At 44.9% G+C, this 60,948-nt stretch overlaps 1 protein-coding gene across 1 annotated transcript; it reads right to left on the minus strand.

Annotated features, from left to right (window-relative positions):
- Nucleotides 1-35,616: 35,616 nt before the first annotated feature.
- Nucleotides 35,617-56,541, minus strand: MATN1 (matrilin 1). Its single transcript, XM_074850807.1, has 8 exons — nt 56,454-56,541; nt 52,956-53,302; nt 45,042-45,264; nt 42,390-42,515; nt 41,688-42,101; nt 39,661-39,813; nt 37,195-37,275; nt 35,617-35,666 (listed from the first exon to the last, which is right to left on the minus strand). The coding sequence occupies exons 1-8, from the start codon at nt 56,539-56,541 to the stop codon at nt 35,617-35,619; spliced, it is 1,482 nt and encodes a 493-aa protein (XP_074706908.1).
- Between the last annotated feature and the right edge of the window lie 4,407 nt (nt 56,542-60,948).

Consider the following 60,948-nt stretch of genomic DNA (forward strand, 5'->3'; position numbering starts at 1 on the left):
TTTCCTTAATTTTAAGGTCAATTTTGAGATCAAAAATATAACCACAAAGTGAAAAGTAATTTCAAACTGCAGAATGAAAATATTCTATTAAAATAAAAGCAGTGTTAAAAGGGATATATCAAAATTTTCAGAATTTTCATGTAAGGTAGAATACTGATGCTATCAACACAATTCTGCATGATCTTCCATCATGATGGGACTGCATATCTGGACAGAGTTTGCCTGTGTGAAGTTTTGTCAGCTGTCTCTATATAGTAGCCATCATATCTTCATTGAGTCCTTTGAAAATCCAACCGTTCATTTTGATGCAAAAATGACAACTGTGCTGTCCTGAAATGCTGATGCTTAAAGGAGAAGGATGTTCCTGGTATCTGGGCCTGACAGGAGTATTTATCATGTCTTCATGGGCTCCTGTGGGTGTGTTTGGGGGCCATACTGATACAGGAAAGACTTCTTTGTAAATGATTGCCCCACTCAAACTCTGCTCTCTTTTACCTTGTTTACAGTGCATCTGGGTTTTGTGGTTCTTTTTAATGTGAAACACCTTGAATGCATTAAACAGTGTTGACATGTGAGTCTTGTCACTTTATGAGGTGGAAAACAGTCACTGTCACCAACAAGTGAATAATAATAGAGATGAAAAATTAGCCATGAAGAGCAGGGCCTATACATTACTGTGCTAATTATAAACATTGGCACATTCATACATCAGAATTAATTTCTAATAGAAAATGGGTAATGCTCTGTTGCATTTATCACTGTGGTGAGGGATGTGCAAGCAGGGAAATCATCACCTACTGCTTTTTTAAAACAGGTGAGTAAATAAACAGGTAAGTAGGAATTGTCTGCCATGATGCAATCATCACCTTTCACTTTGGGCTTTGTCTGGAGCTAGAAACCCCTGCAGAGGGCAAACAGGGCAAAAAAACCCATTTTAAGTCATCCTTTATCTCTGTTATGTTTGTTTCAAAGCACAGAAGTGTGTGCATCTGAAAATCCTTACTCTGAACAGGTTGGCAGGCTGTAGATGGGGAAATGAGTGTTTCAGCTCTGCTCTTTCCATTGTCTGGCCAGGTTAAAAATAATTATTTATGAATCTGAACCAACTTTGACAAATGTTTTCAAGCAAAAGGGAGAGAGAGAGAGAGAGAAAATAATACATAAAAATTTTAAAAGTCAGTTTCCATACTGGCAAAATGCATACTTTGCCTTGGTATGCTGAGATGATATTTTACTTTGATACTGACCTAAATTTAACTTTTCAAAAGGTTTAAAGGGATACAGAAACCTCCATCCTGAACTGATTCATGTCAGTTTAAACACAATGTACTCTCTGATCTACCAGATTGTTCTTGACACTTTTCTCATTCCATCTAGAATGTAAGCAACAAAACTGAAATTTTGGGTGTGCTCTTAGCTGGCTGTACCATGGAGACAGCAACTTACAGGCTCAGCCTGTCTTCCTGGCTGACACCTTAAGTAACAGTTTAATCATTAATTTCTTTCAGAGGTTTCTTCTAAGGACAGGAACAGGAGACGGCTAAAGGCCAGGATTTGTCTTCCACGGGAACATTGTGCCGATGTGGAATTACCAAGCTTATGTGTGCTAAGGGGTGAAGGGCTGAGTGCAGGTCCCAGTCTCCTGGATCAGAAGAATGCTGCAATAATAAAAATTGTAAAAATCCTCTTAACCCTGAATTTGACATCATTAGTGATTTTCTAGTGAGTGATAAAAGTGAAACAAAAGAAGAGAGAGAAAGGGCATTAATATGAACTGGTGCAGGTTTCCCTTTGTTAAACAGACATACTGCTTAAAGGTAATTACTGGAGCCAGCTGGAAATGCTTACTTGAAAATGCATTCTGACTAAAACTCAAGGTTCTTACTGTATTTTTTGTTTGGAAAAAAAAAAAAAAAGCCTTAGTTTCAATCAGTGGTGCTGGCAAACTCTGTTTGAAACGAAGGCTTTTTTTTTCAGCACAACTGCAGATCTCCAGAGCAGACCAAAAAGCAAAAATAAGATGTCTCCTTTGGAACGACAGTGGTATCTGACTAGTGATTTTGGAAAACCTGCCTGATTCCCAGCATAGACAAGATTGAAGTGGTGAAGATACGCCCAGAGAGAAGGGAGAACTGGCTGCAGTGGGGGACCCTGAGCACCCCCAAATGGAAGCCGTTCCTTGGATGTGTGTGGCAATGATTCATGTTTCAGCCCTGGAAGAAGGGTACCCCACCAAAGGGTGATGATACATTCCAAGAGGGAGTTACAGGTGAGAACTGCTGGTAGAGGTCACCAGGCTATATTAACCACTTCTGTCTGACAGTAAAACGCAAGGTATCATCATGAGTTTCAGATCAGAGCCTGTGGGGTGGGTTTCTGCCTCTTCTGATGTTAATGAAAACAATTCCATTGCACATAGCTGCCAAATAATAGCTGGAGGTGTATTTTTAATAATAACTGAAAAAAACGTAACGGCTCAGATTCAGAAGGGGAAACATCTGATTGTCATTTGATGTAATTTTTGCGTTCTCCAAACTTGCACCCATTGTGTAGACACTATGAGAAGACAGCTTGAAAACAACCGCCTTTATCCTTCTTCCTGGGAACAGAAACAGGATGGCAGACACCAAGGGAGATTCATTAAAACCATGAAGGTGCATCTCACTTTGCATCTTGGCCTACTCAGAGCCAAAGGTTTGACCAGAGATCTCCAGTGGTTCCTTTCAGTTAAATAATTCAATGATTCGAAATGTAAATGTGTTGAGGTATTTTACTGCATTAAATGCAGTTGGAACCAAACTGAGTCCATACATGGACCCAGGGCCTTCATCGTTAAAGCAGCAGATAACCTCATATTCAGCAGCCCTTCTCTTTTGTCCTGTATTTTTTTAATTCTACTTTAGTGCTGATGCTTAAGTGAGATCAAAGGGGTGTGAGAATCTCCCAGCTTCTCAGAGCTACAGTATTTCCCCTGCTTGCAGGCCCAGGCTGGCCTGTGAGTAGAGCACGGATTGGAGATGTATTTCATCAGGAAGTTGTTGAGACAAAAAAATGTGTCATGATGCCTACCCAAGTCTGAGACAAGAAGGCCATTGAATGACTCGAGCGTGTCCAGAGAAGGGCAACGGAGCTGGTGCAGGGTCTGGAGCACAGGTCTGATGGGGAGCGGCTGAGGGAACTGGGGGGGTTTAGTCTGGAGAAGAGGAGGCTGAGGGGAGACCTCATGGCCCTCTGCAACTCCCTGAGAGGAGGGTGCAGAGAGGGGGCATGAGTCTCTTTAACCAAGTAATGAGCGATAAGACAAGAGGTAATGGCCTCAAGTTGTGCCAGGGAAGGTTTAGACTGGATATTAGGAAGTATTTCTTTGCAGAAGGGGTTGTTGGGCATTGGAATGGATTGCCCAGGGAGGTGGTAGAGTCCCCATCCCTGGAGGTGTTTAAGAGTCGGGTTGACATAGCGCTGAGGGATCTGGTGTAGTTGGGATCTGTCAGTGCTGGGTTAACGGTTGGACTGGATGATCTTCAAGGTCCTTTCCAACCAAGATGATTCTGTGATTCTGAGAAAGATTATTTGTCTTTGTGGGGAACTTTTGGTATTTAAAAAAATCTAACGTCGGTATTTAAAAAAATCTAACGTGCAAGGATGAAAAACATGAGGGTTTAATGATCCCTGTATGAGGAAAATCAGCCCTGACCCGGCTAGAAAACCTCCGCTGAAAGGCCCAGGCAGTACTGAAGTCAGCAGATGGACTGCTCACAGGCAGTATGGTCCAAGCGTTCAGAAAGTCCAAGCAGCCCGTCGCTGGGGAGCTGTGAGATGGTCATGGAAGGCACTGGACCAGCTGAGCAGCACTTTTATATTGCAACAAATTGGCAGGCCCTTGCAGACATTTACTAAGGCATTATTTTGGACTAGGTCCAGTACCAAAGCCCAGACGCAGTTTTAATCATACAGCATCAGTAAGAAAGCTGTTATTCAGCACTTTGTCCAAACCTCTCCCTGGATCGGACTTTGCGGTGAAGGCAAGGAGGAGTTTGGTCTTCGCTGCATGGTAGTAATTGTGACGTATTGACGTGGCTGACCACACTGCAGCAAGTGAATCTGAAAAAAATCTCCCTTCGTGCTGCTCTTCCACCAAGGCCCTTGATATTGTAAATACCTAGGTGAGAGCTATCTCATCAATCTGATACACTCATGTCTCATCCATCTGCCCTATACAAAGTCTCTGATCCTTGACCCTGATTTCCTTTCATCACTGTCTGTGCTTACAAGATAGCAGCTATCTCTTTTCAACATTGATCTGTTACACTGCCCATAAAAGCTTTGCTTGCTAACATCTTCAAAATGCTGAAAGGAGACTGGGAGAAACGCCGACAAGTTGCAAATGCTCTCTGTATTCTGCAAGAGCAAGACAGTCCTTTTTTTTCCCCAGGCTGCAGGAGTGCAGTTCTGGAAACATCACGTCGGAGCAGGAGGCTCTCATGGTATGAGAAGTCTGAATTCCACAAAAAAAAAGCTCTCATCATTACACGCTTGAGCAGATCCGGGAACAAGAAAAAACTCCGCATGAATATTCTGGCAAGTACCAGAAGGGCAAGATTGATGCTGCCTTCACCCTCCCTGGCTTCTCATCACCCGTGTAATTAACACTCACCAACCCATGATAGATGGGAAATTCAGTGCAAATTTTGAATACTAAACAGGGAGTGTGGGTAGGTGCCTCCTCCTCCCCCAAATTGACCTACTTAAAGGTATTCTCTGATGACCTGGGTAAATAGGAACTTCTTGAGTCAGAGACAGGATAATGAGGTACGTATCAACAAGCTTTATCGATCTGTACTGCCTGGGTAACCACAAAGCCCTGGTAAAAGCTTCAAATCCCCTCTCCCAGCATGCAGTGGAATCAAGATAAAACTCAAAAGGGATTGTCTGCAGACAGCACCTTCTTTGTTTGTTTAAAGCCCTGATCAGGAATCTGCAAGAGTATTTCAAATGAAGGGAAACAGAGATGTTCAAACCCTCCCATGAGCTGTGCATTAGGAATGGAGTAAGGGGCAAAAGACGGGCTGTCAACTAAAGTCCTTGTCTTTAGTGCAGGAAGGGAGATTTAAGGAAGAAGGTGGTTTACCAGGTGGAATAGGCTCAGCAAGTGTGCAGTGGCCCAGATGGCAGCACAGAGGTGCTGTGCAGGTTTTGGATCCAAGCCATGAAACAGAGGGCTTCAGAGTGGCAGCACTGGCAGACAACTTTGGCCAGCTTTCACTTTACTTTTTTTTTCCAGCTGTTTTTTTTTCCTGCAAATATTTCAGACCAATGCTAAGATCTCAACAGATTTTAAAGTGTAGAAACCTAGAGTGTGTTGATCTTAGACTTCTTCAAAGTGCTCTGTAAGAAAGAACAACAAAAAAAAAAGTATTTGGAAACTACAGCAGGAGAGATGAGAAAGAAGATGCCATAACACATTAGCAGTATGAATGTTCAACGACTAAAACAAACAGTGGAAGATTCTCCATCTTTGGCAATTTCAAATGAAAATGTGGCAATTATCTGGAAGATGCTAGTCAAGCATCTGTCAGATGTCCGTTGTTTGGCCCAAAATAGAACTATACAAGAAATCAGACTTACCTCAAAGCCTACATTACCATCACTGTTTGATTTCAGTCTGTCTGGGAACTTACAAGGTCTGCAAGCAAGAATTTCTGAGCAGTTTTGAAGACACAAGAACATATGAATAGGGAATCAACTCAGTTCTCCAAGCCCAGTTTCTCCATATGGGTTGTTTATGTGGGGCCCAGACCTTTTCTACAGGCTGTGTCCTAGTGTCAGCACGAGTGAAAATGACAAAGTATCAAGACTAAATCAAGCTGTTATTGCTCCTCCAAGACATATTTTTACCCTTGGATTTGAATCTTTCTATAGCTGCAGCAAACCATATGAAACGTCTAACAGATGTGAACTTATCAGGGTTCCAGCATCCTTCGTGGAATATGTCCCTTTGTACAAATTACAAAATGCTCCATCTGTGCTAACTGGATTGAAATGTCAGCCCCACAGTTGGGGTAAGCCTAACAGTATTTGTGTTTAACAATTTCGCAAATACATTAGATTAGCAATTATCCTGCTCTGGTTTTAAATTCTAATTTCACCTTTTTTCTTACTGCTGCAGGATGCAATATTAATGTACTGTTAAATCAAATACTCCATTAACAGCACCAGAGATAAATATTGAATTAATGGAATAATGCAGGTTAATAGTAGATTCATAGGATAATGCTGGAGAATACTGTGTATGAATTATGCTAGCAGCTGAATCACTGACCCTTGCTGTGCTCTGACTGCAGGTACAATAAAAATAGCCAGAAAAATGCTAAGCTATCTGAGATTTAAATATTTACTACGAGTAGGTAATAGGTCATGGATGTGGACAGATGCTTAGATGAAGCTAGGACAAGCCATACGCACTGAATTTTTCAGGCTCTGCCTTCCTGCTGAGAAGTAACAGAATCCAGTGGTTGCTGCTGCTGAATAAATGCTCATTTTCCACCCCAGAATCCTCTGTCTCCTTCAGCCCTGTCCAGGGCCGAGGCACTTGGTTTGTAGTTCCTCACAAAGGCATCTCGTTAAGGCTGCATGAACCTTTTCAAAGAGCGACCAATCAAAAAAACCAATCTTTTTAGCAAAAAAATAACAACCCACAAATCCCCTTCAGAAATGGCCCAAAGCAGAGACCTGCTAAAGCCTGGCACAGCCCCACGGTTGCTGGCTGCAGCCGACCTCTCATTGACTTCTGAGCAGCGGGTCTTGCCCCACGCTAACAAGAGCTGGAGCGAAGGCTGAGCTGCGGCTCTGAGCATGACATGCCAGACGGATTTAATTTCCTGCTTCGACCAGCCAGACCTCCCCAGCCCATCCGCTTTGTGGTGCTGAGCGACTGGTCAGGCACAGCCCAGCCCTGATGTGCTGACTTACTAAGGGGACAGCATCGGACGTGGTGCAAGGGACTGTCCCCATCTGCCTGTGACAGAACCCAAGGGCAAGCAGAGTCCACCACCAAATAAAGGGCAAGAAGCCTACCAGGACACTCTTTTAAGCTGTCCCCATGGCTCCGTCCTTAATTTTCCTTTTTGTCAAGTCTGTCTTCCCAGTTACTATATTTTTATGCATGGCTTCAAGTAGGAAGCTCATCCTGAATTTGTTTCTTTTTTCTCTTTTCTTCCAGGAAATGTATGTGTGCAAACTCCCCCTAATTTATGTAAATACGGAGGCGGAAGAGTTTCACTTCATTGTTACAAATTAAAAGTTCCCTGACATTTCCAATTAGCTGGAGAGAAAAGCAACACAACTATAAATACATCACAAAGCCAGCAAGTCTGCTCTGGCACAAACAGCACGCTCCCATCGCGACACCAAACGGTGAGGCTCCACGGCGTGCTTGTTGCAGCGGAGATTAATGGCATGGTGGCCTGTTGCCCTGGGAAGGTAAGAAAGAACTTGTGGCAGGGAATGGCTGAAAACTTGGGCAAGGAAACTACCATTAGGGCTAAACCCAACTCAGTGTTGCCCCTCTTGGCTGATCTGAGGCTTAAGCTGGGGAGAGGAGTATGTTTAGTATATCAGCATGGTGATGTTTGACAGGGTCCTGGCTTCTGCAAGACAGTGTTGGTGAAATGCCCTTTCCTGTGATCTGCAAAGCTGCTGCTGTCAGGGTCAAGCTTGCTGTAAACATCTCTGTCCAAAACAGAGTGAGTGAGACAGGCAACTGCACTGAAGTAAAAAATGGAGGCAGGTGGATGGAATCCCAAAGTGAGGGCAGGAATAGGGCCTTTCCAGAGTAGCCCACCACCCCTGATTTATCCCTTCCCTTGAAATCCCATCTGGACTGGATCAGGAGGCCCCAGAAAAGGGTAGAAAGATGGAAAAGTCTCCTTTGCCCTCTGGTCTCTCCATACAGGAACCTGTCCTTAGCACGGAGGAAAGGCACTATGTGTGGGGGTGAGCCCAAAGGGTAGCGTTGTCTGTGACAACCAAGCTCTGGAGAAATTTATGACACTCTCTCCACCCCAGAATAAAAATGGTGCAGGAGTCATATTGGTGCTGCAGGGTGATATACGCTGCAGTTCTCCCTCTGCCCTCTTGCCTGAATGTCTTCTACACCAGATCTGCCCACGTCATCTGGCCCTGAGAGGCACAGCTATGGCTGGGGGGGGTCCGAGTAGAGTGAGCAACAGGCACAGGCCTTCAGGTGAGCGGTGTGAATCTAATCCTGTGTGGTGATTTTGACTGCATTTAGACTTTTTGAGGTGGTACTGTGAAACATCTCCTGCCTGGTTGCCTGGCTTGGAGGTCTCTCTGGTTTCCCCTGGGTGTTAGGATGCTGAGGAATGGGCACTGCAGTGCTTGGCATCCCCTCCCAACGCTCCTTCAAATGCAATCCCACCATGGAAATGTGCAGAGGTAATGTTCACGCCCTCTCCCAGGTCGTTTCACAGCGAAGGGCACCCTGGCTTTTGGTGGTGGATGTCTAAAATTCCAGCGACATCATTTCCCATTTTACAAATTCATCAGGCTGCAGACACAGTCGGGTACAATGTGTTCAGACATCTAGCGCAAGGAAAACTAATAATAATACTGATGCTTTTTATTGGCTTCACACACCATAGCTTGTACTTCTCCTCCCCAGGGCCAGATAAAAGTTTTGTGGTGTTGTTTAAGAAAAAGCCCATTTTGGCACCATAGCTGGCAGAAATATTGAGAGCTTCATTTCTTCCCCTTCCCCCTCTCTTCCTCCTCTTGTAATCTTTGATAAGGAAAAAAGTGTTCTCCAAAAAAGGTATGCTAATTAACAATTAATTCTTTTATCTTATAGTGCCGAGACTGTAAGACCTGAAGAAGATGTAGAATAAAATTAGTGGTAATTAGCTTTTTAGAGCATTAAATAAACAGTGACATGAACGATGGAGAATTAATGTTATGCATTTATTTTTAACAATATTTATACAGGCAGTTTTTGAACAAGGCCCTGTGGCATTAGCTTTTACTAATACAGGCAAAACAGCAATGAGAAATAATTACATTTAGTCTGCATTAAGACAGCCCTACGCAAATCAAAGGAATAATGAAGAGAAGCCTGTTAATAGGGTTTTTGGAGACTCTATACTTGAATATAATATTTGGGCTTTGTATTCCTCTGAAGAATTCAGAAATTACCACCCTCCATCATTTCAAGCCACAGGCATCTAACTGTAGTAAATATCACTGGTACAAACCAGAGCCGCCAGCCCAGGTGCAGGTTTCCAAGGCGGTGGTTTGGGCTCTGCCATTTCCTTCAAGAGTCCCTTGCAGGAACCAGTGGGCAGAGAAGGCTGCTCGGCTGCATCTCCCACGGCTCCTCCACAGCCCAGCCACAGCCTTGCAAAGTGGGGCATAACTCAACGTTTCTCTCTCCAACCCCTGTTGGAACACCTGAATGAGGTGCCCTGATTTCCAGAAGGGTTCATGCGTCCCGTGTCAATGAAACGTGCAGAAAGGCTCAAGATTTCAGCACTGACAAAACCATTTTTCTGACTGAATGTATTTATTCTTTGCTACTGCTATTTTGGTCTTTTGGGGCACCTCTGGGAGCTGGTCTTCACCAAGTTAACATGCTTGGCGTGTGCTAACTGCCATCCAAACCACTTCATTAGTGAGCCCTCTGCATCCACATGCTTCACTTTCCAGGCTCGTTGACACAGATGAAGTCTCCCTCATCCGGACATTCGTAAGGCTCAGTCAGAAAGGGACAGAGAAAACAAAAATTTGGCTTCTAATCAGCTGAAACACCCACAGATCATCCATCTTCTGTTATCGCTCCAGCAAATGCAGGAGAAGAAAATGGGAAGATATGTAAAACCTTGTTTGTGTTACACAGTTCTGCTGCTAATAGGGTGTGCTAATTAAGAAAGGAGCCTTAGCAGATGAATCCTTGAAACAGTTTTTAATTAACACTCTCTCCAAAGTCAGAATCAGGGGGGAGAGAGGGGAACAGGGGGAAGGGTCCTCCTCGGGCTCCCCCAGCCCAGCGCCCGCAGCGGGAGCCCAGAGCTGCCGTGCGTGCCGCCCCGTCCGCGTGCTGGCTCCCAGCCTGCCTTCAAAAGCGCCTGTTTTAATTAAAAGAGAGAAGGCATCGGTGACAGTCTTCAATCAGGCATTTAATGAATAGCTGACAGGGCGCTTAATGCAATCAGTCCATTGTCGTTTCAATGAAATGACAGCAGGATGTATATTAATATCACAACGTTCATTTCAGAGATCCGGCGGGGAATGCTGAAACCTCCCGTCAAGGTTTTGCAGGGCTGGGTCACCGCTCTCTGCTCTGTGTCAGGTGTAAATCACAGGGGTTGAGTCATGCCAGCTCTCTAGCCTGTGGGTGACCCACACCGTGGCAGGGACGTCCCTGAAGGACTGTGGCTGTGGGTGACCAGCATTTGAGCGGAGGAAAACCAGTAACAAGCAAAGAGCAGCATCAGCCCTCACTGCCTACAGACTTAATGGGGTGGGGGGGAGAGGGGGAAAGCGTTTGGTTTTAGCTGAGCCCTGGGGAATGGGAGGTAATGTGTTTTCTTAAGTGTTTTTTGATTGTCTTCTCTCTTTTTTTTTTTTTTTCCTCAATACCCAAATCAGGCGTCAGAAGTTGGTGTTAATTGGCAAGAAATTAAATTAAGCAAAAATTCCCCAAGTTGAGACTGTTTTGCCTGCAGCACGCTGCCACGGAGCATGTGCTGAGCTGTTGCTGTGTCCTCCACCCTGCACAGTCCTGTCTTCCCTTGGCTTTCAGCTCACATACGGAGGGTGGGAGCTGGTTGTTACCACTCTATTTACCCGTTTGCTCCTTTGGTTCACGTGTTGGGAACATTCGTGGGCTCCAGGGTTTGCCCATACAGATTGGATTAGAAGGTAATGATTAGGGTTGTAATGTCTGACAGTAGTTTCTGTACATAATCACACCTTCTAAAGCTGATCACTCCTGTTAGCATTTAACTCCATGATGTAACCATCGGTCTGTGTGCTGTTGGTAGTGAAAAGGATTGGGTCCAACTACCAACACCCCCCACCCCATCGCCTTCAGTAACCCCATCCAAAGACCATAGCGGGAACCAAGTCTGCATTATATCATTCCTTCTTGCAAGCAGGGAAACCAAGAGTTTAAAATAAACAGAACTTTCTTGGGATGGAAAAACAGCAAAATAAGAACTCAGAGTGACTGCATTTGTATGTTAACAATCCTCATCAAGACATTTCTCCACTCTCCTTTTCTTGGAGGGGAAATTTTATTCCCTGATGGACAGCCTGGAAGATGACGATACTCCCCCTGCAGAATGATTGCAAGGTAGACAATGACAGGTCAAACCTTTGCCAGTCTCTTGACAACACTAATGGGACTGCCAAGAGGGCACAAGAGTGTTATTTTCTCTCCACAGTCCATTCAGAGCCAGCCTTCCTGTGGAGATGGCCCCAGAGCCCTAGTTAGGCTCTACTGGTTATGATGACTATGGTGTGGCTGCTTGTCCTTTATCTTCAGACCCACCTGTCTCACTCCCATCTGGATCATTCGGTGGTAATTACAGTCCTGTGACCTGTTAGGCTCCAGGGACATGAAAAGACCGATTCCTTCCAACAAGATAGAGGTCACAAAACACTCAAATCATGTTCATTTATGGGATCATTCAGGGAAACAGAACTGTAGGTGAGGCTCAGAGATATCACAAATAGAAATCAGATGGCAAAAGCAGGCAGCCAGAGAAGCCTCTTCTTAGAAGAAATGCTGAGAGAATTACTGGGTGTCACTTAGGTCCTTGAACTTAATCAACTCTGTATTTTTTTAGCAGCCACAGCCTGAGGAGGAGAAATTAAAATGGTGTGTCCAGTCCTGATCTTGAACAGCCATATTTAGCAGTATTGGATAAAAGTTGCTGTGGAGAGACTGAAAACCACTGTGCTCCCACACACAGGTCAGACTGAAATACTTCTTCTGAGAGTAAAATGTTTCCTGAACCCTTGATCCCTTCCTTGATCCCTTTCTACAGAAGTTTTTAATTTCTCTTACTACATTTTTCTGATATACTCTTACTTTCTTCCTGCATATTTAAGTTTAATTCCTATCTCCCACCTGCAGCTGAGCGGCTGCACTTCTGCCAAGATTGAACATAAAACAAAATTAGGAGAGGAGAGATCAGCTGATAAGCAGTTGCTGTTCATTATGGGAAATTACACCTTTCATGTCATGATAAACGCCTGTCAGCTCCAAACCAGAGACCTGTTGCATCCAAATACCTTGCCTAAGTGGGTGGATAGTCTTAAATGCACTCCAAACTATTCCTCTTTTTAGCAGCAATTACTGCTGCTGTTCTCAGTGTCTGGGGACAGACACGGTGGCACGGGGAAGGCGGACAGGACACGCTCTCCTCTGCTCTGTTTGCTTCCCCTGCGACCCCCACTGCCTGGTCACTTCACCTCGTATGGCAGCACCAAGAACTGACTTTCTCTAAACCACCACAGCACATTCACCGGTGAACAGCAACCACCCTGAGGTTTGTCCTCATCCAGGGGAGCAAAATTTTCATTGCAGAGATGGAAGATGGCCACTGAATTAAATAGAGTGGGCAAGTGCTGGAAGGCACACTGCCTTTCTAAGGCTGAATGTGCATGCTGCTCCTAATAGCTCTGGCGGCAGCATTTCTGTCACTAGGCTTTGGTTTGAGTTACCAAGGATGTCCCCTTCTACAGGCATGGCAAATGGAGGCAAGAGGCACATGAAGCAACCTAAGAACACTAGATTAGGGAAAAATGAGTCATGTAACCCAAGCCCCGGAGTCCCACTCTATCTCCAAGTACTAAAAGGGCTTTGCCGTCCTTGCCTCTTTCATTTATTACCAGCACATTGTGTTCCTGCAAGAGAGTCCTATTTCAGAAGAATCATCCATCTAAAGACCATCACCTCTGTTGGGGTCTCCGAGGCCCCTTGTCCATCCTAATGCAGAAGTTATACTCTGGCAGGCCAGGATGATGCTTTCCATTGAAAGGGCTCAAACCAGTGAATTTCTGATTAAGACTAAACTGTGATGCATGAAGGTTTTGCTTGTGTTTGTTTCCCAAGGACTCCTCAACTCTTTTCCGTGGGCCTCTTTGTCTAGACAAAAGTAAAACACTCCCTGTATAACTCACTGATGGCAGACTCAGAGCCTTCAGTGGGCACTTGGACAAACTAAGATAAGGGGAACTCGCACTTGGACAAACTAAGATAAGGGGAACTCGAACAAAAGGACACAGAGATACCATCTAGGGAGGATGATCTCACCGATTTGGGAAGAAGACCCCTGGACTTCACAGCGCATGCGCTGGAAAGAGCGGACACCATGAAGAAGACCACATACTTCTTCCCTCGACCACCAAAGACCCTCACTCTATTTTTACTATGCATGCTTGGATTATGTAAATGAATTCCGGGAACTTGTTATCATAAGACACCCCTTTCCAGGAAATCTAATGAATATGTATGATTTGTGCGCATGTAAACTGATGTCCCTTGCTAGTTCTTGGGAGCCCTTATGGTGGAGAATCCCCAGGGCAACCCCAGCTCTGCTAATAAAGAATCCCTGCGTAACGGTTATCTTGGATTCTGACTGTTGAGTTCACTTCTTTGTTTCACCATGGACCAGTTCAAAGCAAAGGTGGCAGGAGTGCTGGCATGGTTGTATGCCCCCTGAGTACTCGAGGTCTAGGATTTATTTAGGACACCTGTGCCTTATATCCTGTGCCACTGCATCTGAGAGGAGGGCAATGACCAATTTATATGGTCAAACTTGCTTACTTGCGATATTCTACCGTCCATCACAGTTTACGTCAAGCTGCTCTGTAAGAGGGATGGAAACTGCCACCTTGTCAGGGCATTTTTTCTGCCCTCTTGTAACAAAAGAGCTTTTGAATGTCAGAGTGTTTGAATATCAGAGCTTTTGAATGTCAGAGCTTTTGCATGTCTCTTGTAAGAATTTCATAAGCACAACAATGTTGTTGGCCCATTTTACAAAGAGGAAGACACCTGTGGAGAGCTGGGGAAAATCACTGTTTTAGGTGTTTGGATGTCACATCTAGCACAAAGCCTCACTGCTTTTCCACCCCCACTCAGGGATTTTTGCCAAACTGCATTTTTGGGCTTCTCACAGTTCCTGTTTTATACAAGGGATGAGAGGAACCCACTGGGGAGGAGTGGGTACCGGTGCTATAGATACTCATCAGGGAACAACAGCACGTAGAGTACAAATTAGGTAACTCCAAATTTCATATAACCTGTATCAGCAATGGAGCAAAATCGCACGAGCTCCAACGTACCCAGCTCAAATCTGGGGAGGGCTGAACACTGAGGCCACGATTTCTCCCCAGCTATAGAGCATCACCCCCACTGCAGAGATGGCTGAGGGACAGGGACACAAGCACAGCGTGTGATCATTCACATCTCGCAAGGCTCCCTCGTCTGGACAGACACACTGCATGCCTGGCTTCCCAGCTTTTGGCCAGTGTCTCCTGTTCACACACTGGGGCAGAAATAAACAGAACATTGTCAAAAACAAAGCCCCAGGTGATGTTGGGAAACATCAATTGCCTCTGACATAATGTAAACCAGCCCAGCATCCCCGGGATGCTTGCCTGTACGTTGTGGAGCTTGCACAGTATTTGAGAGAGAGCAGACAGTATGCCAGGAGGTGTAGCTGTTGCTATGGCTCCCTAATTACCTTCTTGGAGGTTACCATAGAGAAAAGCCCAGAGCTGTCTTTAGAAACAATAGCACTTCAACTTCGTTCACATGGACATTTCAGTTTTTAAATAAAACTTTACATGAGCCAGAAACTGAGCCTTCAGCCCACTGCAGAGCAGGGAGGGTTTTATCACTGCAGAAACTAAACAAGTATTTCAACATTTGTTTCTCTATTTCATATAGCACTGAAACAAGAATATTTTGGGAGGTGGGGTGGGTTGCTTGATTAGCTAACTAGTGAGTTATTTGTTTTATGAGGTTTTGTTTTTTTTTTTCCCCATTGAGAGGCCAGAAAAGTTGAGAGTTCTATCTGGGAAGAGACAGTAACAGTTTGGATGTTCAGCTGGATAAGGGAGATAGTCTCTGCTGCAAGGCTCAGTTATAGAAATTCCTAGACCACAGAAGATACAGACTCCAGTGCAGACATTCAAGAGGTCCTAGGGACCCCTTAGTCTTTTGCCTCAGTCACAGTTAGCTGAAAAGAAAACAGCCTGATCTTAGATTATGGGGCAGTCAGACTCTGTTTACTGTTTCTGACTGAAATAAGAGAGGTATTGTAGGTCTAAGAAATTTTTACTTACAGAAAAGAAAAGATGCATTCCCTCAAATAGCTTAGGTTCGAACAAAACCACATTTCCAAACAAGAAGCTGCTTGGAAGAGCCATGGCTTTGTCCCACACTATCCACTGCTTTAGAGCTTCTTGTGAGGGCAGGGGATGTACGCATCTGAGGTAATATAAAAGCTGCTTATAGTCATGGCACTGCAAAGTGGCTTTTTTGGTGGAAATAACTTACATCTACTGTACTAAAAATCCTTTTGTATTGCACAAGGGACATAAACAGTTGTAGCACTTAGAAGAGAGAGCCAGGTCCCATCAGTGATCCCATCAGTGGTAATGGGTGGGTTGGTTGTGCAGGTCATTGGGTAGGAGGGGAATTGAAGATGACACTTGAGACCAGATGACTGTGGTATTTTACAAAAGGCACCTTGGGATGAGTAAGCTCTTCATGACCGCAGTCAGAGGCTGCCTCCCCACATCGCTGTACCCTTCCATGGGCTGACAAACCTAGGTCCTGAGACTAACCTTTCCAAAACTGTCTAAAAGGTTGGCACCAGGATAAGGTAGTCACGCAGTCTCCCTTCATCTCCACACCTCACCCACCTCAAGAGAAGGTGGCATGGGTGACCTCGGGAAGGTGTTGAGATTGCACAGCAAGGGGCATTCCCTCAATTACGTGTAGGTATTTGCAGTGCCGGCCTCTGGTGCAGATCTGGTTGGTAGGGTCAGCGCTGCCCGGGGTGTGTTTTATCTGTTTTGAAATAGATGTCTACACTGGTTAGAAGAATTGCTCCTCACAGTGCTGGTCTCTCTTCACTGACTTTGAAAGGAGTCTGTAGGGTCTATTTCAGCTGTAGCAGCACACTTCACTGATTTCTAGCTAAGTGAGATGAATCCTCTCCTGAACTTAATTGCTACCTCTATTTCTTTTTTTTTAGTATCTAAAAGGACTGTGTATCTTAGTGTTGAGGCAAACATGGAAAATCCACCATTTAACCTCGTTAATACCTGAGAAATACCACTGACTCTGGAAACTTTGAGGGACATAGATAGGTTTCAGCATTTTGAAAAAAGCGAGGTGAGGGTGGCCACTGAGTTAGTAATGGGCTAAGAATTGAGAAGGGATTCCCACAGGGGATCACCTCCCACAGCTTCATGCGAAAGGAAATTCAGAAAACTCTCTTTTCTGTTGCAGTGATATACATAACTTTTCACAACTGTCAGAAAGACAGAGAATGCCATACCCAATTTTTGGCATCAATAATATAATAGTTTATTAATTCTGCAGCAGAAGAAGTTAATTGGCTGGGGATAAATTATGAACGTAGCAGGAGGCAGGGGAGGTCTGTATTCCTCTCGCTCACAATAAATGAAATTGAGTATTATTAATACATAGCAAGATTAAAGCAATTTCCCTCTGATTCATGGCTCCTGCTTTCTCTAAAGACAAATGAGGCAGACAGAATTGTCTGTTTCTGCTTTCAAGTCTCGAGTATTTCCATCAAATTTGCACTTGCTTTCTCTCCTAATGAAGAGAGGACAAACAGTTTCTACTACCACCTAAACCCAGCCATAGGTGGTCAGAGTAGAAGGAAATCCACTCAGCAATCATGACATTGTTTTGTGAAAACTTGCTATAACGTTTTAACTTGGCTGATCCATTTTTCATCAAAGGATAAATAATAAGTTAAAATTACTCGTGTTAGCATTTTATATAATCTAAATTTTTTTAAAAGGAGAAAAAAAAAAGGAAAAAAGCCCTCGATACAGATCAAGCTGACTTAACGACTGCTAGTGAATAAAAGAGTATTGGTGCTGTTTTACCCAGTGTGCTGACATTGAAATGCTAAATAACCTGCAGACAAGCGACAGTTCCAAGATGCCCTACTAAGAGAGGTCATTAGCCCTTTCAGAAATAAAAGGAGCAATTCAGTTTTCGAACAGGCTAGAAAAGTTGGAAAACAGAAGACCAAGGAGACCACAGGGGAAGCCAAGAAACAACTGCAGAGTCCCCTCTGCTGGAAGGAATGAATCATATGGGGAGAGACCTTCCTTAAAAAGGGGCAAAGATGACAGCACAGGAGAAGGGCTGGTTGTCAACATTGGAAAAACGATAAATTATCCAGGTTTCCCAGAATAATCCATGGCTTCTAGAGCAGTGGGAGGTAGTGAGGGACCACTTGCAGATGAAAGCAGATGTGAGGATATCAGGGACTGCTCATGATTCAGCTAGGTCAGTGGTCCTTTTCACCTGGGTTTGATACTAATGCGTTCATTTTGCTCATTATTTGAGAGAGATTATGGACACACTGCCACGAATTAGGTGGCCCTGGCTTAGAGAGTGTGGCAATGTCTCCCCCTAGTAGCCACCCCAGCAATGGAAATTGCCTCTGACTTGCTGTTTTTGAGTAGGTGAATTTTCCATTTCCCCATTAATAGAGAACACTGGCTTTCACCCGGAGGATATTTGGTTTGATTCATGCTGTCTGTACATCTGTATGGCTCGCTGCACCAATGGATCTCTGACCGCAGTGCATAATAATGCATAGCAGTAGTCCTGGGCATTGAAGGGAGAATGTACATTGTGTGAGGATCCAGCTCCATCTGTCCTGAGCTTACTGTTTTTACATAAGTAAACGTGAGAACAAGGGAAATGTGAGTCATTCCACTCTGAATCAGAAGCATTTTACACCCTGCCTGCATGAATGGAAATGCCCCAAAAGAGCATCAGACAACAGAAGATCTACCAACCAGCCCACCAGCTATGTGAATGCACGTGTCAGGTTCTCTCTCCATGTACTTTTTGTAATACTTCACCCCAATTTCCTTTTCATAGCTCTGCAAGGGCTGGGTGCTCAAAAGCTAGTCATTTTTTCTCCTCAATGATACCAATTGTTCTAATAGAAGCTATTACCTCTCCCTGCAAACCTTGTCTCCATGGAATCCTTAGACCATCATGGTCAAAGCGCCACTACCATTTTCCCCTCTTGCACATCCGTCTCATTAGCACTTCTCCATCATTCAGGTGCCTCACCACATTGTCCTCCAGGAGACTTCCAACAGCCCTTATCTGCAGACCTGTCTGCCCCCACTTTCTGCTGGCTCATACCGTGTATCATTCCCCGTCACGTTTCTCTCCTCAATAGCCCATGAAATGAGTCAGATGTATGACCTTTTTTACAATACTGCGTGCAAGAGTCTGCTCCCATACCTGCAGTCTCTAACTTTCTCTCTATAACCCCCCCACACCTTCCCCCCTGGATTTTGCAAGGTCCCTTGGTGGCCTGTCACATGCCCAGAGGTAAGCGAGCAGGCTGCAGGCTCTACACCAAGGAGATCCAAGTGTGGCAACATTTCTTTGGTTTTACACTTTTCTTTAATCTCATACCAGCAAATAATGTGCTTTTAGTCATGAGATCCAAGCTCCAACTACTGACACAAACAGAGGAGCTGCTACAATCTAATTCAAAGGCTTCTGCCCATGTTCACCACATGAGTTTATTTTTCCTCTAAAATCAGGAATCAGCACTCTATGTTTCTCTGCAGAACTGTAAATTGAAACTAAAGGGTAGATTGAAAAGGAGCTGCTTGTACCATATAACCAGTGACCTTCCCGAAGAACTTTAATGCCTGAAACATCCTAAAATTTGTTTTGAATCAATTCAATATCACCTCAGCACAAGGCAATCTCTATATCTGCAAAAGGCTGCAAGGAGGAACAAGCTTGTCTAAGCCAGACTGGTGGTGTTGCAGGTAGGATTTTGATTACAGGAGTGTAGATACCACTTCTCCTTAATGGGATTGATTAAAAGCTTCAAATGTATTATCCTTTACATGGGGTCACTTTTATCTAGGGGTATGCACTTTTTTCCTCACAGGTGCAGGTTCATCACTTCTGCTGATGCTAATGGAAATCACACATTCTTGCTGGCAACAGGGCCACAGAAAGTTACACAAATCCTTTTACCCTCAAGTTGGAAATGGCTTTGTCCAGAATAATAGAGTGCATGTATCAGAAAGTGCCTCAGTCTAAAGAGGGTCTTGCAGTATGTTGGAGAGAATCCTGTGCTGAAGAGGCCTGTGGTGATTTAGGGCGAGTCACCCTTTGCACTGCAGGTTTTTTGCCTGTAAAACTGGCCAAGCCCCCTTTCTCCTGACCATTTTTTACTCTTAGCCATTTGTACTCTTCACAACAGCAGTCAAGCGTACCTCATGCAGATCTGGGTCTTTCCAGCATCTCCACCCTCCACGAGCAAGCAGGACATGGACTCTGTAGAGTTTTACAGCACGGACTAGTGCTCAGGTACAATTTCCCAGGCCTGACACCACTATTGCACAGTGCCCTGAATGGAAGCTCTACCAGTCGTGCTGATGTCCAGACTGACTTTCCAGTACAGAGCCAGCAGCAGGGGTTTCTATAGGCCTGTTCTGAGTGGCTGCAAAATGCCGTGATGTACCTGAACACAAAACTTGCTTCCCAGGAGTTGGTGGGCCCCCAAGGAGCAGTACTGGAGAGAGCACCAAGCGTGGCAGTAGCAGGGCAGTGCGCTCTTGCTGTTTCTCCCATCCCTGGACCATGGATCTCCTGGTGTCAGCCGTGGGTATTCTGCTGCTGCTGCCACACTGCAGTGGAGGTTTTCCCATTCTGATACTTGGATCATCTCACAGCTGCTTCGTTTCTGAGGGTATAAATTATATCCCTGGTAGGCCAGGGAGAAGCTGATGCTTTGCAGCTGAGCCCACTGGCTTGTCAAAGAAATCTCAAAAAAATAAAAAGGGAGAAAAAATAAAAGGGTAGGAATCATGAGGCATGCCAGCCTGGGAACAAGCAGCAGCTGGTGCTGGCCAGCACTGACACCAGTGAGATAAGCTGATGGCCTGAGGTCACCAGGAGTGTTGCAGGTGGACACTGCCCTGTGTCCCAGACGTCACTTATCCCAGTCACTGGGGACCCAGCACCATCTGCAGACTCAGGCCGTTACTGTAAGAACAGCCCGTGGCAGCGAAACGGCCGTGCGGAGAGCCTGAGCTGCAATCTCAAGCAAACTCACCTCCACTTCGCTGGTGACAAGATTTTGGTTTGTGCTTGTCAGCAGAGGCATCGTGCTAAAACAGCCCAGGAGCCTGGACACCTTCTCCTGCCCTTAGCTTGTGCTCGGGGCTCAGTGGGCCAGCAATACGTGAAAGCCTGGGGCAGAGCTGCTGTTGCTGAACTTGCATCAACACTAGCGTGGCCAGCAGGGACAGGGAAGGGATCTGACCCCTGGGCTCGGCACTGGTGAGGCCGCCCCTCGATGAGTGGGGTCAGTTTTGGGCCCCTCACTCCAAAAAGGCCATTGAATGACTCGAGCGTGTCCAGAGAAGGGCAACGGAGCTGGTGCAGGGTCTGGAGCACAGGTCTGATGGGGAGCGGCTGAGGGACCTGGGGGGGTTTAGTCTGGAGAAGAGGAGGCTGAGGGGAGACCTCATGGCCCTCTACAACTCCCTGAAAGGAGGGTGCAGAGAGGGGGGAGGAGTCTCTTGAGCCAAGGAACCAGCGCCAGAACAAGAGGGAATGGCCTCAAGCTGCGCCAGGGCAGGGTCAGACTGGCTCTTAGGAAGGATTTCTTTGCAGAAGGGGTTGTTGGGCGTTGGAATGGGCTGCCCAGGGCAGGGGGGGAGTCCCCATCCCTGGAGGGGTTGAAGAGTCGGGTTGACCCAGCGCTGAGGGATCTGGTGGAGTTGGGAACGGTCAGGGTGAGGTTCATGGTTGGACTGGAGGAGCTTCAAGGGCTTTTCCCACTGAGATGATTCTGTGATTCCCAGCCCAGTACCCTCTCAGACTGTGACAAGAATTTGAAAATCTGAAACTGGTTCTTACTGGTCCCAGCTGGGTAACTATACTCTGTGGGGAATTAATGGCTCTATTGGTTGTCTGAATTCCTGGGCATGACTGATCCCTGACATCAGCTACCCGTCACCAGGAGGAGCATCACTGCAAACCCAGCTGAGACCCAGCTCCTATAATTTTCCCCTGCGAAGGCAACCTCATTTTATCCATTTTGCTTGCAGGAAACTGAAGCTAGTTTTCCTCCTCTGCCAGGGAACATTAGGAGATCTTTGATTTCTGACCTTGCCCATGCCTAGATGATTTGCTCTTCCCTTGTATTTCCTGACAGCTTCCTCTTTGCGAGCCTGCTTCTGCCCTAGGCTGCATTCTCCCCTCAGGCATCTCAGCACTTTGGTGCTGAGAGGTGATGGGTTAGGAATCACTGATGATTAAACAGATGAGTATGAACACTTCTCTTTCCTTGTCCTTACCCTAGATACCCTGATAGCTATCCCTCTCAGGAGCCAGGCATCCTCCATTCCCAGTCAGGCCTGAACTCTGTGTGATGGATCACCCCTTCAGGCAGCTAAACGAAGTCCTCCATTAGCTGCCAGAGCCCTGGCAGTGGTAGCACTGTCAAATTGAGTACGTGGTACCTGAGGCTACTCTACCAATAGACTTCACAAGCAGCTAGGCAGGCATGCCCTCACGCTTCGAGGATGCTCTCCAGAATGGATGATGGCAGGCGGTGCAGATGGGAGGGGGGAATCTGATTAATAAAAGAAGCAATTCTTACTCCCCCGCTCTTCTCTCATTACTGGCATTTGAAAGCCAGGATTCACATTTCTTCTAAGCTCTGGTGTTGTGTACAGATGTGAAGCTGTGTCTCTCGGGAATGCTTCCACCAGCAGAATTCAGATGGGAGGAAATGGGCCGGCGACACCCAGCAGACAATAATCTATTGGAAAGTATCCTCTGCAGATGTGCTTTCTCTTCATCAGCACTTATTATTAACAATAAGATTCCTTCCCTTCTGCCCCACGCTAAAAAGGGGCTGATATTTTATCTTGTTTTTTTCCAGAAGGATGAAACAAATGAGTGAAAGAAAAGAAAGAAAAAGTATCCGTTCTGGGTGGGACTGACTCCCATGCAGAGAAGATGAATGAGACTTCAGGGACACACTAGTTCCACTGCAACATCTGTAGATCAACCTGGTCCTTGGGTTTTAACTGTGACATGCCCTGTGCTCGCTTTCACCCCCTGAATAAAAGTGTAGAGCATTTTTTTTCCTTCAGAACCTTCTCCTGGATAGGCTTCAGTGCCCCCCTGAAGGTTACAGTAGCCTTGTGGACCACTCCTTTTTAGCAAGGCAAGTCTGTGGCAGACCTATCGTCTTTCTGCTGTGTGGCCCTTCAACCACACAGTTGTGTTTTATCAGGTAGCTGTGAGTTCTTCAGACACAGCATCTTTCTCTGTCCTGTCAGAGGGCAGCACCCGGCTCATCAGCACCTGAATTTAATTGGGTCCTGACCCACCAACATAGGTGCTGAGCCTGGTGGAGATGGCTCACAGCTGGGACCTGGGTTTTATGGTCAGTTCTCCCCATCAGTGAGGCTGTTGAGCCTTATGACTGCTTGTGTCTCTCAACCTTCCAAAAGTGAGAAAGGGCTGCAGCAGCATGTAAATATTTGGGGACCTCCTGCAGATGGGTGTGAAAGGAGAGCTGGTGTGAGGGGAGATGGTGCTGTCTGAAGCTGCAGTGTGATGGGCTGAAACTGTGAAGGAATGTGGAGAATTGAAGATAATCAGCATATCAGAGGTCCTGCAGCATGAGACCTTAATTTAGTTGCAATTCTTGGTGCTAATCTTTGTAAACAGCTGTCCTTCAGTCTGTCAGAAACCTTTACCCTGACTGGCCTGTGAGCAGGCTGGGTGCCAGGAGGTGCAAAAGGCAGAGGCCTGCTGCTGGTGGAGAAGCTTGAGCCATCACAGAGCTCCTGGGGAAGCCAGCACCCTTCCCATAAAAAATGAGTAGGAAAACCTTTGGTTAGAAGTGTTTCAAGTAAGTGGGATTATTTTGTTATACTAGATTTCACTTTTTTTTTTTTTTTAAGTGGGAGGAACATGAAACTTGGAGGGGGGGGGGGGGGGGGAACCCAACCCCAAGATGAAAAGAGTTGGCTGTGTTTCAACACATTGAAATGATACTGTTTGTTTCTTTTCAACCTAATCTGTGAATCTTGATTTTTTTTAAAAAAATATTTTTAAGCAAAAACCATTTTTTGCACTAATGTTTTGGTGTGTGGCCTTCCTCCCTGCTGTCTTGCATTTACTGTATTTTTGTCTGCAAAAAAGTCTATTTTCCCAGTTCCAAAATCCCAAACAAAACACAATGTTACATTAATTTGAATCCAGAGTTATTTTCTGATGGTTCTTTTTGGAAAGTTTTTTTTCTTTTGTAGCAGACTTCAAGTAATTTTAGGGAAAAACAGTGGCAAAAAATATTTTTTTAATAGGGAGATCTTTTATCTAAATACCTCATTGAAGAAACAGATCCAGTGTGGTTTTATTTCACAGCATCTAATTTAAAGTATTAAACCTTCTGAGTACTGGCTTTCATTTAAATGACCCTTTTTCTTTATTTGATTCGGGGGAGGGTTAGTGGAAAAAAATCAGATTCTTTTTTGAGGGAACAACTGCAGGAAAAGGTTTATTTCTTGAGCAGAATGAAAATGAGAATTTGAATGCTCTTTTCCACCCTGGGAGTTCTGGAAAAGCTTTAAAAAAAAACCCCAACAAAACACAAAAAGAACTAACCTCAATCAGTTGTTTCTGTTTGAAATGGTTTGTTTTGTTTCCCCCTCAAACAATACCAAGCCTCTGGTTGCCCAGACTACTGGGGCAGTCTTCATGTTTACAAAATACCAGGACTGTCTCCGACTTTTGGGAGCTCCAGGAGTCTCTGAAGACCATGAGGGTGCCCCATGAAGCTGGAGCCATCCGAGAGGTCCTGGAGGGGAGTGAAGGGACACTGGTGCTCCAGCTCAGAGATGTTGGAAACCCTGGGGGTGCTGGCTCCATGGCATTCCCCTGGGTGCCATGCTCCTTGCTGGGGCGAGGTTGGACTTTAAACAGGACCCCCCAGGCTCTGGGTCCATAGCCCGAGCCTTTTGCTTGGGTTTTCACCTCCAGTGCAGTCAGCTGAGAGCAGCTCTCCGTCTGAGCTGGAGGCCATTACTCATTTCACACAGTCCACCAGATGTGAACGGTGCAGCTGGGACCCCGCTTCAAGTGGTGAGAGCATGCAGGGCAGGAAAGCTGGATTTTTCTTTTTCAATCTGTCTTTGTCCTCTAAATCGCTTCACTCCTCTCCTCATCCACCCAGCCCAAGGCACTTAGGTGGATATTTCTACCCAAGACCAAGTGGATGATCCCTGGCAAGCTGAGCTCCAGCCTCACCACCGTGTAATCCCTGTATCTGAGCCAGACACAGCTGGCTGACCTGGAGGTGGAGGAGTCTGCATACAGCCCACAGTGCCACGGAGCTCTCTCCTTAGTATCGATATTTTCCTACTCCTCCTGTTGCTCTGGACAAAACAAAACAACAACAAAAAAATGAGCCAAGCTGCTTGATTTTGCAATCTCCATAGATGTCGGAGGCAGAGACGGCCACAGAATAAAGATATCCTGTTCAGAGGAAATAAATAAGATGTTGATTGGCAAGCTAAATCCTCCACGGTGTCGCTGCCTGTATGACTGGAATCCCAAATGAGCCAAACTGCAACGTGTTTTATGCTGTTTCCGCACTCCAAATGCATTTTTCAATCTATTTCCTTAAGCCTGCAGGACTGCTGTCTCAAATTCCACTTCCCATTTCTCCACTTGGACAGAAACACTAAATACAAGCTCTCCTTAGCGACAGCACCTTTCATTTCATTTCTCAGATTTCTAAGCACATGGGAAGGGTTGGCATGTGTTAACAGAGCCATTGTCATGAGATAATGGCCTGCTATTAGAGCATTTTTTTTTTTTTTTTCCCTTCTGATGACTGTGGGCCATTTTCCTGTGATGTGAGAAATGATGTCTTGCAGCTCCTGGACATATTATGGGATCAGCCTTGTCACACAGCCCAATCAGTTCTGTGAGCTTTCTTCTGAAAGAGAAAGAAGAAAAACATTCCCGTGGGATGTTGTGTGCTAGCATGACAAAATCAGGCCACTGAAGAGGGAATAGTTGATCCCAGGGTGTATAAACCCTGAGCCTAAAGATCAGCATCCCCAGACAGGTCACTCTGCAAACGAGGTGGGGAGGGCTGCCACGGAGTCACCCTCTGCCTTTAAATGAGCTTGTCTCCAAGGGAAATGGAGCTACTTTTCCTCCTCCTCACAGCCTGGAGAAGTGCAGAGCATCAACCTAAGCAGATAAATGTTGAGGTCAAAGTCTAAGGATTTATCTACTCTGGTTACAGTCTCCACTTGCCTCTCCTTAAGAAATAAAGCAGCTTAAATGACCTGGAAATATTAAGTCTGAGATAAGCAGCCAGGTAAAACAAGACAGGAGCTGGACATAGGAGCATGGATAGCAGGGGATAGCTTACAGCTGCCACGGGATGGCTTCCTGCATTACCATCCTTCTCTGGGAACCAGCCCATCATGAGGAAATATGTTCTGTCTGTTCCCAGAGTATGGGATCAAGGATGGAGGTTGTCCCTAGGGAGAAAAGACTCTGCCCCGTAAGGCATCCAACCCCTTTCCATGAGGTCTTGCTCGTGCGTGGCATTAGGGGATGCAGACAGGGAGATGAGGGGAGGTCACAGCTTTCTGAGCCCTCCTGAAGTCTGAGTGGAGAGAATCTGGTTTGGGACCAAGAACCTGCTGGCCCAGGGTTTAGATCAGGACACAGCAGTTGCAGAGGATGCTGTATTGCCATTAATCTTCTGTGCAGCGTTGCAGTGTTGGCAGCCAGCTGGGTCACAGCAGGATCCAGATGGCGGTGGCCATACAGGCTCACAGGAACAGAGGCCAGGAACAGAGAAGAGGTGTTAGGACAGAGTTGTAGGGATGGGAGGGGACATCTGGAGGTCTCTGGTTCTGAGTTGCTCAGAGTGGACAAATGCAGAGCAGGTTGCTCAAGGCTGTGTGCAGTTGATCTCTGAACGCTTCGAGTGTCCCTACCCTGACCCCTGCTGCTGAACCTCTGAAAATCTCACATCCATCCTTTACTCATGGCCAGCTCATGCTGTTCGGTTTGGCCGTCCATGTCCTACCTCCAACATGACTCCCTGGACTTGAGGAATTCACGTCATCTTTGTGCTTTCCTTTCCCTCTTCTGGAGCTACCTGGAGCAGGTAATCAGACCACCCTGATCAACCTCAGGGTTCATTAATGCTCCCAGAATGAAAGGTGAGATGGGAGCGGTCGTTACTGCCCCTTCTGGCTCAGCACAGCACCGTTTCAGGAAGGAACCAGCATCTTTTCCTTCTTGCTCCCTCCAATAACAGGATGAGAAGGCAGCACCGGGGAGGAGTCCCGCTGGCCCGGTGTTGAACAGAGGATGCAGAAGGCAAACAGGGTGCATCAAACGGTGGCCAAGGAGCAAGCATGGCCTCAGTGCAACCTTCCTGTAGCCCCACGTTATCCACGGCTGCTGCTGGTTCCTTGTTTGGCGCTGCACACCCTGCAGGGGGGCTTATTTATTTATTTATTTAATGTTTTTTGATGCAAAGGTTAAACAAATCAAGCATTACTGATTCAGTGCAAATGACAGAAGGCTAAGTGGTGTTATCTTTAATTACTGTCAGTGTCGAGAACAACCAGGTAGTGGTGTGGGGGTAGAGGCCTGGTTTGGCTGGGGTGGGGGGGGGGGGGGGTGGGAGAGGGTTTGACAGGTTGTCATTTGTATTCAGATGGGGACATCTAGTGACCACGGTGCCGTATTGCAGGGATTGAGCATCCCGGCACTGTGTAACGGGGATGGGAAGCCGGGCTTGCGGCCCCCTCCCCCTCTTGGAAAACACCTTTTGCATTGCTGATACCGCTCCCCCCACCTCGCCTCCACCTGCTGCTGCAAGGGGGCGCCCTCAGAGGATCCCCAGGGACATTCTGCTGCCTCCAAAAGGAGTATGGGCTGTTGTGTGTCTTGCCACGGTGCAGGGTTTCCCCAAAGCCAGGTCCCCACGGCGGGTTCATCCAGCGCTGTGTGGGGCAGGGGATGTGCCCGAAGAGCAGAGCCTGGCACAAGCGCTGGGCTTCTCTGGGTGCCCAGGGATGTACCCGGTGACAAGGGATGCCCCTGTGTGCCAGAGGGTCTGTGGTGTGAGCACCCGCTGAACACACCAGGGTGTAGCATGGGGAAAGAGATCTGCAGAGAGATCTGGGCAGGCTGGAGCGATGGGCTGAGGCCAACTGGAGGAGTTCCACTAAGGCCAAATGCCGGGTGCTGCACTTGGGCCACAACAACCCCCAGCCGGGCTACAGGCGTGGGGAGGAGTGGCTGGAGAGCTGCCAGTCAGAGAGGGACCTGGGGGGGATTGGTAATGAGCCAGCAGTGTGCCCAGGTGGCCAAGAAGGCCAATGGTATCCTGGCTTGTACCAGCACTAGTGTGGCCAGCAGGGACAGGGAAGGGATCTGACCCCTGTGCTCGGCACTGGTGAGGCCGCCCCTCGATGAGTGGGGTCAGTTTTGGGCCCCTCACTCCAAAAAGGCCATTGAATGACTCGAGCGTGTCCAGAGAAGGGCAACGGAGCTGGTGCAGGGTCTGGAGCACAGGTCTGATGGGGAGCGGCTGAGGGAACTGGGGGGGTTTAGTCTGGAGAAGAGGAGGCTGAGGGGAGACCTCATGGCCCTCTACAACTCCCTGAAAGGAGGGTGCAGAGAGGGGGGATGAGTCTCTTGAGCCAAGGAACCAGCGCCAGGACAAGAGGGAATGGCCTCAAGCTGCGCCAGGGCAGGGTCAGACTGGCTCTTAGGAAGGATTTCTTTGCAGAAGGGGTTGTTGGGCGTTGGAATGGGCTGCCCAGGGCAGGGGGGGAGTCCCCATCCCTGGAGGGGTTGAAGAGTCGGGTTGACCCAGTGCTGAGGGATCTGGTGGAGTTGGGAACGGTCAGGGTGAGGTTCATGGTTGGGCTGGAGGAGCTTCAAGGGCTTTTCCAACCGAGATGATTCTGAGATTCTGAGTTTTGTTGGCTTAATGCCAGCCTCAACTCACCCTTCCCTCCCCTAATTCTGATTTTGGGGACAGGCCCTTGAGACATGAAAAAAGCCATCTTTCTGTCACTACCATCTTTCTGTCACTACCTTCTCTCTGTGAGTTTTCTCACTTTGTTCAGTTATTACTAGAAGGAAATAGCCTGTGGGTTTGAGAAATTTCCATTGCTGTCCTACATGTTAAAAAGATTGAAATTCAGTTCCAAATATACTTCCACTTTACTATTGTATCTCTCTTCCCACAGTTATGACTACCTCAAATTTTCTTTTCTCCTTTTACCTGCTGCTATCAAGATCTCCTATATATATATTTGAAATTAATCCTTTATTTCCCAGAGTAGCCCTTGCTATCAGCTCTAGCAGTAGCCCCAGTAATTACTTTCTTCCTATTAGCTGGCGAGACACCGTGGCTAATTTGTGGGTACACTGATAAAACCCAGAAGTGTCGGGTGATTACACTGAAGTTTGACTGCATGAAAGGTCAGAAAGTGATTTCCCCCATGTAGGTGGTTTATTAATTTTATGCCTTTCTGAAGGTCTAGCAACAGAGTCCCTGAGACTCCAGGGATCCCTGACACATGATCCGAGGGCAACCACTGCAATACTCGTTCGTGTTCCTTGCTGTCTGCAGAGATCCTGTACGTGTTAATTCACCAGGAGCTCTGGGGCAAGACCAGCTCCCTGCTACCTGCTAGCAGCCCAATCTGTGTAAAGTTGTGCTGTGGTGCCAAAGTCCCCATTTCCTGCAGAATGATGGATGTGGAGAAGTTGCCCCTTTCTAAGTCCTACACCCACTGTATCTGGGGCTTCCCTTGCTGTACCCCCTCGTAAGGCAGCGAGAAAGCTGGCTGTAGCACGGATCCGCAGCGTTCTGTGCTGCAGCGTTCAGCTCCAAGCACATGAACAGGCTTTTTACCCTTCTCTCTCCAAAACGTGGACGTTTTCAACAAGAGAATGTCACACGAGTTCAGGACAGAGAACTCTCACTCTCAGTACAGGGTGAGAGCAGGGTGTGGGGAGCAGTCTGTTGTGACCTGAGACATCACTGTGCCAAGAGCTGCTGTCTGCTGATTGTGGGCAGGTCTCCGTCATCCAGGATGGAGAATCAGAGGGGGGTGTGTGTGCTCAGAGGTGTAGAGCATAACACACCTCACTGCTCTGCTGTCAAATTACCTGTGTGCCTTGTTCTTCATCTGCCTTAGGGTAGCCCTGGAGAGCAAAGAGCCCTTCCTACCCATCCCTACGACTTCTACAATGCCTCAAGCTCTTTATGATGCACCTGCTCTGTGTCGTTAGGGTTCACTTTCTCCATCCAGAGGAGAGGGATAGCAATCTGATCTCCACCACAGAACATAGCACTACCTGAGGACAGAAAGCTGTTCAGCATTTATTGTTATCTCTAGTCTAATCTATGCAGTATATAACAGTGAGAATAGGCCACAGAACAGTAAAATAACACAATAATTGTAAAACTCACAAAACAGTTCCTGCCATTATTGGTGATTAAAAAATAAATAAATCCAAATTACTATCTGAAGTATAAAGCCACTTACAATTCATTGCCAGAGCTCTGATCCTTAGCAAGTCCATCACTAAAGGAATTACACAGGGTAGTGTAACCTGTCTTGTTGAAACCTCTCCCCAAGTTGAACATAAAACGACAAATAATAATTTGCACAACATAAATTTACTAGCACCTTAAACTGTCTATTCACTGAATTACCTCAGAGGACTAAGGGAGAGGAAACTCGCTGCTTTTCACAAGGAACAATAAATTCATACAGCCTGAGACAGGTTTCACTGTCTGATGTTGCTTGGAGAAAAATCATAATAATAACTGGTCTGCTACCTACCCATTCATTAGCAGCAATTACACTGTATTAGTGTTACAAATTGCTATTGAAAGATGTTACCAAGCTAGAAGCTCTCAGTTTAATTGAAAGCACTTTTTTATTTGATTACTAATGGCCCTGTGTTATAATATCAATGACCTGCATGAGAAAATTGCTTCCCCAGAGGGATCTTGTTGGCAAAAGATCTCTGCTGGAAGACAGAGCTTCCCTCCTGCCTTTGGGAGCAGTCTTTCAATGGCATGCTCAGCACCCAAGGGGAAGTAAGGAAAAAATGGTCAAAGATTTTTTCCATACCCAAGGGACAGTATTTTATAAATTATTTTGCCAGAGATCTAAAAAAACTTGGGACTTGGTGGCAATGTGGAGAGGACTGGTCATATGTAGGATGCAGCAGCAAAGAGAGGGAATATAAAGTTCAGTGTCTGCAGAAGGATCATTTTACAACCTCCAGCAAGGGGGCTTTCACTATAAGTCCATCACTCCACAGTTTGGGACATATAAGTGGGTTTTTTTCATTGTGTGCAGCATCTTTTGTTTCCAAGATAAGCATGTAATTAGCTGAAAGAAAATGCAAAGAAAGGCTCGTCTAGTAGGTTTCCATCTTGCTGCCGTTGGCTATCCATTAATGAAGCCTAATTACAATGTCAAAAGCCTATGTTCTAGCCCAGTGACTAATTGACTTTGGAGATGCAAGAGCTCTTTTGTTGTTTTAAGCCAGGAGAAGTGAGAAGGGAGGAAAAATAATTGTTAATTAGTTTAGTTCTGCTTTATCTGAAACACGAAACAAAATATTAGTTACAGAAGCAAATCTATGCCTGATAATGTATCTTGGCCCTCCTGCTTTTGCAGAGCACTGGAAAAACATTATTTTCTCTTTACACATACAAACTATTTATGGCCCACTCCTATGTTGTGTTCCTTGCGGAGGATTTTACTGCGTGAAATAGGCCTGGTGATGCCAAAAAGTTACCTTGGGTTGAGGTTTTCAATGAGTAAAGACCATAGTATAGAGAAATACAAAGATTGGTACTTGGCTGATTGGATGGGATGGATGGATGGATGGATGGATGGATGGATGGATGGAGGATGGATGGGTGGGTGGATGGATGGATGGATGGGTGGGTGGATGGGTGGGTGGGTGGATGGGTGGGTGGATGGGTGGGTGGATGGGTGGATGGATGGATGGATGGATGGATGGAGGATGGATGAATGGGTGGGTAGATGGGTGGGTGGATGGATGGATGGGTGGATGGATGGATGGATAAACTCTAGGAAAGATAGCTAGGGAAAGACACATATAATGGTATGCTCTCCATAAAAACTGAAACCAAGAGCTGCTATGTCTGCATGTAGGGGCATTTCTTTTCAGCATCCTGGAGTATTGCTCTGAAACAAGGAACTTGGTGATTTAGGAAGGCACAGAGTCTCCTAGGTCTTCTCAAGGGGGCTGGCATAGGTTTGAAGGAGCAATGCTTGGTATATCAGCCCTTCACATCCCAATTGGAGTCACTAGCCCCTAGGCATGGTCCTACCTGGATCAGCCTCCCTAGAAAGGACTGGGGATTGTTTTCCTCCCCAAAGTCATGAACATAATTGTGTTTTATGGCAGCTGTTGGATTAAACTGGCAATGGGCAAGGTGAGCTGAATGGATGCAGTTTTCTGTGGAGGTGAAGGTCCAGCCCTCACGATACATGAATTTATCCCATTACCAGAAAAAGTCAGGCAAACGCTTAAACTGCAGAATGACATTAATAATATCTTACCATGCAGACGTATCCATGTGTGACATGACAGGAATTAAATCAAATCCATCTTTTAGTTCCTGAGACTATTAAATTTTATTTTCAAGGTATTTAAAGAATAAATAGGCATAAAAGAAAATCAACTACAGGAACTCATTTCCATGATTGTCAAACTGATTATAGCTGACAAAAAAAAAAAAAAAGAAAAATAATTCTATCATCATCTTATCAGATGGAAGTGAATTGCGTCTGATCAGCTGGTAGATTGCAGAGACATAGAAAAAAATGGAAAAAGAGAAAAACAAAGTGAAGAATAAGGAGTCCAGAAATGTGTCAGGGAACCTGGACATTCCATTAAACTGTATTCTATGAGGACCAGATGAGTACTAGGCTGTATGTACATGACAGAAACAGCAAATTTCTTGGTCAAAAAGTTCTGTTTTCTTTGAAATCCTGTGTCACAAGACAACAATTTCAACACAGCTAGAGCCTCATCTCATTTCTGATAGTAATAAATGAGGTTTCTAGGTACACCCATGTGGTTTGCAGGGATCCCTCTGCCTTTCTCAAAGCCCAGTTGCTTCCTGGATTTTCTTCTAGCCAGTAATTGCTGTTATCTCTTTTCCTGGCTTTTTATGGTAAAAAAACACCTCTGACTCATCTCTGGGCATATGGTGCTGGAAAAATTTTTGAGCCCAGTCCATTACCCCATGAAGCCAGTAGGGGCCATGGTGAGAATTGTTAAATATTTCCATCATCTTTGATGTTTTCTGGGCTGTACTTGAACCCTGGTTTCAAACAGGGAGAGACAATAGGATCAACAGCTCATTAAGCAACAGTGAAAAGATCTCATTAAACATCTCATTAAGCAACAGTGAAAAGCCAAAGGCCCCGGGCCCAAGCGCTGCGCTCAGCAAAACCCAGCAAAAGGCCACCCTGGGGCTAATCCAGGAGCTGCACCAGCACCCAGGGCCACTCCAACCAAACCAGTCCCTCACAGCTCTTGGGGAGGCCATGCCCCTTCCTCCCCCAGCTCAGGCCAGGGGCCAGGGGCAGCGGGGCTGCAGGGAGCACACTTGGCTTCTCCTGCCCATCCCACAGCCCAGCTGGGGAGAGCTACAGCATTGCCGCTGGCATAGCCACACCTCTGTCTTATGGGAGTCACAGCTGGGCCTTACTGCAGGAAGAACCTCTCCCAGCAGCAGAGAATCACAGAATGGTTTGGGTTGGAAGGGACCTTTAAAGCTCATCTGGTCCAACCCCCCTGCAATGAGCAGGGACATCTTCAACTAGATCAGGTTGTGCAAAGCCCCGTCCAACCTGACCTTGAATGTCTCCAGGGATGGAGCATGTACCACGTCTCTGGGCAACCTGTGCCAGTGTCTCACCACCCTCATCATAAAAAATTTCTTCCTTACAGCTAGTCTGAATTTACCATCTTTTAGTTTAAAACCATTATGCCTTTTGCTATTGCAACAGGCCCTACTAAAATGTCTGCCTGTATCTTTAAGCCCCCTTTAAACAGTGGTTTGCTGTAGCACATTGGTGATATGCAATGTTATTCAACAGCAAGGTGAGGTTCTGCACTGTGTCAGGAGCTCAGTTGCTGATAGGCCTTGATAAAAAGAGTAATTGAGAACCAGAACATGCAGAGACTTCTTTTCTTCTGCTTACTGCAGAGTTTTTTCTTTCCCCATTATAATAAGATGGAAAGTGATTCCACATAACCGGGAAAAAGATTCCTTGGATGCCAGTAGAGGCGACGCAGTTGCCCTGGGTGAGGTGTTTAAAAGTTAGATACACAGGTCTGAAGGTGTCATTATAATCTATAAAGAGAAATAGGCTCAGGTGCTGCTTTGTTGCACTAAAATGTGCATGCTAGATAATCCTGACAAGCATGCTCTGTGGTACCTATTTCTACTGAGAAGCAACTATAACATGAGATGTTCAATCTCAGAGGTCTAGATTTTATATGTGTAAAATTAGATTACAGAAATCTTATCCCTAGATGTTCAGGAGTTGGTAGGGGTTACTCTGGAATCTGGGGTATACAAGATTTGACTGAGAGGACAAGGTTTTGATATCAAGAACTGACTGTAGTCCTTGAGCTAATGCTTGGAAATGTGTTGACTCATTCCTGCAAGTCCAAGAGTATAATAAATTGTTATTGTAAAAGAAATTTTTTGTTCTGAGAGAAAGGTCTCAGTTTATCTATGGACCTGTTTGTTCTCTTGCATTGAAATAAAATGTGACATGAGATGGAGGCTTTCCCACGCATTAAGAAGACTACAGAGAGGTATTGTTGTTAGGCAACTACCTCAAAGCTTACGCAAAGAAATAAGTTAAACTCGCTTTTAAAATTTTCAGCAAACTTTTAATATTCACCCAAAACACATCTGCTATGGTGACATTTCTGAGCAGGCCAAGTTATTCTGAAAAGCTTTTCACATAGTCTCAAGTATAAATATTTTGATACAAAAAATAAAAATAAAAACCCCTCCAAACCCAACCCCTTGTGCTCACATTCAACCGTGTGCCATCGTGCCATGAATAAGCTTCTTCCCTCTACGCCTAGCCAGACTACAGCTGTAGGAGACAGGCAGCGTAAGATGCTTCCAGTCCACATTGCTTTTGTGTCTTGCCAGTGCTGGGAATCCAGGAACAGAAGAAGAGTCTGAAAGCTGTTGAGATGAACTTACTGGCTTTGAAGGTGCTTTGAGGTGTTGGACAAGGAAGGAGCTAGTGAGCTTCTGGTCAGCACAGTAACGAAGGCACTGCTTCCACCAGCAGCAGCTCCCGCAGCAGTTCCCTGTGTTTCGGGTGCTAATGATGTTTTGTAGCTTCAGTCGAGGATGTGGAGACCAGAGAGCTGAGGAGCAGGGGCACATCTCCTGGGGCTGGTGTTAACAGTACTGCCTTGCGTTATAACGAGCCACGGCGCTGGCTCCTTGCACATCTTCAGGACTTAACGCAGAACAGGTCTAGCTCAGGTGCTGGTTCACTGACACATTGTGAGACCGTTCACTGGCTAGGAAAGCTGAGCTTGTTTTCTTTCTATATTGCACAGCAGCTATGGATAAACCCAACTAGCAGCAGCATCCTATCCTATCTTGTCTGCAACGCACACTCAGAGATCATTACTATATTTCACCTACTTACTGACAAATGCGTCATGCTTACAATAATAAGCTGATCAGCGGCTTTGATGTTTTACGCTCAGCATCCGAGTTGATTTTAAGTCACTTTGACTTTTAAATTAAATTATCTCATGCACAGAAACAAAAGATGCAGAAGAACACAGCAAGGATTCACAGAACTCGTAATCAAGTACTTATTAACACATATATATATATATATTAAGCTTTAAATCAAAAACAAATCTTTCCTTTTTTTTTTTTTTTTTTTAATATATGCACTCTATATAATGCAACAAACATTGGCGTGGTCCAGCTCTCAGTCACACACAGTGCTCTGCCCGTTATACAATGTCTGCTCTACTGTTATACTTCTTCCCTTTTAAACAAATGCAGGTAGACTAGACTCTTTAAAAAAATACAAGTTGGCCATAGCGCTGTGGCTGAGCTGCCCTCCGTTACAGGTGAAGGAGTTCTAGTTTTGTTACATGAGGAAGAAGGGAAAGAATACTGATTTGGGATCTTAGATGATCTTGTTCTCCAGGGCTTCGATCCTTTTTGCCACAGCTTCCAGTGAGCAAGAGTTAAGGGGAAAACTGACAGTGCACACTAGTGATTCATTGCTCAAGTCCTCCCCTGACTTGCAGAACAGATAACGAATGGAGCTACCTTGCTGGGAGCAGGCAGCAGAGGAATGCTGTCATCATCCACTCTGGCATTTCCAGAACTGTTCAGGTTGATGAACTTTTATCGAAGGTAGAAATTGTTCATGCATGCACACGTTCTCATGTGCACCTATACATCTAATACGCAAGGAAGAGTAAAAAATGTGAGAATGATTGGAGTGTGTTTTGAGTGGTTGACGGAGAACTCCTGACCTTGAGCAGTATGGGTTGTGCGGAGAGTAGAGCAGAGTGCTTTTCTTAGAGTAATATAGTGTGTTGCAATTTTCTGCTCTTTTCATTAATTGCTTTTCATGATGTGCCTGGGAGCAGCAACACGCTGAGTGAGAACTACTGATTTACTCTGACCTTTTGCACAACACAAGTCGTGGATTTCACTCAATTTGAGTTAAAGAGTAGAAAAGATACTGTTCAACTGACATAACACAGCACAGAAATGTGTGAATAAATTAGAACAGTGCTTTTAAAATTATATTCTCAGTAATGAAACATCTCCCTAGCCCTGTGTGAGCTACCCCAAGGTTTCACTAATTCCTCTCCTCATGAGAAGTTTGAATCTTATTCACAACTTTTTTTTCCTTGTTTGTCTTTCAACCGCTTATTCATGATCTTTGTGCAATATGGCAGGACCCAGCATGGCAGAACGCAGTCCCACAAACAGTTCTGACGGGATCCAGCTCACCTCACTGGAGAGGTCTGCAGCAAGCAGATATGTGAGAGTTAGTCTCCCAAAACTGAGTTTTAGCCAGCTGGGAGAATTTGGACCTACCCATGACTATTGGACCTATCCATCTGAGTTTATCCAGACCACCAACTATATAGTCAGAGGTGGTTTGCTGTAGAAGACTCCCTTTCCCTCCAATGCTGTGGAGGAATTTGGGCAGCCATCTCGGATGTTTGCATTGTAGACATTTACTGTCTAAGAATTCCATCCGTGGAGCTTTAATGACTGAGTGAATCAGCTGCATGTGTGCACCAGTGGTTTTGTCTGCTCACAGTTCAGTGTTAGGCACTGCTGCCCTCAGCCCTTGCATTCTGGCCTTGCTTCACAAGCTTGAAGAGACAGAATCATCATCCCATGCTTCCACATGTGTCACACTGGCATCATTTAATCAGCTTTCTAAAAACTGGCCTAGATCTTGGTGCCTAAAGCTCACTGCTGTCTTGCAATGGTTTGACATACTCTACTTTGGCTCTATTGGTTTTGGTGCATTTGTTCTGTGTCAGACCAGTAGCTATTCACTTTGGTGGAGGGACTATTCTTGTTATACACATTCATAACCCAAATGCCTTGTTTCTCAGCTTCCTGAACACCTACCCAACCTCCTTCACCCACAAGTAGACTTTCCCCACGGGTCCCTCCAGAAAGCACAACCCAACCCACTGAGTTCTGAACAAAGACAGCTTCCGAAGGATATATTTCCGCTGCAATGAATTTATGAGGTCTTCTACTTTTGTCTGGAACTTCACAATAGATTTACATTCACATGGATCTTCCTCTGCAGATCAGAATATCAAGAAGATGAATAAAGTGGCACAAAACAAGGATTAAATCAAAATCACTGAGACAAGTGAAATAAAGCTTTTTTTACCCACTGAGCTCTACTACTGATGCTTAAAGTATGCCCCAAAAATTTGAATCTAACTAAATACAGTGCTCAAAACAACCTCTGTCTTCCCAATACCATCACCATGGTGGTCCATACTCTTATTCTGTGAAATAAAAATTGGAGTAATTGTTTACCATCTGAGAGTCAAGACTTGTTAGAACTTCGCTTCAGTACTCCATTTCTTGAGCAGGAGAAGCAATGTGCATTAATCATTTTCCTAATCTATGTCAATAATGTACATATTTTCTTCAAGAAAAATTAACTTAAACTGGAATAGGATCAAAAAAGGGTCTCAAATGACTGGGAAAAGAAAGGAGATGTTTACAAGACCACACTAAATCAGCTCAACTGTCTAGCAAATGGAAGGAGTAAATAGGAGAAGGACTTCTTAAGGGAAAGGACATCACTTGCTCAAAACGACAACAGGATTAAACCAGCCATGAGTAAGCTAAAGCTGGATATTAAGAGTAGATTTCTGGCCATCTGTTGATAAATAGAAGCTGGCACTGGAAATCAAACAAATGGAAATATTTCCTTTTCTTTTTTTTTTTTTTTTTAAACTAAAATGTTAACATCTTTACCAAAATTGACTTTTTTGCAAACAAATACTTTTTCCAAAATTTATTTTTACTTTTTTTGAATGCTGAAGCCTAAATGTGTTTGCTTTCTCAAAGATATTTAAATACATTGGGGGTTTTCATATAGCTCCCATCATCTTGTTCTTGGATTGACTCCTGCTTTTTAAAGTAGCATGGCAAAGAGACTCTCTGTCTTGCAAGCCTGTCTGCCAGGCTCTGCAGACACAGGGCTGTGGAGGGTGTTGTCCCTCTCAGACTTCCCAGGAGGAAAAGAAGGTCCCATCTTTAGGATTCTGGAGAACAGGGCACTTGCCCAACATGACCCAGGACATCTGTAAAGATGCAAGGAACCAAATCAGATTTTCCTGAGGCAAGGTCCCTAACTTCCCAAGGACTTTTTCCCTCTAATATACACTCAAGGAGAAAAGCAGATGAGTCACCTACTGCTAACCCACTAATATTTACATGGATATCTTTTGATTTTGGCACAAATAACAATGTTAAAAATTGCAAAGAAAGGCAAAAAGGAGATTAACATTTGGCAATGTATATTATTTCACCCAGTTGATGCTGTAGGGCATGTCTGCATGCCACGAGAGCAGTGGAGAGCTCTGCATCATGTGGGGCCATGGGACACTCAAGAGCAGGTCTGCACACTCATGGGAAGTAGAGCTGAGCTTGGCAGAGCTCTCTTGGGAACTAAATGAGCCCCATCAGATCTGTGTGCAATGTATCTTGCTGGGAACTGGAAGGAAATATTTGCCTGGCAGGATGAAGGAGCCTGAGCACCTGGACTCCACAAGAGAGTGCCAGGTTCCTGATGAGTCTGGCAGTGCAGCTCTCAGAAGTGCTGCAAGGTATTCAATGTCTTAAATGAAGCCTGAGTGTTTGGGATTCACTATGATCTGCCTGATCAAGCAGATACATTTCAAAGGGCAAATATTTCATAGGAGGCATATGATTGCTTCAAAACAAGAATCTAAAATAACTATGGTAGTTCTTTTTAAAATAATTTTTAGACTCAAGTTATTTACAGGTCAACATTCCTTAAATTGTATGTTTTTCTTTGCCTCCTCTTGTCATGCCTGTCTCCCACTCAGTCCTCTCTCGGCCTTTGCTTCACTAGGCTATCCAAACCTGAGCAACTTAGCATTCATGCTGCCCGAATTTAGACACCTACAAGTCATGTAGAAGATACTAGATGCTTATTTCAATTTGAAATGTGTCACCCCTGAGGTGTCTGTTTGACTGTAGAAGCAGCCAATTGTTAGCGAGATTCAACTCAGATGTCCAGTTTTGTGATGATCAAATTAAGCCAAATAAATCAATCCTTAGCTTCTCTTTTAAGAGCATCTCTTCTTTCTTTATGTTACTTTTGGCTATTCTCAGGACCTGGTACATCCTGAATCCATAATTTATGAAGAGGAAGGTTGACAAAGGGAGAAAGGTGGAGAAAAAAGGAAGGAGAAGGCAGCCTGTGAGAGGGGGAGATGGCTGAGGTGTAGGGGTGGCTGTCATTCAGGTAACCACCCAAAATGTTGATATCTCATGGTCCTTCCACGTACTCTGCCAACTCAATGCACTGAGAACAGAGAGTTTTTTCTAACATCCATCTGAAGGGGCATTTTCGTCCTTCTGCTTCTAACCTTCAAATGCTGTGACTAAATCCCCCCTCTCCCCAATCCCCCACTCTCACCAATGCAGATTTTCATTTGTAGTTTCTTCCCAATCTTGCTGATGGTTCTGAAGTCGGCTGTGTAGAAGTAGTGCTCGGCTACTGGTTCTGAAGCAATTTCCCTCAGCTCATCCTCAACTGCGTTGCCAACTCCCACAGCAAACATCCTAAAGCCTGCGAGCAATGGGAACCTGTCAGTCGGAGAGCCACGGAGCATCATGCTGCTATGGTACCAACCCCCTGTCAGTTTGTACATCCTTGCTCACCTTCTGGACCCCCGGTCTCCACACAGCTCTGCAGATGTTAACTGGGAAAGGAACCCACTTACCCTCTACTTTTATAGACTTTTTTCAGCCAGGTCAACCAGGGTTCCAAAATATTTTTGCAAGCAAAGTCTTACTAGAATTATCCAGACAATGACCACTATCACCACAAGAACAATGTTTTGGAGATACAAGACAGGACAGATGGTCATAACACCCTGACAGGATCATGATCCAACTAGTATGGAAGCAATAATACAGCAAAAGGAAACTGGAAGTTTTCAAAATATCCTGCAGCCCCCATTAATCAGCCTATGTAGTGGCAAAATCCCCTGTGCCATGGAGACCTGTGGTTCAGCAAAACTGTAGCTAAATCTCTTTCAAAAATTGCAACTCATATAGTCTGTCAAGAGCAACCCATACTGTGAGTTAAGAACATGTCCAGGTACTGTGCTTCGCTGTGAAGAGAGTGATTGGCCACCTCTGGCTTAAACCTGTTACTATTGAACTGGACTGCAGTTTTCCCATTGACTTGAACGTTTCTGAAATACTTATCTCTACTTGTCCATGTCTATGACAATGCGTTCCCTCCTCTCTTTTTGCCTGTCTTTCTTCCTCAGTATTTGTTTTTTTCAAAGTTCAACTCAAGGAACATGTTTGGACTCTAGTTATAACCATTTTGTTATTTATCCCACTGAAATAACTTATGAAGAGATGCTGGAGATTTCTGTGTAGGGACAAGAGAGGAGGAAGAAACAAGGCATAAAGTTTTATCATCACAGAGGAATAAATTCTATAGATACAGTTTGTAAGGATCTTTTGTTTTATAAGAGCTGAACATCCCCATAACATGTCAGCTTGCTTTGTAAACATCAGCTTTTCATGAGCTTGTACCTGACCTTTATTATTATGTGTTAGCCCTTAGTCCCATCTAGTGGTCGAGACCGAAGCTAAAAGGAAGTAAAGGATTTAGCAATTCATGAGTTTATTCACTTGGGCTGCATCCATTTAACACAGAGATGTCAGGAGACTGGGAACTTGTTCAGCAGGTCAGCAAAGGGGCAGATCTGAAGATATTTATACTTCACAGTGTTTAGACACATAAATATATCAATATGTAGCCACTGTGCACTTTTAATATTCCAGCAGAAGCTGAAGAAAATTTCTTATTAGTGTGTCTGACTGTTTCAACAGGGAGTCCATGGTTACTCCCTTAATCTGTGTTTCTTCTTTGTTTATTGTTTTATTTCTTCTTTTTCTTTTCCAGCCCTTAAGGCTGATACAGCCAAGCTGCACTTGGCCCTACAACTCCTGTTATTCTCCAAGGGGCTCTCTGGTGGTTGTCTTTTCCTCACCATGAGTGCCACTGATGCTGACCTGACTTTCATTACCACCATCAGACAAAGCCTCAACTTCTCCCTGCGGTTTCCTTCACATTTGTGTGAAGCATGCTAGACCAGTGTGCATCCCATACCAAGTGTGTGAAACTCCATCCTGCCCAGCAGAGAGACCTCCAGCAGACTTAGATCAAAGACACAGAGGAGCTGTGGGAACAAAAACCAGCTGCTAGCAAACCAAGATTCATCTGAACCCCAGCCAGAGTTGCTCTAAGTTCTTTATAAGCGTGCAAGAATAGTCAGGCAACATCTCAAAAAAGTCACTCTATGGTAACCTGTTTCTCCTAAGTAAGAGACATCTCCAGGGAAAGAGTCATACCTAGGTTGATACTAGATGTGGTACCTGGTCCAAGGGAGAAACAATTCAGTGAGAATTCAGGAGACCTACCTAAGTCTTTGGCTTTCTTAGCAGCATCAGTGATGTAATCTTGTGACCGCCCATCGGTGAAGACTATGCCCACCTTGGGGACCCCAGGCCTAGCTCCATTGATGATGGAAAAGGAACTGTCAATGAGGTATTTCAGAGCCTGGCCTGTCATTGTTCCTTTCTCCATGTAGGCCATTTTCTTGACTGCTGCTTTGATGTCCTTCTTGTTCTTGAACTGCCCCAGTGGAAACTCCTGTCTGACAGAACTGGAGTACTGAACAAGGCCAACTTGGGCCTGTTTGTCTGACACCTCCAGCGAGTCCACAATTTGGTTGATGAATTTCTTCACCAGCTCAAAGTTCTCAGGCCGCACACTCTTGGAGCCATCGATCAGGAAAACAAGATCCAGAGCAGATCCTGACCCACCACTGCAAGCTGAAGCAAAATATGAGAGGAGGGAAAAAAAGACAGCCACTAAGACCCCAATTAATTATGTAGAAAAATATAAACCTAGTGTTGTTTTGTTGCTAATGAAATAGGTTTAATCAATCAAAACTCAACAACAGTTCACACTAATGTTTTCAAAATGATTCTTGGTTATAAGTACATGGTTTCCTTTTCTGCCTTTTCTGAACAGGACATATCTACTCTGTCTCAATCCTACCCCCACCATACCACTGCAGATCACAGCTCAGCTCAGTGCAAATGAAAATCATTACATACCGCTACAGGTCTTCCCATCGCTGTTCAGCGTGAAACCCTCTTTACAAGCACATTTGTACGTTCCTGGGGTGCTGATACAGATCTGCTCACAGTCATGGTCTCCAGTGGCACACAGGTCTGACACCACTGTAAGCAAAGGTGCAGATTAAAATCAAAGGCCGTGCCAAGGCTTCTCAACCCAGACCCTACGCAGCCCATGCACAAAGCGTTGTATTTGTCCCTTACACTCAGTGATAACTAAATCCACTCTGCAGCAAGACAGAGCAGAGGTCATTACTCTTGGATAGTGACTGAGATACAAGAGGCAAGGAGAAATCTTCCCAGGTCTCCTGACTTCAAGGCACAGCCAGGACTGTCTCCATACTGAGGGCGAAAACCAGCTGTCTGTTGAGCATATCACAATATACTTCACTCTTCAAAGCTACTGGATGAGCTTTGGTTTCCAAGCTACCATCTGGGCTGGCCAATACCCATTTTTCCCATCTATGTAGTACAATTGTGATTAGTGAGTTCAGCCCCATGTACAGTTGTCTTTCCTGGATGGGATTCATGTGCAAACATACTTGGAATTCACTTCAGAGCTACCCTCGTCTGTGCAGCTTTCAGATTCCCTCTCTACAAACATTTCTGCCTGCTGATCTTAACCTGGATCTGACTCCTGAGATGCTGAGCAAACAGAAGCTGAATTGCAGCAGTCTGAGCCAGCAGCATTCAGTGACTGACAATGCTGTCACAGCTACAGCAATGATGATGGAAAACAAACTCGAAAGTAAACAGATCTGGTTGAAGCAAATTCATTTACAAATACCCAAGAAATCTGTGCAGAAAACTGAGCGTTGAGTTTTATCAAAATGATCGAAGGTGGCACAAAGTCTTTCAAAGTTAAGGGGCTTCTATTAATTATTCCAAGCCATTTGTGTTCTGCTCTGCCTGTATTTTGTACTTCTGGCCTTCCCAATTCATGCGTCTGCATATTGTGCCAACACTGGTAGATCTTTCCAGCATATATGTAGCTCATATCATTAGGAGTATTAGTAACCATGCAGATGGCAGTAACGTTGGGCTCTCAGGTTGAGTTCTCTGAAGCCCATGGAGATCTTATTAGTCTAACTAGTGACTGAATCACCGAGGGTCTCCCTTTTTCCCATGTGTTTGTTGAGCATTATGGGAAACAGCTTGGACAGTGCTGCACGGTTCTTCCTGCTGTCAGTACCCACAAACTGTGCTCTGCAATAGCAGGTGGTGTTTGGGTACATCTCCAAGGACAGTTTTGTGCAGCTGCTTGCATAACACGATAACAGCCCACTTGGCAGTTAATATGGTGCTATTCTCTGTTAGCTATAATAATCCTTAGCACAGCACTTCCCTTCGATGCATCTCTGAGGGTTTTTTACCACAGGGAGAACTTTGGAATCTGCACGTTATGAATTTGAAAAGCAAGGCACAGAAAGGATTTTTTTTGTCTTTATCTTTTTGAACAACACCAATGCCAAAACTTCAAAACACATTGTCTGGCCTCTCCCTCTCTGGCTGACTCCTGACTCTAGGGCAGCCAACACAAACTCTCACAAATATTCATGGCCTGGATTCCACCTTCTCAAATTTTGTCTATATCACTCCTTTAGTATGAAGTATTTGTTCCCCTCTTTCATGAGCTTCTGGTGCAGTGACACCTGATTATAATACATGACTCACTTTATATTCAAAATTTTCCTCCTTCCTACAGAGAAGGAAATTTCCCTTGACAAAAAGCTGCTCACCCCCATCATTTTCAGCTTGAAAGTTGAATCATGAAATTTTACACCTCAAAGAAATTGGTACCAGAGAGTTTTACAGGTCCGTCTGTGTGTATATGTTTGCAATGCCTTGCCACAGGCACCGTGGTGTATCGCACCTTTTAAAAAGTGTTGCCACATGTCTCTGCTTCGACAGGATAGGTGTGCGAAACCCCCAGGCCTCTCTTGCTGACACATAAAATGGGTATTTATAGACCACCTCCTACAGTCTTGTGGGTACGTTTGCAAGTAATAAAGCTTTCTCACTCCATTCACCAGTTCATGTAGGAGCGACTGTGTGTTTGTAGGATAGTCAGGCTCTTTTTATACGCTGCGCAGAAAGGCATTAGATACTGCACCAACCAGGAGAGTTTCCTGCCTCACAAAGCTTGCAAAAACAACAGCATAGCCAGGCAAAGGCAGTTTAGCCTCTATCAAGGAAATGAAAACGTCCCTTGCTTGACTGGGAATTCAGAAGACAATACTGGTGGGGAGAATTACAAGCCAGATTCTCAGATCTGCCCAGGTCGGCTTAAACATAAGGACAATGATTTTAGCTATATAAAGATCATGTTTTCCAGGTTCTTTTTCAATGCCTCAAGGAGTATGTGGGTCGTGTTTACAAACTCTTCTGTGCCAATGAAGTCTGGAGACTAACTAAAATCTGAAATTTTCTAAGCAAAACCTGAAATTCTGAAAGGCAACTTCAAAGACCATCTGTTTTCCATACCACTTTGTGCTCCTGCAGACCCAAGTCCTTGGAACAACGAAGCAGATGGATGAAGGGTGATCACACATAAAACTTCCACGTAAAAAGCTTGCTGGCAGCCACTCGCAGCTCTTGGCTAGGAACCCAGTGGTTGCGGCAAGGACTTACCACAGAAAGCTTCTTGAAACTTGTGGGTCAGCTTCTCTATAACACTGTAGCTCTCCACATAGTCCACATGATCATCCAGGGGCTCACTAGCAATTTGCCGCAGCGTGTGCATGTCCACCCGCCCAACCCCGATGGCAAAGATCTCGATGCCAGCTGCCCTGGCCCTTGCTGACACATCCTGCACTCCATCCTGGGGACGTCCGTCGGTCACAACGATCGCCACCTATGCAGAGGAGGGCAGAGGCAAGGCGTATGCTTGAATGGGTGTTAATATCACTGTTGCTTGTGGAACAGGCTGGGTTAGTAAAGAAGGTTTCACATTTCTAAAATTAAAGAAAAAGGAAATGCCTCCCCCTCTTCCCATTCCTCCTGAGATCACACAAGTCATTCTTTCATGTGCAGTTTGTTTCCTTCTGAGCTGGAAAAGGTCAAACTGCCAGGGACCTGACTGATTTAGTTAAGGGACAACTGATGCATCTTGCCCCTAAGGAAACCAAAGTAAAGGTTACGTTCTTCATACGCAAACTAATGCTCAAGCCAAACTCTAACTATCTTCGTGAACCCCCAGCTGCCACTAAGGAGAACTTTACCTCCGTATGGTACTCTAAAGAATCTCAGGTGATGTCATGGAAGCATCATGAGATGAAGACTCTTCCCCATTTTACAGATGGAGAAGCTGAAGCAGAGAGGGGAAGAGATCTGCCTAAGGCCACACTGTGTGTCAGTGCTTGCTATGATTTCTGATTCCCTGTCCCACAATAAATAGAACAAAATAAGTGGGCACTGGACTTCACCTTGGATTACATGGAGCCCTGAACCAGTGGAAAGCCTCCAAGAGCCCTGCTCTTGTTGCTAGTTTGTCCATTTTCCTCTATTTTTCTTCTGATCAGTGACATTGTCACAAAATCTTAATTTTTGTTCTTTGCTAATTCATCCGCTCCTGCCACTTTTCCTTACAACTGTTTTATTGTGACACCACTGTCAGCTCCAAAGCAACTGATTGGGATGTAATGCAGTATGGAGAAATATAATCAGCAGGAACAGGTGAGCTGCTAAGCAGAAAAAACCTCCACATTGCAGGCAAATACCCTCAGTAATATAGAAAGTAAAGAAACATCAAATGAAAAAGGCAGAAAAAAATCTGTCTGGCAGCAACAGTGAGTTTGAACGAGCTATCATCTGGTCATTAAGGCAGTATCTGCTATTCTCCTCTATGCCATATATGCTCTCCATCTTTCTGAAGATAAAATCAGACCCACCAGCTGCTCAGTTAGGACAGTGTGATGGCTTTTTTTCCTCTCGTAGAAAAATGTCATCTCAGGTAAGGTCAGGAGTAGGGTTCCCTGCCCCACACATCAAAGGGGTGCTGGCCATGCAGATGAAGTGTCTTCTTCCCCCTCTGCCCACCCTTCAGCTGAGGGATGGCTGAATGCTGCACTCAGCTGCCCCAGAGTAATATTGCGATACTAAAGTAATCTGATGCCCCGTCAAGAGCTTTCCTTCTGTGCAAAATATGGGTGAACCAGGAAAAATGTAGAGCTTTTCAATCTAGTGCAGGTCTGTAAGTTCAGGTGTTTATTTGCACTTCCTAAGGGCTACAAAATTAAAAACTCCTAGTAACATCACAATTCTGTAACTAGCTGCTTCCAAGGGGGGGAAAAAAATAAATTCAAGTGTTTCTCTTCTGCTTGTTGCCAAAATAAGGGAAAGTGTCACCTGTGGCAGATGTCAGTGTGTGTTGTAAAGGGGAATGAACATGCCAATCAAAGATCAACCGAAAGGAGCACTGGGGTTGTTTCTGGCCCAGGAGCAGAGCCAGCCATGCAGTCGTGCTTTCTGCCAGGAGAGAGAGCCCGCGACTCAGCCGCTCAGCTCTGCTTTCTGCGTACACGCAGCAGCTCTGAGGTGGGGGCTGTCAATTAGAGCTTATCAAAAGCCACCCTGTCAGGAAACAAGATGCATTATCAAGCTGCTTCTGCAAGCCACGCCACCCTATGAACAGGTTTCTGTCAGTAGCTGCGTATCTTTCTCACAGGATGGAGATGTTGCACGTCCTCCTGGCATTTCTCTGTCTAAATAAAGTGGTTCTCCAAGTTTAATCAGTTCCTTTTGTCCTTCATGTCCAGGGTGGCATCTTTACATAGGCCTGAGCCCCAGATATGACCCAGGAGGTATCTGGTAGCAGCATCCACATCCGGATCTGATGGGCAAGATCTTCACAATGGATCTGTATGAAAATCTACTATAGAGCACTCAAAATTCATGTTGCTTCTGACCTGCTGTTGGAGAGAGCAAAACTTAGAGGCACAAAGAGTCCGGATCAGGCATCCAGAACTAATCAGTGAACCCGTGGCTAAAATGAACATAACAGTGAGTCAGACCAAGCACCAACGAACCAGGGAGTCTGTGACTGTGACCAGGACCAGGTACTTACAGAAAGACTGTAAGAAATAGAACAAATATAAAATCATCTTGTTATCGTATATAGTTATCTTGATAATCAGGAAATCCTGATTTTTTTCCTAGGATTCCCCCTCTAGACATTTTCCCTCCCTGCCAGCCTGAGACAGTGACTTTCAGCATGAAAAAAAAATTATTTATTTTTTCCTAAACCTACCTCCAAATTATTTGCAGTCACAGGATCTCTGTAATTCTCTGTGTTGTGACCTTGTCTCATTTAGAAAGCTTAGAGTCCTTGTATGTGCCTTGTTTGGTAAAGAGCAAGAGACAGGTTGGAAGAAAGAAGCAACTGCTACAGCCTGGAGAGGATGACACGGCTCTGCAGCAGAGGGCTTGTGCCCACCTCAGCGGGTGGCCTTGTGAGAAGAATTAAGAAAGGGTGAATGCTTTTGCTGTCTCAAATAGCTGAACAGGATCTCCAGTTTTGCTCTAAGGAAACTCAGAAACTTTTGCTTTTCAAGGTCAAAACTTTTACTCATTTTAACCACTACCTTTCATTTTCCTGTGAATTCCTAACTTTCTGGAGATAGAAATCCCCCATGTTCTCATGACACAATTTATTTTTGGTTAACTAAGACACCAGAGTATTCACAGGCATCCCTAGGTGTTCATATTTCAGGGTTGCCATGTGTAGGCAATCCAGCAGCTAATGAGGTAGCTATGTCTCATTATGCAGTGTATAACATGAATATTGTAACAGCACTGAAAGGGGAATTGGGCAGAAAGTTGAATAAGCCCTTGATTTTCTCAGCAATTTGACAATCTATTTGTTGTTCCTCCTAAAGAAAGATAAAAGTAATTGGGCACCCCTGTAGTTTTTCATAAAGGTATAAACAGACTTTATTCTGAGCCTGTACAGAAACAAATAGTGTTTTTCCCTGTTCTGGGGTGACATTTGCAGCACAGAGCACAGCAAAACCTAATGATCTTGTGATGCTTTGACCAGTATCCCACATGGTTGACAATCACAGCACAGAGTTTCACAAGGTCTTGCTGGACCTCTGTTGTGTGAAGGAGCAAGGACCGTGTCCAATGCTTCTGGAAACTTCATCTCCCTAAATTACTGCGTGACCTATTTATCCTCCCAGGTAGATGATGGGACCGCCCTGAGTAGCATGGGGGTCACAGAAGGGAAAAGTTTGCTGGACTTCAAGTCATCATGGGAAAAAGCAAAAAATAACCAGGGAACCAAGGAATGCAAATGGTTTTAGACTCCCAACTTGGAGGTATTCAAAAGCCATCTGGACATGGTCCTGGGAGGTCAGGTCTAGGTGGCCCCACTTGAGCAGGGGATGTTGGTCAATAGGACCTCCAGAGGTCCCTTCCACCCTCCACTTTTCTGTGATTCTATCTCTTTGACCAGATCCAAAGTGGAAGTAAAGAGGGAAAAGCCTGTAGTGATTTTTTTCCCTTCTTTTTTAATGCCTAAGATAAATCATGAAAAAGACCATTACTGTTATTCCACCTTTTTAGACATCCAGGAAACAAGGTTGCAGGGAGACAAAGCAACTTTAGAGTTCTTTGTACCATTGTCCACAGAAACATTGATGCTTTAGCCATGCTACTGCATCAAGCCACTAAATAAATTTGACTTTTTTTCAAGCATTCAGATATTTAATCTAAAGGCTTGTTTGGTGTGTTAGCAGGACATAGCAGCTCTTATGTGTATTGAGATGACAGAAAACCACAAGGACCGCAAGAGCATGTTGAGAGAGTTGTCTGGTAGCCCAGCTGCAGAGTAGACAAGAGCAGGAAAATAGTACACAAGGAAACGGGTTACTTAAATGGTGTGGAAGAGATTAGTTAGATAAGGATCCAGGCATTCTCATAGACAGCTCAGTGCAAATGTCTCTTCAATCTACAGTAGTGGTCAATGCTGCGTGTAAGGTGTCTGGCTTTATTAAGGAAAAAACCAGAGACTAATACTGAAAGTATTATAATAGTACTGTATAAATCAGGATTGTGTTCCAGTCTTGACCTAAACATGGTCACCTTGTCTTTAAATAGACAATGAGTAATTAGATAAAGTCATGAGAAAATAAAGAACTATGGTGAGATGTCTAAGGGTTGTGAATTAATTGGGTAGTGGTCTTAGAGGAAAGTGAATCTAAAAAGATCCCGTTATTTGTTCCATTTGAAAGGTAAATAATAGGAAAACCAATGAAATCAATGGGAGCTGCCTTTATGCAACAAGACAGGAAATCAGACCCCTCCTTCAGGATCCTTCGTTCATAACCCAGGTACCATTCTAGGTGCAATGACTGGCCATAGGTTTGCTGTTTCTCAATTTCCCCTACCTATTGGGTGAAGATGTCTGCCCAGCTCTGAGATCTGAGGACTCTGTGGGTGTTGCTGGAGCTGTGTCAGGGTTGTGCTCAGTGTGGGATCACTGGTGCCGTGGAGGGTGTTGGAATTACTCTTCCAGCAATGAGCTCCTCATGTGGAAGACAGCAGATACATGGAACAGTCTTAACTCCCTTTGCTGTTCCTCTGCCACCCTCCTTTGCTCACAGGACAAGTGTTGGAAAGAGGAGAATGGCTTCAGCCACCTTGATGACCCTGACTGCAAGTAAATCTTCCGGGCTGATGAGGGCAGAGGGATGGAGCCTGAGGAAGAGCTCCACTCCAGTGACAACCTTGAGTTCTTAGGTCCCAAAGTCCACTTAATGGCAAATTAGCAACTGCTTGCAATTTCTGCGGATCTGCCTGATGACATGAGACACGGAAATGAATGCTGTGATCATTCCCCTAGTGAGAGCTGACCATCTCTGAGGAAAGGACCAGCATCCACCCTCTTCTTGATTGCTACCACATTTACTGTTACATAGTGGGCAGCTACTGCTGATACTGTAGGAGGCAGGACAAGCATATCTGAATCTTTCTCCTACCTGGAGATTCTGGCACTTCTGGACATTGGAACAACAATTAATGAGGTGAGATGAGAAATAAGCTTTTTTTGCAAGGGCATATTGGAAGTAGTGAGAAGTAAATGTCTTTTTTGCCTATGGATACTCAAGAACTGAAATGTTTCTGTGGTCTGGCATTCAGACTGTTGGGATTTTTTTGTGTTTTCTTTCTCATTAAACAATTTTTGCACTTCAATCACAGTAAAAATTTCTGAAAAAGCAGAAATAGATATTATCATCCAGATAATTTTTTTTTTTTTTGGTTTCAGTTCAGCTGTCTGCTTTTGTGCTAAACAACACCTAACAAAACCAAACACTGCCCGTTACTTTTTTCTTCTGCGCCGGAAGGCCTGTGTGTGTCTATGGATGATCCTGCTTAGAGGAGACCTGCAGCTCCCACTCTGCTCATGTTTTTCCACCATAGGGTGCTTTGGCCAGCCTGTCACCTTCCCACCAGCTCCTCTGGAGTGGTTTCACTGGAGGAAACAGCTCTTTCCCATGCAGTATCTGAAACAGCTCTTCAGTGAAGTCATCCATGGAGAAACCGGGCAGCCCTGAGCTCTCTGAGAAATGAATCTTTTCCAAAGCCTTTTGAGAGCAGTGGATCGCTGCTGCCTCTCCTGTGACCCTGCAGCAGACTTACTGCTGCTGGGAAAGTGGGGGAAAGCAAAAGGCACCTCGGCAGCAACAGACAGTTGCTTGAACCTCTAGAAAATAGCAGATTTGAGCTAAAGCCTGAATCCACACTTGATCTCTTTGAATTAGTTCAGTCAAATGAATGAGAACAATTAGTCTTGCACCTAAAGGATTTTAAAGCTCTTTACTAAAAAATAATAATAACAATACAGTATTAATAATGCCTTTCAGTTTTGCAATGATTTCTTTCAGTGAACCTCAAAGAATTTGACAAACAAAGCCAGTGTTACTCCTTTTGAATAAAAACCATTGCATTTAGGTCTCAGAGTTTCCCTGCAAGAGCTGGGCTCTTAGATTTTGCACCAGGCGACTCCTAAGCTTGAGTGATGATGTGATCATGACGGCTCATCAGATGAGCTTCTCTTTCTGGAACTGATTGCCAATGAGACTTCGTGAAAGTTTCTTAGAGTGTGTTTTTCTCCTGTTATTACTCTTGGGTTTTTTCCTATTGCATCAAACCAGATTTAGGCTAAAATTTAGAGAATCTTCCCCACTGTGAACCCTGCAATAAAAGACCGTATGAGGATGGATTCATTCATATTTGCAAGCTGCTTATAGTTCAACATGGTGAGGGGGCACACAAGATCATCCTTGTAGGTGACAGCCTCACTTTTAGGGGTATCTTGTGAATTCCAGACCAGCAGAGCCTTCAGGTTGATGATTTTTGGAGTTGGCTGATATTTACCAGTGCCAATTTTTCACTTTTCAGGATCATTTTTGACTTGCCATCTCTGGGCATCTTTTCTGCGTTCTGCTCAGCCTTCTCTAGAGCATTCCTAGCAGCGAGAGAAATGGAAAGGGACTGATGTTCCAAAAATGTTGTAGTCAGGAGAAAAATCCCAGGCTTCCTCACTCCAACAGTTGGACTTTTATCCAGCTGGTGGAAAGCTCGAGATGCTTGCTAACGCCTTTGCTTATTTTTCTGGTCCAGTCTCATAGCACAGAGCCAGTGGAGCTGGCATGGAACACAAAGGCCTAGGAAGTGTGTTCATGATGTTTACTTAAAGCACGTGTTGTCAAGAATATACATTCTCCACATGCTCAGAAGAGAGTTTTCCTGATGACAGTCACTGGGTTGAGGTTTGGTTTCATTCATGATCAAATCCAAAGGGGTGAACGAGGTATCTGGGAAATATTTTTTTAAAGGCTGATCTTCCTGGACAGGGAATATGGGTCAGGAGCAGCAATGCCCATTGCAAACACATGTAGAGTTAAGCTGACCTTATACCACAGCCTTAAATGCTAAATGCTCATTAAAGTTTGTGCACCTGAAGAGAATACCCAGAATGGAAAATATAACTATTAGCCAGCCTCTGGAAGACTGGAAGAGCAGTGGAGGACATTGAAACAGCACTCTGCTTTACATCTGCAGCTGAAAGGGGCCACTTCAAAGGAAACTTTCAGAAGGTTGCCTCGTTTTTTACTATGGTGGATTCTGAAGCATCTTTATTACAATATTCTTGGCAAGATGAGCATTGTTAATCCTAGTATGTTCATGCCTAGCAAACCTGGCTGAGATCATCATCTCAGGGTGGTCTGTTGTTGCAGGCACACTGGAAGCAGGGAGCCATGTCGCAAAGGACAGATGCCCCAGGCAGAGAGGAGAGCTAGTGAAACTGGATTAAATTTACCCTGACAACTTCTGGCCAGCTCTGCCTGAAAGAAAGTTGAGCTTTGTTTTCAAGAAGAGTTGGGAGGTGGAAACCTGTCACCTTTGACAATTAACCCCCACTTGTCCCCACACAATCACAGCACAGAGACAATCACCTTTCCTCCTTTTCCAATTATTCCAAACACTCCATGATGAGTCATAAGAAAGAAAGAGCTTTCAAGAAACAACTAATTTGCTTACCTTATTAAAATTGGGAGACCTCACCCTGGCCCCTTCTGAGTCGCTAAAAGCCCGGCTAATGGCAAACTGGATAGCCAGGCCAGTCATAGTCCCAGTGGAGAGTGGCTCTATCCTTCGGACCGCTTGCAGGAGCCCGGCTTTGGTTTGGTAGGTCTTGAGGGAGAACTCATTCTTGACGGCACTGGCATAATTGATCACACCCACCCGGGTGGAGTTAGGACCCACGTCCAGACCCTCGATCACCCGGGACATGAACACTTTGACTTTCTCAAACTCGTGTGGGCGCACGCTTCGAGAGCTGTCGATGACGAACACCAAGTCAGTGGGTTTGGTTCTACACAGGGTGCCTGGAAAGGATAAGGAGGGAGGAGAAAAATAAAAGAAAAAGAAAAGTGTCCTAGGAGGGAAAGACTGGTCTTGTTAAGGCAGCAGCTGAGGGTAGAGGACCTGCAGGCTTCAATCCTTTCTCTGCCTGTCTCAGAGAGGCCCAGTGAGACCACTTTAACCTAATATTTCTAAATGTTCTTTTTCCTTTCATAGGAAAGCATCTGTAAGAAAAGCACAGTTACTGGTTGACAACGTGTACTTCTGAGGAGTGAGCTGATGAGATACCAGCCCTGCACCTGTGGGAGCAGGTTACCCACTTGTCACCCCAGGCTATTGCTAATGTCTACATGAAACTTAATTCACTTACGGCAGTGCAGAGGGAGGAACAAAGCTGTGAACTGAAGCCTGTGCATGCAATTCTGCACCAAACAAAGTCTCAGAAGGAGTTATTACATTTTGGACATGGATAAGCAATCCACGCAGATATTAATTAATGAGATTATATCTTCGTCATGCATGACCAGACGCGGGCGTGAAACTCAGCAGTTCAGATTCAGTTGTGAATCAAGATGCCCAGATTAACTATCCAACGTAACATGAACCAGTCGCATGTTTTTCAGCTAGTGGCACTAATAATGAAATACTGTTACGCAGCAAAGACCTGCGTTGTTTTATTTCTGTGAGCTGGTGAGGGAGAATACAATAGAGAGATGTAGAACCATGTAATTGATAGTTAATCTCTACAACCCCTTAGTAAGACATGAATATCCACTGTAGAAAGTAAATGGCATAAACAGGAAGCATTGGCAATGCAAAGAGCTCAGTGGTGGGGTTTTTTTTAAGTTCTCATTTTCATGCTGTTTTCCATCTTCATTTTCAACTGTGGGAAAACATAAAAAAGACTGATATTTTTTACGATTTTCTAAATGAATTGTCCCATTTTCCCCACCAGATCTATAGCATTCTGTTCTTTTAACTTTTTTCTATCATTTAGCCTGTCTCTGTAGGGGCATCAAGTGCTCTTAATATTTGATTTTCGCAGAGAGGGACCATATAGGTTATATCATAAAGGAGATTTCTGCGGACAGATTTTTAAATGTGAGCTTTTGGGCCAACAAATCTGTTCCAAATTATGACATAAATATTATAGCTAGTCCTCAGTGTGAAATCTAATGGAGCTTTCAGTCTTTCAGACAGATGAAAATAAATACCCTGTGATATATCCATAAAGAATATAATCAGGTTAGTTTCCTGAGAGACACTAATACTGAATCTGTTTTTGGCTCCCAGAAAGGTCTCTCCAAAAGATGCTGTGTGTAGAAGGGAAGCAGGCAGTGCTTACTTGTCAGATGCTCTAGTTTCCACTGAAATGCAATATAACCTTTTCCCACACGGGTGACTTCACTTTGCCACCATAATTCATTGCAGAGGAAGGAAAAACTCAGTTGGCAGTCCATCTGCAGTACTGCAAATCCCTTTACCAGGGGTTGGTTATGCCCATTTTACAGGTGAGAAATGAAGGTACAGAGAAAGGCTCAAAGTCTTGCAATCAGTTCCTTCAGAAACAAAGCGCAAGTTCCCCTTTGCCACTGTAGCTAATGAATCACCTCTGTTTTTAGTGACAAATGAAGGAAGAAAAGTTATTTTTCTTCCCTAGGAACAGTTTGATCCAATAGAAGTTTTGAAGTATATTTTCTTTTTTGCATGGAAGCTCTGTGATTTTGCTGTAAATAACATTTTTAACCTCTTTTTACGAGAGTGAAGTATATTTCAGGGTAATGAAGAGAAAAGAGAAGATATCAGATGGCAGCTTTGGGATTTCAGCCTGTCTGGTCACAGCCACTGTGCACACATCAGGGTCTGCAGGACAGGCCTTGGTTACCTCCAGGAGGTGACAGTCAGGCATGCTTGCTCTGATTGACATCTTGACTCAGCATAGTTTATTTTAAAGTTGAGTTAAACCAGAAATAAAATCCTCCTCTATTTTTAAAAATGTCCACATTTGAAGTTATTCGGGAATAGCTGAACCTCATGCACTGATTTAGCAGAAAATATCTCTTTGGGCATCTTTGCCCTATTCATTAAAAAAACAGGAAACCTGCCTAGTAACTCAGAATTAAAAGGTGTTTATTTTAGAAATAGCGATTGCTCACAGTAGGGCTGAGTTGAATGACTGGTCTGTTTAGTTTCCTGACTTGGGCAGTGCTTAGCGGTTCTGCAGCAAAGATAACTCTCCTTTTCCAAATTGCTAAGGAGAAACAGGTCAGTATATCCGAAAACTCCCCTTCATAAGCAGCAGCTAACACTGCAGTTACTGTCATGCCTATTTTACAGTTGTCAATCTGCCCAGGTATATGCATTATGCATCGTCATAAGATCATTCAAACGTTTTTAAAACCCAGCAGTAATTTTTGCCTTGGCCACCTCTCCTGCGGTGAGTTCCCCAGGTTGGCTGGAGCCCCTGGCAGCATCCTGCCCTGGCAGAGGAGAGATGCTTCCTCACTACCAGACCCTTCAGCCCCTCCCCTTGTGTTCAGTACTTGCTGACACTAATTGCAGACTAGGAGTTAGAGACTGTGCAACCTAAAGAGCAGGCAGCTCATCTCCCATCTGGCTGCTCTACAGCCCACTTGGAAAGACAAACAGAGCAGGATTTTGCTCAAGGAACGGATGAAGTAAAACCTAGGAAAGGCCCATCCTCAGCAACGTGACCCAGACCTTCCTCCTCGGTGAGGTTAACCAGAACTTGGAGTGTCTGGCCAACTCCTTCTTGCACTCCCAGCAAAACCAGCCCTCTGCAGAGCTGCGAAGAGGAGAAGCAGTTCTGGGAGGCAGAGGAGAGCCCTTCTCCTGCCTGGGCCTCCTCCAGCCAAAAGCAGAGAGCCCTGAGGCTGCTGCTACACTGGGGGCCGGGGCTGACCTGATGACACCTTTGCTGTACCCCTGTACAGACCTCCCACTGTTCCTCTAAAGCAACGTAACAGGCAGACGCAAACACATCTCCAGGTTTTGCTGCCTTGGGAAAATATTTGAGAAAGCTCCTTTGCTTCCCTGATTGATGTTGGGTATTTATTCTCCCTTCATCACCTTCCCAGTCCCAAAGCAGGCTGGTGGCAAGGAGGTAGAGGACCAACAGACACCATGCATCCCACCACTGAGCTCCCCACTTACCTCTCGGCTGCGGAGGTGCCCCGCAAACTCCATAGTTCTGGAGAAGAAGCAGCAAAGAGAGCAGCAAGGCAGAGAAAATCCTGTCCATGGCTGCGGAGGAGCCGGAGGCTGGATGCAGAGTGGCAAGCAAGAGCCTTGGCCCAGAGGTATTAACCTGCCCTTTCTCGGGGAGGCATGGGGCCAGCCCCTGACACGTGTGAAGTGCCGGGGGGGGCACCGAGGGGAGAGGGACAAGCAAGAAGGACTAGGAGAAAATATTGCATGAAGGTGGGGAGGGAGGAGGATGTCCAGCCCTGCCGGCCCCCATCCCCTCCACAATGGCTTCATTGCTCAGCGAAGGGATGGGAAGCTATAAAGAGACCCGCAACGGCATGGTATGTGGGGAATCTGGGACTGTAACAGTGGGACCAGTGAAACCAGCCCTGGGGAACTGGGGTTAACCTGTCAATCACCAGCTCCCGTCTGCAAATCCTGGCCTTTGCCACGGTAAAGCAAACGGTCTGCGGTGTGTCAGGCGTGTGTCCTTCCTTCAGCAAAGCCCAGGGAGGGGGAGGTGGTGGGAGGGGGGGACGGGAACAGCGTCACACAAATCATCTCTCAGTTCCCATGTTTGCCAAGTGCGGGGCTAGAAGCCAGCCTGTGGGATCAGGGGGCTTCTCTGCCTTGGCTTCATTTGCAGGCAAATTCGCAGTTGCAGGAGGAGGGGAGAGGAAGAGGAGAGCAAGGCTTGGGGAGACATGGGTGAAAGCGTAGGATGCAGAACAAATTCCTGCAGGAAACAGTTACTTCTCTGTGAGGCTGTGCCCCCCGTGCAGGACAGCAGGGAGGGAAAGAAAGAACTCAGTAGCCTAAACTAGATAAATAGACAAGAAACTCAGGATAGACAGACAGATTAGAAGTTTGATTTATTTTTTAGAGCGTAGCATTCAGGTCTGTACACACAAGGGAGATACAGCTTCTGCCACAAAAAGCCAATAATCTAAATCAACAAATAAGACTGATGATGCTGCAAGTGAGTAGAAATCCAATGTTTTCTTTATGGAAGAGCAGCAGGGAGATTTGGTACCAGAGTAAGATGAATTTAATGATGGGTTCATCACAAAGCAGTGCATCTATTTTCTTTTTTTTTTTTTTCAACTACTGTATTACACTATTGTCAGTTGATTAAAGCCCTTCTCCTCTGATGGATTAGTCTTTGCTCACCTTTCCAGCCGCACCCCCTGGAAGCACTCATCCATTTAATCTGCATTGTGTTAGTGCAGTGCCATGGCAAACTACCTGTAATTCAAAGCCCAGTTGCTCTTCCCTTATCCAGAGTCACTCTTTACTCCAAAAGTGATGCAAGAGATACCAAGAGCTCCCGTGGAGAAAGGGTCTTTGATTAGGAAAAAAAGGACCTGTCCTTAGTGAAGTTTCCAGGTTATTCTTGACTCTTTCAACATTAAAAGTGTTAATTAAAATATTAAGAGATGGTTATGTTCTCATGCAAAATCAGCATGGATTTGTCCCACTGCTATCTTCCCAGCTACACACCATCAATCACAGACTTTCCACTATCTCTGGAGCTAGCTGGAAATTTTTAGCCAGAAAGATCAAATGCTTCAGATGAGCTTTTTTTTGCTCCCATTTCACCTCCTTCTGTCATTGAAGCCCTTTTCCAAGCTCCGTGGCATCTTATTTGGTTTGCTTGTTATTTCAGAGCCCCTGGGATTAAAAGGGCTACCATGCAGGATTGAAAATTGCAGATAATGATGATGGAGTAGTATAGAAAACACATGCAGACCTTCACACATACATCTACATGCACAGAGAGCCCAGTATAAAAACGTCATGTATAAATGCTTATGCCCGTGAATGGATGCATAAATATATACACATGTGACCATACGTGCATGATTGCATGTATGTGTTTATGTAGATAAATATGTGTGTGTGAACATACATGCAGACATATCACTGTCCTCTGTGCAGGCTTTTCACAGATGTGTTTATGTATGTGTGGATTTAGATGAGTGCTAATATGTATAAATACTATTCGCTGATATCCTTGTGTGCTTATATGCACATAGGTATGTTTGCGCCCCAAATATATAGAACAGCTACACCCATACATTTGCCACTACTAGGGAACAAAGTGAAATAAAAGCATAAAACCCAGGAGATTTTACCTCCAGCCCTGTCTACGACGGGGTTTCTCCTGTTGCTCTGCCATGCATACAAGGATCTATTGGTGCAGACAGTACTTGCTTGCCATGAATAGGGATCATTCAGAGCCCTCCGTAAATGAAGTCTCTATGGCTGTTCTTGCTGAGAAAAATATAAAGTTTCTCTGTGTCATTTTGCTCTTAATTAGCAAAGAAAGATAAATACATTTCAGGTGAATATTTTCACTAGCAGAGGTTGTGGCACACAAGCAACATTAAAGCTTTGAAAATAAGGTGAGAGGCAAAGGTGTGCTGGATACTGTAGGTCTGCATTGATACCTCTGTAAAAGCAGTGTTTATTTTTAAAATATGAAACATAATTTTTCCCCAGGCCTCCAAAAATGAAAACACTGGATCCAATATTTCAAGAGGAAAATATGCATTTAAAGCTCTTCCCGTAAACAGACAAACCATTAACGGCTCATGCTGGCCCCAGAGCAGCCCCACCATTCTGCAGAGCTGCTATTGTAGGCTTCACATGTCCTGGCACAAAGAAGGGCTGCCTCTCCCTCCAGCACATTCATGTCCATGTCTCCTTACTAAAAAAGTGTTTGCTTTAAATACCAGATCCCCTGTTTCCTTCCACTGCTGGATGGTACCGGTCCCACGTTGCTCCTGCTGAAATCAAATGCTTCAGGCTGATGGGAAGTTGTGGCGTATAGCCAGGGAGGTTTTTTCCCCCAAACAATGGTCCCATTGTCTTATTATCTGAGTGAAGATGGAGGAGAAAAGGCTTTGTATCAAGTCAAAGAAGGTGATAGTGAAAGACAACACCTGCATCCATTTGGGATTTCCTGACCTGGGTTTGCACCCTGGTCCCTTGCTCTCCACATCTCTGCTCAGACTATGACCATCAGGACTATTCTCAGGATGGAGGTGACAAATATAATTTTCCGGAGAACTCTCCAGTACATGATGGGGTGAACTGCTCTGCTCCACCAGCACTATGGGTAAAAGCGGTCTCTGTGCTCCCACCAGCAGCTGGGCAGAGGGGCTGGAGGTGCTGAGGTCATCTTGCCGCTGGTGTGAGACCCTGGTTGCTGATGCCTGTTTTCAGCCAGCTCGGATGGCTGAGCTTGGCTGAACTAAGCTTGTCTGGATGTCACAGCATGGATGAGACACGTTTAATGACATGGCAGCATGAAGCTCACTGTCAGAGTGCTTAAACTGCTGGGACGCTTCAGCTGGAAAACAATAATATTGTAAGTGCTTAGCAGAGCTGGAGAGGCTTTGCACTGCCCTAACAACCAGCACGGCCTAACTGCAGCCAAGGCTTCTGCCTGCAGGTGAATGAGACCGAATTAAAATAAATGGCTTTCCAAAGGCAGCCAGGTCCAGCAGAAGACTCCAGTGTGAAGTCAGGAGATGCAGCTTGTTCTCACCAGCACGACCAATCGGGGAAGCATCATCCTCAGCACCCAGGCAAGGGAGAGGTTTGCCTTCAGTATCTGGTACCTCAAAGTTCTGCGCGATGACCCAAACCTATGCATGGTTTTCTCACTGTGCTGCATTCTTCTTCCGATCTTCCCTTCTTTTTCTAACAACATTTCCTGGTTTGTAAAATCCTGATGCTAAAATTCCACTCTGCTGGATGCCTTCATTCTTTGGATTGTCAAATCTGCCACCCTTGGGATGGGCCAGGAAAGAGCAAAGCCCAGTTTAAGAGTAAGTACTAAAAGTACTAAAAACCAAGCACATACAGCTGGGAGAGGTGGTAACTTCTCGTTTATCATAAGACAAATAAACTATATAAATGCAGAGTCTTTATCACTATACACATAACATTTCACAAGAATGTAGATTGGACGGGAAAAGCCAAGAGAAATGACATTTGAGTTTCAATAGTGCAGACATGCTTTGTTTTGATTTGGCATTTTACTTTTCCAATTTGTTTTGCTCAAGTTTTATTTTAAAACAGTATTTTAGTTTTATATTTACATATTTCCAATAAACATACCATTATTACATTTAATATCTTCATATAAATTTCACACTGCAACAAACCAAAATGATAAAATCAAAATGAATCAGTCCCTAAGGCGCTTCCGTGTAAGGGACCCAGAAGAATGTAAAGGTTTTCTGTGCAGAAAAAAGGAAATCAGACTTCAGGGATCTCAAGACATTTCCAAACATCCAACGGAGTTCAAGCAGAAGGTATTTAAAATATTGGATTTTTCTTTTTAAAAAAAGCACAGTGTTTGTAGCCCTGGACCATAAATACTTCTCAGAAGGGATCTGGAGATGTGGCTAAGTCATGCTAGTTAGGCAGCAGAGCAAGAAGAGGTTTGGGA

The sequence above is a fragment of the Strix aluco genome, chromosome 26 (assembly GCF_031877795.1).
Source record: "Strix aluco isolate bStrAlu1 chromosome 26, bStrAlu1.hap1, whole genome shotgun sequence".
Classification (NCBI taxonomy): Eukaryota; Metazoa; Chordata; class Aves; order Strigiformes; family Strigidae; genus Strix; species Strix aluco.

Excerpts from the sequence above, each read along its gene's own strand:
- MATN1 (XM_074850807.1), bottom strand. The coding sequence starts at position 56,541 with ATGGACAGGATTTTCTCTGCCTTGCTGCTCTCTTTGCTGCTTCTTCTC. Across the intron at positions 45,265-52,955 it reads GGTCTCCCAATTTTAATAAG|GTGGCGATCGTTGTGACCGA; the intron begins GTAAGCAAATTA and ends TCCTCTGCATAG. Across the intron at positions 35,667-37,194 it reads AAATTCATTGCAGCGGAAAT|TGGAAGCTGTGGCAAAAAGG; the intron begins ATATCCTTCGGA and ends ACTCTTGCTCAC.